The sequence below is a fragment of the Panicum virgatum genome, chromosome 9N (assembly GCF_016808335.1).
Source record: "Panicum virgatum strain AP13 chromosome 9N, P.virgatum_v5, whole genome shotgun sequence".
In the NCBI taxonomy this organism is placed as follows: Eukaryota; Viridiplantae; Streptophyta; class Magnoliopsida; order Poales; family Poaceae; genus Panicum; species Panicum virgatum.
The window spans coordinates 61,081,498-61,136,287 of record NC_053153.1 but is presented as its reverse complement, the minus strand read 5'-3'; the positions used below and the strand labels follow the sequence as shown (position 1 = coordinate 61,136,287).

Genomic DNA, 54,790 nt, shown 5'->3' with positions numbered 1-54,790 from the left:
GGGCATCATCTTGGAGCCCAGTTCCTACTGCACTGGGTTCTCTGGGTGAAAACCCTGTCCATGCTTTGGACGCACGACGGCGGCGCCACCGGCGACGTCCCCCTCCTTTGTGGCGTCGCTGCTTGAGACCCAACTCAGCATATGACATTGACGGCTAGTTGGCGGCCAAGGGTTGTCTCGTCGTTGTCGGCTACCAGCTTGCAGCGAACCGCGATGGCAACTGAAGTGCGGCGTGGGGCAGCGTCAATGGACGTCGCTTGCAGCTACTGTTGGGGATTGGACCTTCGGGTCAAGTCCTCACCCTCGGAAATGCTCCCTAACCTGTTTGCAGGGCCACAACGAAATGGAGCCAAGCGTACCCGAAGATATCGGATGAACACTAAGGAGCGCAAGTTCGAAGACCATGACCTTCGGGCCGAAGGATATCACGTTCTGAAGGCCGAAGGTAACGGAAGGCTGCCCTGAAGCGCAAGCGCAAACACCAAGGCCTTCGGTCCGAAGGATACCGCCTCCACCGCGCCGAAGGTGACGAACGGCCACCCGGAAACATAAACTCAAAGATCAAGACCTTCGTTGATGGAATCTTCATGGCCCAAACCCTCGGAGGAACCCGAAGGTTATAGCAACCTTCATCGACTGAAGACATGTGAGTAAAACGTGAATATGAAAGAAGGTCGGAGTTGTACACCTTCCGAATACGTGAGAAGGTCAGATTTGTAAACCTCTCACCTTGTAATTTTACCCCGGAACTGGCTAAGAGTGAGCTGTAAATGAGTTGGGAGGGGGCAATTTAGAAAAACCTGGCCGAGGGCTAGGGGTATAAATAGCCCCCTCTCTCCACAGTGTAAAAGGTTGAATTTTCTGATTATTATTGGAGAGTTCGACACATACTTTCACTTTCATCTTAGTGTTCATGCTCCCTGTTTGGGCATCTAAGAAGCAAAGATCCCAACAGCGGCGCCCACCGTTCCAGCACGTAAGACAACCCTCGATGGCCCCAGCGAAGAAGAAAGCCACCGCCGGCACCACAAGCACCTCCACTGAGCCTGGCCGCACCATCGACGGCCCCCAACCAGCACGAAGGAGCCAACCCACAAATGGAAGACATCAACAACGAAGTTGCTCATGGAGACCTATTTGATAACACTGAAAACACCGAAGCTCATCAACTCACAGAAACAGCACTCAAGCTCAAAGCCCTCGAAATGAAGAAAAAGAACATCGAAGCCCAGCTTGCTACCAAAAAGAGGGCAATGGACCAAGCCAACAAGCTAGCCGAGGCCAGGCGCAGGCTAGCAGAGATGGAGGCAGAAGTTGAAAGCTTACAGAGGGCATACCAAGAAATGCCCGAAGGTTCCTCCCAGCAAGAAAACCGCGTCATCCTACAGACAGCCTTCGCTCATAATGAGAACCAAAGGCCACCGCCGGTCAACCTCCCATTTGACCCGACCTCGCCACTCTCAGTCGCTCTGCAGCGAACGTCATGGCCGCTCGGCTACAAGCCAACTCAGCTCCCCAAGTACAACGCTACAACAGATCCAACTCAGTTCCTCATGGCCTACGAAGCAACCATCGCTTCGGCCGGAGGCGACGACTCCACCATGGCCTGCGAAGGTTCGGTGGCTAACTGGTATTCGTATCTGCCTCCGCAATCAATCAACAACTGGTACCAGCTGAAAGGAAGGCTCCTCCAGGACTTCCAGGGCTTCAGAAGGCTCACTACCAACACTGTCAAAGATTTCAAGTGCCCCCAGCATGACCGCGAGCCTCTCTATGACTACTTCCGGAGGTTCGTCCAAAAGAAGGCTCAAATTCCAAACTTCCCACAGAAAGATGCGATAGAAAAATGCATCGAGGGACTCCTGCCTGGTCAGCTTGCCTCTCACCTCATAAGAGAGCCTTCGAGGACTCTAGAGGAGCTTTATTCAGAAGCAGAAAAGTATGCGAAGTCAGACGCCGACCATCACAGAAGGGTCGAGCAAAGAAGAATCATGCGTCAGGCTGAAAAATACAACCAGCAAACATGGAAGCAAGAACAGCAGCCAGCTCACCAGCTCATCTTACCTCTGGAAACTTCGCACGAAGATGAGGATCAGATAACCTTCGATCCCTTCATGACACCACCAGAGCTGGAGCCCCAACGCTCAAACGACAAGCAGCCTTCGTCCGGGGCATGAGGCAGAGGTCGCGGCAGAGGAAGGGGCCGAGGTCGTGGACCTTCGCGTGATCCCAAAAAATTCTTCTGTCACTTCCATGGATCTGACTCCGACCACAAAACAAACCAGTGTCCGGAGAAGAAAAAAACCCTTGACAGAATGGAGGCCGAGAAAAAGGCCAAGCTAGTTGGGAACACTACATGGCCACAGACCCAACAACCTCAACAAATTCAGTACACACAGCCTCCGTTCGTTCCACCTCAACCATTTACACAAGCATACCGCCCACCCTTGTTTAACTACAACTACAATCACAGTTGGCAGCCGCAGCCAAACCCTCCAACGCAAACCATTCAACCCACAACCCAAGCTCAACCCACTCAGGAGCAGGTACCACCACCCCCAGCTCACCCACCAAAACAAGAAAACCAAAACACAAACAACCAACCCGCGGCACTACCATCCTTCAGCATGATCATGCCCATCTCCGGAGGTTCTACCCTGGACTTCGAAAACAAGAGGCAACGCAGGGACTACTTCAGGTAAGTCCATTGCATCGTCTCCGAAGGTCCAACAAAGAGAACCCAGTGGTCACACTCTCCGATCACCTTCTCTGAAGAAGATGTCAACCTCATCAGCTACCCACACACAGACGCTCTTGTCATCGAGGCAAACATTCAGGGCTGGAGGATTGACAAGATACTAGTTGACACCGGCAGTTCTGCAGACATCATCTTCTCCGATACCTTCGATAAGATGGGTATCGACCGAAGCCTGCTTCAACCTTCGGAAATCCCTTTAATGGGATTTGGAGGAAAGAGAGTGAATGCAATCGGCAAACTGTCACTCCACGTGTCCTTCGGAGATACGGCCAACGCAAGAACAGAGCACATCACATTCGATGTGGTAGAAATGCCGTACCCTTACCGCGCAATCTTAGGAAGAGGAATAATTAACAAGTTCGAAGCTATCGTCCATCAACTATACTTGTGCATGAAAATGCCAGCTCCCGCAGGGGTCATCACCGTTCGCGGGGACCAGCAACTTGCGCCGGACATTGAACGGGGATACACCCCTGGACAGAAAAATGTGCACAATCTTCGGACTGAATCCAAGCCAGTTATAGTTGAAAATCACAAAGGGGACAGCGAAAAAGCAACCTTCGAAGAAGACTATGAAGTCAAGAAGGTCCCCATCGATGAACACCTACCAGACAAAATGGTGACTATTAATGCAACCCTAGAGCCTGAAGAGGAGAAGGAACTTCTCGAGTTTCTCTGCAAGAACCAAGATGTTTTTGCATGGTCAGCCAACGACCTTCGGGGAGTCAGCAGAGACATCATCGAGCATCGCCTCGACACCAACTCAAACATCAAGCCGAAAAAGCAGAAGCTTCGCAAAATGTCAGATGAAAAAGTCGCAGCAGTCAAGGCCGAAGTCCAGAGACTGCTAGATGCAAATGTCATTAGAGAAGTAAAGTGCCCAACATGGCTGGCAAATACTGTTCTGGTCAAAAAGAAGAATGGCAAATGGCGCATGTGCATTGACTTCACTGACCTCAATAAAGCCTGTCCGAAGGATGATTTCCCATTGCCAAGAATCGACAGAGTCGTCGATGATGCGGCAAACAGCCAACTGATGTCTCTACTGGACTGTTTCTCCGGATACCATCAGATCTGGATGAGGAAAGAGGACGAAGAAAAAACAAGTTTCATAACCCCCTTTGGCACCTACTGCTTCGTGAGGATGCCCGAAGGGCTAAAGAATGCAGGACAGTCTTTTTCAAGAATGTCTTCTGTAGTCTTAGAGCATCAACTTAGAAGGAATATCCTGGCTTACGTTGATGACATTGTTGTAACCAGTTCAATAAGAAGCAACCACATGGCAGACTTGGCCGAAACCTTCGCAAGCTTAAGAAAAGCAGGACTGTCCTTGAACCCAAGCAAGTGCATTTTTGGAGTTCACAAAGGAAAGGTGCTAGGATGCCTTGTGTCCACCAAAGGCATCGAAGCAAACCCTGACAAAGTAAAAGCTCTTTGGAACATGGAGGAGCCAAAGTCCATCAGGGACGTACAGAAACTTACAGAGCAGATTGCAGCCCTAAACAGATTCATCCCACGCTCTGCAGACCGAAGCCTACCATTCTTCAAGGTCCTTCGCAACGCAAACAAATTTGAGTGGGGCCCTGAGCAAAGCGAAGCCCTCAAGGCGCTCAAAAACCACCTTCAGAACATGGTCAAAATGGCCTCACCTGACCCGAAGGATGTGTTGCTCCTATACATCGCAGCATCCTACTCCGCAGTCAGCGCAGCGCTCGTGCTCGAGAAAGAGAGCGAAGGAAAAAAGAAGCAACTACCTGTTTATTTCGTATCCGAAGCTCTCGTAGGCTCGAAGCTCCTGTACTCAGAGCTAGAAAAAATCGCATATGCAGTAGTTATGTCTGCCCGGAAGCTTCGACACTATTTCGAAGCTCACAAGATAATCGTGGTCACAGATCAACCCCTGCATGACTTGTTCAGCAACAGAGAGGCCTCAGTCAGAATTGCAAAATGGGCTTCGGAGCTCTCGGAGTTCTATATAGACTTCGAAAGAAGAACAACCATTAAATCACAAGTACTAGCAGATTTCATTGCCGATTGGACATCCCCAACATTCAAGGAGGAACCTACGACTGAAACTTGGATCGTGCACTGCGATGGGGCCTGGTGTAACGATGGAGCGGGAATTGCTGCAATCATAGAGTCTCCTTCGGGAGCAAAAACAAGATACGCAGCACGCCTTGCCTTCGGCAACCTAGAGTCATCTACCAACAACACAACCGAGTACGAAGCCTTGCTCCTGGGACTTCGCAAAATGAAAGCCCTTGGCCATCAAAACTTCATAGTCAAAACAGACTCGAAGGTTGTCAGAGATCACATCGAAAAGGACTCAGAGGCAAGAAAACCCGAGCTTATCGAGTACCTTGATGCAGTTAGATCCATGGAGAAATATTTCAAAGGCTTCGACATCGTTCATATCCCGAGGCACATGAACGACGAAGCAGACAAACTAGCAAAGGCAGCATCAAGAAAAGAGCAGTTACCATCAGATGTATTTTTCGAAGAAATCACAGAACCTTCGGTCAAGCCGAAGAAAGAAAAACAGATCTCAGTCATCTCAGCCGAAGATTGGAGAGCACCTATAATGGAGTACCTTCGGGGAAACATTGAGCTGCCAAATGAGAAAGAGGAAAAGAAAATGTTCCAAAGAGCGAGGGGCTACGTTATCTCCGAGGGAGAATTGTTCAAGTCAGGTGTAACCAGCCCATGGTTAAAGTGCATCTCAACGACCAAAGGAATCGAGCTCCTCAAGGAAATTCACTTCGGGTCTTGCGGATCTCACATCGGCTTCAGACAACTTGTCTCCAAAGCCTTCAGGCAAGGATTCTTCTGGCCAACAGCCCTGAAGGATGCTCAACACATAGTGAAAACATGCCAAGCATGCCAAATGATGGGTCCAAAGTCCACAAATCCTTCGGAACCAATTCAGCTGATACCCCCCACATGGCCTCTTCAAAGATGGGGAATTGATCTAGTGGGGCCACTACCCACAGCTCAGGGCAATTACAAGTACGCAGCAGTTGCTGTTGAGTACTTTACAAAATAGATCGAAGCCAAGCCACTCATCAACATCACATCAAAAACAATCAGAAAATTCTTTTGGTAGAACATCGTCTGCAGATTCGGGGTCCCAAGGGAGATCACCGTCGATAACGGAAAACAGTTTGATTCGCAGCTCTTCAGAGAATTCTGTTACAGTCTGGGCACGAAGGTAATATTTGCTTCGGTGTACCACCCACAATCAAACGGGGCAGTCGAAAGGGCCAATGGCATCATCTTCGGCAGCATCAAGAAGCGTCTGTTTGATCAGAAAAAGGGTAAATGGGCAGATGAACTCCCGAAGGTCATCTGGTCCCACAACACCTCAGAATCAAGAACCACCAAGTTCACTCCATTCAAGCTACTATATGGTGCCGAAGCAATGACACCAGAAGAGCTTAAAAATCGAAGCTTAAGGGTAACCCATCAAATCGAGGGCACACCTTCTGAGGACAAAGACCTCATAGAGCTAGACATCCTTCAAGCTTCGGAAAATCTAGAAAAGTATCAACAAGAAACAACGAAGTGGAGAGACAAAAAAAATAGTGAAAAAGGACATCGCAGTCGGAGACTGGGTCCTAAAAAGGAAGCCAAATGCCGAGACCTCCGGCAAACTACAACCCAAGTGGGAAGGACCATTCCTTGTAATAAAAAGCAATAGGCCAGGGTCATTTCACTTGTCCGACGCCGAAGGCAACGAGCTGCAGCATCCGTGGAATGCCGACAGCCTCAAAAAATACTACATTTAAGTTCATAAAAAGGACGCATCGTGAAGCTATAAGCGATCGTGAACCTTCGCATTTATTTTCAGTTATTTCATACAATGTAAACGGGTCGTACTCTTTTCCTCACAAGGGGAAACTCCGCACAGGAGGTGAGGTTTTTGACGAGGCAGACCCAGTGTAAACTTTCTAAATACAATGAATTTTCCCCAAACAGTGTCACTCTCGCCTAAGCAGCCAAAATGACAAGCTTCGGCAAGCATCTGCATGCTAAACAAAACAGTAAGTTAGCAAAGTATGCAGAACCCGCAAACTTTGCATACTTATCAAAGCAAACGCACAATAAGTGCAAAAACGCCAAGGGACTTCGACCTTTCAAAAGGTCCGAACCAAAAAACCTTCGGCAAAAAAGCAAACGCACAATAAGTGCAACAACGCCAAGGGGCTTCGACCTTTCAAAAGGTCCGAACAAAAAAACCTTTGGCAAAAAAGCAAACGCACAATAAGTGCAACAACGCCAAGGGGCTTCGACCTTTCAAAAGGTCCGAACCAAAAAACCTTCGGCAAAAAAGCAAACGCACAATAAGTGCAACAACGCCAAGGGGCTTCGACCTTTCAAAGGGTCCGAACCAAAAAACCTTCGGCACAAACACACAATAAGTGCAAAAACGCCAAGGGGCTTCGACCTTTCAAAAGGTCCGAACCAAAAAACCCTTCGGCACAAACACACAATAAGTGCAAAAACGCCACGGGGCTTCGACCTTTCAAAAGGTCCGAACCAAAAAACCCTTCGGCACAAACGCACAATAAGTGCAAAAACGCCAAGGGGCTTCGACCTTTCAACCTTCGACAAAAAAGCAAACGCTCAATAAGTGCAAAAACGCAGGGGCTAAGACCTTACAAGTGGTCCGAACCAAAAAACCTACGGCAAAAAAGCGACTCGAAAGAATCGAAAGACGGATGCCAGAAAGGGGGGAGACGTTTTTTCTTTCCGAACCCTCGGCATCCATCATTCGACAAACCAATGAGACAACGCCGCGCAGATAAGGGGGGAGACGTTTTTCCAAGAACAAAATTTGCACGCATTGCCTCTTATGGCAACAATTTGTTACCCGAATGAAGCACAAACACCAAAGCAATAACGCACCAAAAGCACAAACCCCAAACCTTCGAAATAGGGACACCAACGAACCAAGTGCGAGAAAGGGGGGAGACGTTTTTCTTAAAATTCCTGTCGCACTTAACTCCTCGGGTCCTAACACCACTAACGAAGCCGAAGAATACAGGAAGCGTTTTAACAAAGTGTAACAAAGCACCTCGAAGGATGCACACATCAAAGCATCTCGAAGGATGCACTTATCAGAACATCCCGAAGGATGAGAACAAAGCATCTCAAGGGATGCACTTATCAAAGCATCTCGAAGGATGCACTCATCAAAGCATCTCAAAGGATGCACACATCAAAGTATCTCGAAGGATGCATACATCAAAGCATCTCGAAGGATGCACTTATCAGAACAGCCCGAAGGATGCGAACAAAGCATCTTGAAGGATGCACACATCAAAGCATCTCGAAGGATGCGCAGACCAAAGCATCTCGAAGAATGCGCACTTCAGAGCACCGCGAAGGATGAGAAGAAAGAATCTCGAAGGATGCATCCAGAAGGACATATCGAAGGATACGCACATAAAGGCAACACGAAAGGCGCAATAATGGGCATAGAAAGAATTTTATACACTTTGAAAAGCTCTGCGAAGGTAGCGTTCAGACAAAAAAATGAAAGTTACAGCGAATCACGACCGGACCAGCATAAGTACTCCGCAACGCTGCATCCAGGATGAGCAAGGCTGAAAGCCTCCCAGCTCATCAATACCCTAGCACTGTTTGCGTCCTGCAGTACGGGAATATTTACAAAAAATTCCAAGTCCTCAAAACAAATCCCCACAAGCTAATCTTTAGACCTGAGCCCCGGAAGAACCAGCAGCAACATTCCCCGAAGGAGATCTCCGATCCTCGGACATTCGATTATCCTCCGAAGGCCGATCAGGAGACGCCTCCTGCACCAAATAAACAAAACCAATCAAAAAAACAAACAAAAGACAAAGCGAAAGGTTGCTGAAAACAGCCCTACCTCAGCAGCTGCGGCCGCCAGAGTCCGAACAGCAACCTTCCCAGAAGTTTCCCAGAACCGCTCAAAAAATGCAGCCTTTAACTCTTGGATTTTTTACACCTCCACTGCCAAGCCTTCGTAGGGCACATAATGAAAACCATCGAGTCGGGCAAGATCAACTGCGCCGGCACGAAGAAGATTCCCAACAAGCCCCTCGAAGGAAATAGAGGCTGCGTTGTCATTTGCCACGCTCATCACCTCACCAAGGCCCTCGAATTCCGACATCAACTAGTCCAAAAGCAGAAAGGAAACTTGAAGACCTTCGACCGGCTCAGGCAAGGGCAAAGGCTCAGCTCCAAGGGCACCAAGAGCCTTCTTGTACTCTTGGTACACTCCTTCGGCCCGTCTGGCAACCTCGGGTATGACCCGCTCGAGTTCAACCATTCTAATCTGAACCCACTCCAACTCCGTGATCCTACTCTTAAGGTTAGCCTTCTCGTTCGCATCACCCTCCACGGTCCTCCGAAGGCTCTCCAGAACCTTCTCATTATCCGAAGCAACAGACTCTAGCCTCGAGCACCTGGCTTTCAGTTGCTGGTTCTCGTCCTTCAAAATGAGAATTTCAGCCTCAGCCTGCCGGAGCTTATCAGCCAAACCCAGTCTCTCGGTGGCACTCGGCACCCGAAGGTCCGCATCCGCTTTGGCCTTCTGCATCAAAGCTCGGCTGGCGTGGGCAAGCTTCTTGCTCAGCTCAGCAACAATGAAAGCAGCGTCAGAGGTAGACGCCTCTGCCACGGCTGCATCAAATCCTGAATAAAAAACAAAATCACCTTCGGAAACACTAAAAATTTACCAAGACACATAAAACAAGACCCCAAACCTTTCTCGGGAGGGAGAATCCCAGTCGCGCCAGGCCCGTGGATCACGGCCAAGAGCTACTGCATCGACGCCGATACAGCTGCACCAAATAACATAAGCAAAAACCCCTCGGAAGCGGCGAACGAGCCAGGAAATCAGGAAAAGCCAAGTAGGTGAAACTTACCAGACTCGTCGAAGGGCATCCCCTCCAAAACCTCCACCTCTTTGTCCGAAGGTGGAACAGAGGAACCTCCACGAGCATCCCCACCTCGGAGCGCCATCATCGTCTCACCTACCAAGATCTCCCCCTCTTCGATGTTCACCGCAAGAACAGGCTACGCGTCCTTCAGCGCCGGAGCCGAGTCCTTCAGAACATCGGCCGTCGAGGCAGCCCCCTTCGGCACGGGCGGCTTCGGAAGGTCCGCAGGCTTGGCCCCGGTCTTGACGAGGCTCTGAATCCTCCAGCGTTTCGTCGTACCTTCGGATGAACAATGAAGATTAATCAACGCTTTGGCCACCTCAACCCGACGGCTGGAACCGAAAAGTATGGTCCCGTACTCATCGCTAAGATCATAACGGGATCTAAAAAGCCTCCCTTCGGGAACTACAATCTCCCCGCCCACCGTCCCCATGAGCTCTTTCATAAATGAGGGCGTACCGCTGTCGCCCGAAGAAACCTCCTCATCTTGCGCCTTTCTCTTGGCGCTCTCAGCCCGCACAACAGAAACCTTCGTGCTCGAGGGTTTCCGACCGCGACCGCGCCCCCGCGTACTGGTAGCCCCGGAGCTCCCCGCCACCTCCACCTTAGCCTTCCCTCTGGACTTCGCCTCAGGAACCTCCGAACCCACGTTCCCCGGCGGCGTCATCCTTGGAACGGCGTTAGCCGGGACCGGCCGAGGCTCGTAAGCGACGCCCATCTCAGCTAGGCAACGATTCAACCGAAGGTTCCCTCCGCACACCTCCACCAAAGAATGGTACGCCTTTTTGTTCCATGGCCCCAAAATCTCCGCAGCCCGACGCTCTAGCTCATCAACAATAACCTCGTCACTGGCACCTTCGGGTCTCCGAAGTCCAAAAAACGGAGAGATCACATCGTACTTCAAGCCAACAAAGCGCTTGCGGTCGAACCTCAACGGAGACCAACCAGCAGCCAGTGGCCAAACCTTGGCAGCCAGAAATTCCTCGACAGCATCCCGGCCACCACAAACTTGGCAAGCTGTCATGAAAGCTTCCAGACACGACTTGAAGCCTGGCCCTCGCTTGCTGAAGGCAGGCTGATAAACGTGATCGAACATCTCAATGTCCGAAGCAAGAAGATACTTCTCCTCGCCAGAACCTTCGGGATCGGGGAAGCCAATCTTCGCGTAAAACCAGTATCCCAACCAGTTCCCCTCCCACTTATTCTTGTAAGCTGTCGAGATCATAACCTTCAACAGGCCGGTCCTTTTGTTCGGCTTACGAGGAACGAAGGTGCAGCAGCCATTCTGAACCTCGCTAAGCTCGGCATCATCATCTACATAGACCTTGCGAGGCTGGCAGTGCAACTGAAAAAGCTTGCAAAACGCATCCACAGACACCTCCCCTCCGAAGCTCCGCACTACCCACAGAAATTTGGACAGTGTAACAATCCCGTTCGGAGTGAAATGGTGTAGCTTCGCGTTGAATGGCTCCAAAAGCTTCGGCACTTTTGGGTCCATCGGAAGTCTAAGTCCCGCTATAAAAAAGTCCTTAAAGACCACAACCTCACCAGTCTCCGGTACAGGAATTAATTCTACCCCCGGAGGGCGACAAACCCCCTCGGCGAAATAGCCCTTCGTAACGTAGAAGTCTATCATGCTCTGAGATACGACAGATGGCTCGAAAAGCAGAGTCTTACGTTTCTCCGGAGCCATCAGTTCCGACACGTCCACAGAAACAGCAGAAAGGCTCTCGCCGGACAGCTGCTGAGAAGGCTGCGAACCACCCGCCTCTCCTTCGGAAGCTGGACCAGAGTCTGTACGGAGAACCGCCCTCTTAATGAATGCCATAACTACAAAAATAAATAAAAAACAAAGTCAAATTATAAACAAATACTCAAACGAACCTTCGATCAACCTCGCTGTCTGTTTAGTGCGAGCCATGAGCCGCAAAGCTACTTACACCGAGGAAAACAAGCAGCTTCAACGCGCACGAAACAAGAACCTTCGGACAAAACACTTTATAGCAAAAAGCGACGAAGGATAGCAAAGCTCGAGAGGGCACAGGTTTTGACCCCCCCCTCCTCCGCTTATATAGGCAGTGAAAAGGAACGGTTCCAGTGGTAAAAACGAGGAGACGGCAGCCCAAGCGGCGCAATCAGACAACGACACGTACACAACAAAAACAGACCGTTGCAGCCGACGGTTCGGGAGACGTTTTTCCTCGGGAGCTTCCCGAATGTTACACGCAATCTTCTTCATTAACAAGGGTTCGGACCATCGGCTTCGGACCTCGCCCTCGAGGGGCTACTATTGGGGATTGGACCTTCGGGTCAAGCCCTCACCCTCGGAAATACTCCCTAACCTGTTTGCAGGGCCACAACGAAATGGAGCCAAGCGTACCCGAAGATATCGGATGAACACTAAGGAGAGCAAGCTCGAAGACCATGACCTTCGGGCCGAAGGATATCACGTTCTGAAGGCCGAAGGTGACGGAAGGCTGCCCTGAAGCGCAAGCGCAAACACCAAGGCCTTCGGTCCGAAGGATACCGCCTCCACCGTGCCGAAGGTGACGAACGGCCACCCGGAAACATAAACTCGAAGATCAAGACCTTCGTTGATGGAATCTTCATGGCCCAAACCCTCGGAGGAACCCGAAGGTTATAGCAACCTTCATCGACTGAAGACATGTGAGTAAAACATGAATATGAAAGAAGGTCGGAGTTGTACACCTTCCGAATACGTGAGAAGGTCGGATTTGTAAACCTCTCACCTTGTAATTTTACCCCAGAACCGGCTAAGAGTGAGCTGTAAATGAATTGGGAGGGGGCAATTTAGGAAAACCTGGCCGAGGGCTAGGGGTATAAATAGCCCCTCTCTCTCCACAGTGTAAAAGGTTGAATTTTCTGATTATTATTGGAGAGTTCGACACATACTTTCACTTTCATCTTACTGTTCATGCTCCCTGTTTGGGCATCTAAGAAGCAAAGATCCCAACAGCTACGACTTCGTGGGACGACTTGGCTTGCAGCGGACCGTGCGGTGCGGTACATCGTCGAAAGACGGCGCAAGCAACTACCCTAGCTTCATAAGGCCAATGACTTTGTTGCTATCCGTGGTTGTGATATTTCCACCCTTATGCTAAGTGTTTTTTCTATTTGTGGTTATGCCACAAATTTGCCCATTTGCTTGGCCTTTGGAGTTGGTTTAGACCTAGTTTAGCTACGTGGTTTTAGCCCGGTTTCCCCAAATGAACCGAGCAATGTGGGTTTTGTCCCATTTTTCCTAAAAATGAGGCCTTTGATCTGTGGTCTGCCACAACTTTTGAATACAATTCAAGTGAGGATACTCTCCCCCCGTTGACCATACAAAAAAAATAGGGGCGACGACTTCAGTTCGACCGATAATACGTCTGTTTGTTTGTGATCTCCAAGTCGGTCCATGGACCGACTCCTCCGCCTCCACGTACCCTGATCGGAGCGCGCCAGCTACCTCCTGGCCGTGGGCCCCCTCTCGAGTAGCGCTATAAAAGAGAAAGGGAGCCGCCAGGGCACGGGTCCAAAGTTGATCGTGCCACTAGTCTCCCACGAAACCTCAGCTCCACCGATCTAAGAAGCACTGAAGTGAGGGGAAGGCATCGCAACCCCGTTGTCATTGACTCCACCAGCTTTGTAACCTCTTCCCCAGCGCGCTCTGGCCACCCGGCCGAGGTCTCCCCAATCTTGCCATCACGAACCACATACGGTTCCTTCACCAAGCACAAGTGAGTACCCGCCAGATCTTTTAGCCGATCCAAAGTACCTAAGTACCTAACACTGTTTTCATGTCGTTCGATCTCATAAACGCCAGAAGTTCTCCTTTTCTCCCTCTGAATATTGAGATTAAACATCATATGAAACACCTATCCCTCTATACTAAATTGTATGCCGTTTTATCAAATCTAGATACTTAGATTTTACCATGCACCTCGCTGTGTTCGCTTGGCTTGTCAGCCAACCAGCCAGTAGTACTGTTCTCTCATACTAAATCAGCACCAGCCACCAGCTACCAGCCAATCAGCAGTACTACACCAGCCATCAGCCACAGCCAAGCGAACACAACGTGTTTACATGACAAAATTTATATATCTAAATTTGTTAAAACGATCAACAATTTGAAACTGAGGGAATAGTTTACTTGAGACTTGAGAGAAACAAACAGGCCTTATTATAGTGGGCAAGAGGTACATCAAGCTCGGGAGGAGTGGATGAAGATGACCAAGTCACCAAGCAACCAGGTCCCCTCCACAAGCTGTATATGAGCCCCGATCAGGGGTGGTGACACATCATACACACACATATTAGCAACCTGTAAGCATCATAAGCTTAAACCCGACGGTGAATTATTTAGATACGTCGACTTATAGTAGTCCCCGTAGTCTGTAGGTGCAGGTCCGCCATGGGAGCTCACAGGGCGAAGGGCTTGCGGTAGATGTCGAACATCTCCGAAGAGGACAGGTTAGGCTCCTGCAAAACGAGTCCCGATTTGTCAGGAACAAGAAGGACAGGGAAGCTGCGTGCGGTAGCCGGGGCCTCACCTGCACGCCGCTGAAGTTGGCGACCTTGCGGACGGGGGCGCCGATGGGGCCCTGCAGGTCGCAGCTCCCGCCGCCGTTGGTCATGATGGCCTTCATGGAGGTGAGCAGGCGGCCGTAGGTGACCCCGCGCGGCTCGCACTCCACCGCCTTGATGAAGCTGTGCGTCATGGCTCCCACCGAAGCGCAGGCCTCCTGGGTCTGCAAGGATCGATGGCGTGTCAAACCGGTGGCAAGAACGACGAAAGTCATGGCACCGATTGGCTTCGAGTAAAATTCAGATTTCAGATGATGAGAGTGCGTTCACTGACCACGCTGAACTTGCTCTTGCCGTCGCTGTAGCCGCTGATGAGCACCGCCTGGCCGCCGCTCGTGTCCTTGCAGGCGCCCGACGGGGGGCGGTGGTCCTGCCACTGCCAGTTCCCGGTCCTGGACATGTGGCACAGGAAGGGGAGGTCGAGGACGGTGGCGCTGTGGCAGGCGTCCACGACGGCGTGGAGCTTGGCGCCGTGCACCAGCGGGCGCACGATGGCCTCGTTGATCTCGTCGTCCAGGATGGGGCCCTTCTGGAACGAGTCCATCGGGCAGAGGGCCTCGTCGTAGCCGTCCGCCTCGTCGCAGTCCTCGTCGGGGACCTGCGCCCCCAGGCCGGAGAAGTGGAACACCAGGGAGTCGCCGTAGCTGCAGCCCTGCACCAGCCACTGCATCGCCATCCGGATGTTGTCCTTGGTCGGCAGCCTGAACGGGTCCTTCTGGTCATCTGCGTGCACCGTCCCGGTCGTCGTCAGAGCATGGATCATGGAGCTCCATCATTAATTCTTGACAGAAAAAAAAAACATGAAATGGATCACTATTCGCTTGCCAGTGAGCGTGATGATGCAGTCGCTGGGGAAGCCGAAGCGCTGGCAGAGGAGCTGCCTCATGCACTTGACGTCGTTGATGGGGCCCCTCAGCTCGCCGCAGCCGCGGCGCATGCCGGCGTACGTGATGCCGATAAGGACGGCGCGCTTCTTGCCACGGGTGCAGGGGAAGGCCGCCGTCGGCGCCGCTGGCCTCGGGAGCGCCGGCAACGGGAGCCGCATGGAGCGCCGGATGCGCGTCACGCCGCAGCATTGCGCGCACTGGATGGCGCGCTCGCCGGGGGTCACGGTGAGGCACGCGCTGCAGTACTTGCAGCGGATCGTAGCCGGGGACCTTCCACCGCAGTTCATGGCGAAGCCGGGATCGGAGGCGAGGGAGGCCGGGAGCTAGCTTGCTTAGGCTGCTCACTACGTAGCGTTCCTTCTTTGCTAGCTTGCTCTCACACTCCTGCAATTCTCCCCTTTATATAGCAAACGAAACCACTATTACCAGATGCTGGTGTCCTTCTTTTTCCAGAGAAGGTGGCTCATATATTAATTGTTCTTGGTTTATTGCTTCCATATTTTTATTCTCACATATGCACAAATGGTGGCTTATATATATAATTGAGAAGTGCGGTCAAAAAGATTTGGATGGAATTGATCTTTGAAGTGGGGCAATGATTTGAGTGGAAGTGGGCATATGTTGCCTTGGTTGGATCATTTATTATTTTTTCCATAATGTATCTTACTAGCGAACGTATCAGGTGCAAACCAACCTCTTCGTTCAAGGAGCATGGGGATTAGGTAATTTTACACTTAACGGCTCGCCTCTAATCACACTTTTGCAAATTCCCCCTCCACTCCTCCTGCGCACCCCTTGAATGTTGATCCTGTCGCCCAGATTAGAAGTTTGAACAGTTGCATGAAGAGGTTGGTTTGCACATAATATGTTGCCATCTTACAATCATTAATTGGAGATCTTTTTAAAACATCTACGTGAAGCCATATGAGATTCTAGGTGGACGCTTTAGAAAAGGAGAGAAATTTTAGATTTTTTTTCAAAAAAGCAAAATATATGGCTGTCAATCAATATATGATAATCATAATTGATAATAAAAAATTCCTTTCTATACTCGCTTGTAGCTACTCCCACATGTGTATGATATAGGACGTAGCTGATCCAACGAAGAGTATGTATGTGGAGTATGCGTTCATACTAGAATATCTATGATGATATATATGTTGGGTATGTAACCATACATAGAGCATTTGGACATACTTATTTCATATACTAATGCTATGGTATAATCATAATATATTTAAAAAATAGGGTTGCTTTTGAAAATTTTCATGTATATACCTTTGAAGTATCTTAGAATAAGTATATAAACATACTCAAAGTGATAAATAAGTATGCGGACATACACATGATGGTATACTGATTATGAGAGTAACTACACGCGAGTGTAGAAAAAACTCGTCCATTGATAATTATAGTTGTTGGATTTACTTTGTTTTTTAAAAAATTATGCACCTACAGAATTATGAAGAATTAGCCTAAAATAATCCCCTATATCTATATCTTAATTACCCACATATGCCAACCTAATTTAGTTCCTATATCTATATCTTAATTACCCACATCTTCCATTACAGAAAAATTAGATCCAGATTAATTTAGATACTCCGAAAATTGAAATCTACTGGTCACATCTACCATAACTATCTTTTTTAATCTATTCCCCTTATTTAAATAAGGGGTCCGACTGGAGTGCAAGTAGCACAACCGTGCAAGGCTGCAAGCAACGCTTGCTAGGCCTCCGATCCCCATCGAACGGTGCATGTAAATTTTGCAGAAGAACCCTCCCGCACCAGCAGATCCGCCCCATGTACACTTTGCACAAGCCCCCTCCAAATACTATACCTCATCCTCACCGGTTCGTGAGTTCATGTGCCTGGTGATCACGTAATCTCCACGGTTCGGCGTGACGAGGTGCCGTCGCCGCCCTCCATCCAACCACAAGAACGAGCTCTGGCCGGGCACGGACGGAGGACACTATGTCTCTTCCCGCAGGTCGCCAGAACTCGGCCGCCGGCCACCACTCGGCCGCCGCGCACCACTTCCTCAGACTCGATAGTTCAGGTTTCTAGTCGGTGTGGGTCCCTGCTGCGGTATTGGAACCTGCGTCCACTGGTTTTAATTTCAACGATCAGCTCATCGCCTACGTGCGCCCGGCTCAGGTGAAACAACGATCATGCTTCTTGCATCAGGTGAACAACGCGGAATGATTAATGCTAAATCCTATTTGCTGCAGGAGGAGAATAGTTAGTCGTATAATAATGGATGAAGTTGGGCATAATAGGCGTAATTGCCCAAACAAGGGGAGCTGAAGCAGCGGCTCAAACATGCTCGCATTTACCTGTGGCAATGAAGCAATGTGTTTAGTGCTACACTTTCAGGATGATTTGCTAAAATAATGTGCACTTATATTTTTTTAGATGCCAAAAACAATTTGGATGCTATGTCAATTCTATAGTTTTATTTTCTCTTTGGATCCTGGAACACATTTGTATTCAAGAATTCCTCCACTGTAACACCTATCCCAACTTCCTGCCTTCTCTGCTCTTATTTCATATGCAGCAGCAGCATGTTACCTATACATACAACTCGATTGCTGAGGCAAAAGATCATCTATTTTCATTCTTGATCACTCTTTCATTCTCATAACTCGATTGATGTCTGCAAACACATACACACACTATGCATCTATGCTGCTCAATTCTCTGAATTTAGCTAACATAAGAGAGAAAACAATCTTGCATTATCGAAGCAGGGAGCATTCTCACAAGCCGATTTTTATTAGCGACACAAAACTGATGTACATACTCAATTTTACAGTGCGTCAAAGTTGTATAGATGTTCATTACAATGGCAGGAACAACAATTTTGTCTGCACAAACAAGGATTACAGCAACTACCACCTCCATGTTGCGTCCTCCAAAATCATAGAATGAAAATGAAGCAGTTATTGCCCACGGAGTGCCCTTGACAACGGCAGCGAAAGAAGTTTGTGGCCAAGACCTGGGGCATCTGGAGGATGCCAGACAACGAACTTGTCAAGGCGTTGCCCTGCATCCTAGGGGTCAAGGCGTCCTGCATCTTAGCCTCTTAGGGGCCACGGCGGCGGCGCTCCGAGGCCTGATGGCGGGCGGCGTCCTCCATCCTAGGGGCTGCGTCGGCGGTGCTCCAAGGCCTGATGGCGGGCACGGCAGCCTGTAGCCTTGTGGAGCAACGAGGAGGAGGAAAGTGGTGCGCGGCGGCCGAGTTCTGGCGAGCTGCGGCAGCGCTCGGATGGAGGCAGGCCGGCGGCCGAGTTCCGGCGAGCTGCGGCAGCGCTCGGATGGAGGCAGGCCGGCGGCGGTCGAACGAGTGAACACCACACCGATTACGATTGGGATTAATCTTGCCAAGGGGGTTTTCATATTTTTGTTTTGCATCTCTGATGGTGTGCTGGGAGGGTTTATGTGTAAAAAAGCATGTCATCGTTGGATAGTCATCGGACACATCACAACAGCTGCTTGCACGCTTGCACAATTGGCCTGATTGCACCCAAGTAGCCGCCGTCCTAAAGGGCTAATCACATATACGTGTGCATCTGTCTATGTATAAGTAGAGCTGCCGTCCTTTCTAAAAAAATAAAATTCAATGTTTTTGTGATGAGAAGCATGCCAAGGTGTTGCCCTAGATGACTGGCACTAAGATAGAGTTAGACTTACCGGCGCATTAGTCAAGATTGTGATGTATACAAGGTAAAATCTATTTGCTCACAAAAGAGTCAAATATATTCAAATTCTATGTATTATGGTGTATAAATGAAAACTCTATTTATCTAATCCCTTCAATCCAAATTGTAAGTCATTTTAGTTTTGTTCTAAGCTAAGCTTCCTTACGTTTGATCAAATTTATAAAACAAAAGATAAATAGTTAAAATATTAAACTAGGTTCACTAAATAGATTAAAATATATATTGCTCGATATTTCTATAAACTTAGTCAAAGTTAGATGGATTCTCTTTAGAACAAAGATGAAATAAAATAATTTAGAATTAAGGGAGTGATAACTAGGGAGACGAGACGGGAGCGGACCCGGTGGCCGGTGACCGGCCGGATCGGTGGTGTGTTGTGCTGTGCACTTGCGGCCCACCCGCCACACTCCTCCGCTGAGCTCGTTGGCTCCAAAGGCATCTTTTGAGATTGGTGGCTTGCTTTCAAACTCCAGACTGATCTGTTGGTTTTAGGAACCTAGAGGGCAGAAGGTTTGATCATTTATCATTTGCTGCAATTAGCTGCTTTTTTACATGAGTGAAATTCGTTTGGCTTATCAAATTTTGTGTCCAGATTTTCTTTGAGATCGATTTGCCTGTATCTAGTTGACAGGTAGTACAACACGAGCATCCAAAGCACAGAATTTGAGCGATAAAATTGTTAGCTTTCACTCGAAAGTAGGGGTGCCAAGTTATAACCATTAGGTGCCCTACAACTCTCTCTAGTTCAAAATTTTGTACTAGTTCTCCAAAACCATATCTCAATTTGGAAAACTAGTACATTAGAGTCCAAAACTAATTCTCCTAAGGGTCACCCATTTGCACCCCTACTCAAAAGGTTTCTCTACACTATCCTATTTCCCACTGTATATCTAGTGAAAGAATGTCAAATAACTGTCAAACTAAACATTAGAGTTCTAAATTTTCTTCTTGTGAAATAGACTGATGCGAACAGCGGAGATCTTAGGGGAATCATGTAATGGAACCGTGATGCTTTCTGCATATACTCCAGATGACAAGTTGAAATGGGTACATGATTCTTTCTCCTTTCTCTTTTCTTCTCTTGAAATGGCTGCCAGATTCTGTTAAACACTACGCGACTTGATTCTTCATCAAAATTTAAAAATATATTTCTTGAAAACATGAAAAGGGATTCTACCGCACACTACATTAGGCCAGTTTCAGGGAGAAGTATCATCATATAGTTGCTAAGAGTACCACATCAGATTGACATGGGAATAACATAGTCACTCTCAGTGCACAGTGTCATGGCACAATTTCATAGACAACTTATAATATTAAATAGTACAATGGTTGTGTGATAAAATGTGTCATGACTCAACAAAGACTGTCCTCAGTGGAAGTGTCATCCCCGTGTTATGGCTTGGCAATCGTGCCATGAGAGGGTCATGGTGATGACTTGTGTCATCTCTCTGTCCTCTTAACTCTATTGCCAAATCAACAATTTTGCTATGTGTCATAGCCTTTAATACCTATGACACTCAATTTATGCTTTACATGCTTCCCGGACAAAAAAGAAGTCCACGAAGAAGATGACGATCCCTCGTCCTCCTTGCTCCGTCGACCTCTGGTGCGGGCGCAAGCATGATGCTTCTGCTTGAATCCCTGGCGTTTCTTCGGTGCGTTCCTTCCTCTCCCAATCTCTCATCTCATGGAGTTCTCCTCATCCTCCCCAGGCCTCCTGTTTGCCTCCAACGTGCGTGCAAAGTTTGGTGCTCCTGTGGTTTCACCGCAGCCGGATGATGCATCATGTTTTTGGCTTCTGGCTTCTTTCAGTCGTGCGGACTTCAGGTTGACTCCTGAATCCGTTGCATCAGCTTTACAGTTTGTTCTGGGTGGTGATGCCTCCCTTTTTACGGTTTTTGAAATCGAGGAAAGAATTTTTAAGTTTACGGTTTTTTCTAGATCGGTTGGCCTCGAAGTATACTCGCTCAAATCCTTCTCCAATTCTTCTTTCAGAGTTTTCTTCCACCTCTGGAATAAAATTGGATTTGACAATGCTAAATCCTATTCAATCAAAGATAGCCGCCCTGTTTATGAGTGGGTGGAAGTCAAGAATAAAAAATCCCGCCGATCATATCGGGATGTTGCTAAACCCTCCCTTCCTGATCTCAACAAACCGGTGAATTCTACCGTGCCTGTCAGCAAAGTTTTTAAGCGAATCCCAAATGATTTTGGCCCGAGATCTGTGTTCACCAGACTGAGGCACCCTAATCAACCTCCCCTATCGGGCGCAAATCTTGTCCCTTTGGGTACTTCACATCGCTCTTCTCCTGGGATTTCTTCTTTTCAGCGGAGCACTAAGTTCACAAGTTGTTTTGATCAACCTCACGATAACTCTAGCCTTGGGGCGAAGAACATGGAAGAACCACGTAATTCGGGCGTCAATAATTTAAACTTGAATTTGAATTCCAATGTGCACCTCCATGATACTCGCCCCAGGTCTTCTAGGCCTCCTAGGCTATTTTGCTCTCGTTGCCTCTCTTTAAAACACAACAGGCCCAATTGCTTTAAACCGGTTAGATGCTCGGCCTGCTTTAGGCTATGCCACATCGCCAGCCATTGCAAATTTCCCCCCAGATTCCCGGGGTTGCAATTTTTCGAGGCTGTGCCTTCCTTCCCAGCTGCTACGGCCACTTTGGATTGCCAGGCCTGGTTTCGTGCTGATCGCTCTCTGAGCAAGGGACCCACCAGCAGCGATCCCCCCTTCTTCGCCTCATTTGGGCAACTCGCCATTGCTCTTCTTGGCTTTCCAGCATGCGACCCTCCAGCTTCTATTCCCTGGAAAATCTCGAACCTTCCTTCCTCTGTTCAAGCTTCCTTTCATCCCGCTCTCAGCACCTCGCCTCCTCCGCCGCCAATCCCCTCCCCACATTCCTCCCCTGTTCCTCCATTCAACTCTGCCGCAGATTTCGTCAACCCCCAGAAAACCCCAACCCTTGCTACAATATCTTTCCCTCAAGTGCGATTGCAAGGCCCCTGGGATGCTATGGCATACCGTCTCATCGACCCTTCCCCCTTCATGCCTCAGGGAAGTAACCGCATCCATGTTGCAGGACACAAGCCTATGTCTCGCACAGTTCTTGGCAGTGCTAGAAGACATAATAGTGACCTGGCTATCGTCGTCATCGAGAGTTGATTGATGACTTCCTCCGTAACCATAAGCAAGTTGGATTTACGAGTATTCAGCCCTGCCCTCATGGACAAGCTTTTGTGCGCTTTAATTTTTATCACGATAGAGATTTCCTCATCCAGAATGGTCCTCACAACTATGGGAACTATCATCTCACTTTCAAGGCGCATAATAGAGACTGGAATAACCGGACAACATCAATGAACTATGATGTTTGGCTTATGCTCTTAGGTTTTAATATAGATTACCGGGAGCAGAAAGACATTGAAAAAGCTATCGCAGAATTTGGTAGACTTCTAATTTGGGAGGAAGACCCTTCCAACCTGGCAAGAATCATTATTAAAGCTCGTGTGGTGGACCTCACCGAGATCCCATGGTTTTTGGTTTGATCCGAGGGGGAAGATTTTGCGGGGGACTCATGGATAGCGCAATGCGAAATCATGCAAGTTACTCCCCTTGGTGGAGGCCCTCCTGATGAAGATGCCCCACCCAATGGGCCAGACGACATTCAGCCCAATCTCTTTGAATTCTTTGGCTTTGGACAGCCTGGTAATGGCCCAGGTGCAAATGACAATCATCAAGTAGATAATGCAGAGGGGAATGTTAATGAAGGTGCTAATGCTGGTCAGGGTGAACAACCAATGGATGCTGAGGGCTGGGATCTCTGGCCTGAACAGGAGGCGACTGTTGTCAATGTTAATGATGTTGCCCTGAATGACAACATTGTTGTGGTTCCAGTTCAGCAGCAGCAAGGTGAACCATTTCTGGAACTCAATGATCTGATTCAGCCACAGAACAATGAATTAGACCTCAATGTTCCCTTAGAGAATGATCATGGTGACTTCTATGAGTTTGAAAACTTGGCAGCAGTTCTTGACCAACCAATACTTGGCCCACAGCCAGAGGATGTGATTGATGAAGGAGCTCCTTCTGATACCAGCTCTGAGGGACAGGGTATGAATGAAAATCTTTCTCCTAATCATGTAGAAGTGTTTATTCCCCTGGAACAAATCAACCCTGATGAGATTCAGCTTGATGAGTTAATGGGAGCCTCAGATGAGGACAATCAGATGGATATCCCCCAGGAGGATCACCTACAGCTGGGTTTTGTTCAGATTTTTGAACCTGTGATTGACCTTGTTTTTAGCACTCTTCATTTGGGAAACCCCTTTTCACATCTGTCAGTGTAATGGGAACGGGTCCCCATAACCCCGGACTAATGCGCGATTAAGAAGGAAGAGGCCCACCAGTAGGCGTCAGCCGTCAACGTTAGCCGAGCGCAGCTATGGGCCCTCACCCGGAGCAACTGCCCATGAAGGTGGCGCCCACATGAAGCGGGTTGGGACCGACCCGGCACGTGAAGCCCGGAAGGCCATTTCCTTCCCCTCGAAGACACCCACCTAGTTAAAAAATATTTACCAGGCGGAAAATCCCAGAGGTTACGGCGCCTAGCCGCCGGGCTCGGTGCGGATCCTGAGGGGGTGCGCGGCTTCCCCCACAAGAACATCATCATTATGGGGATGTCGTGCGCTCAGGCGATAAGAAGATAGGCGGCGGATAGCTTATCCCTGAGCTACTCGTCCTATCGGCTTGAAGATGAACGGTGGCCGGGACCCACCATTATTTACCGCGCCCCCATCGCGGTAAAACCAGGGTATACCCGAACATCGCCCCGGGGTTGACCAGAGTCACCGCGGACCAGGAGGGCCCGCGGGGAGACCCCGAAGCTGCCACGCGGCCGCCTCGGACCACCCCGGATATCTCCCGGGGCACCCCAGGCACGAGGGACAGCCAGACGACCCCGGATAACCCCGAGACGTAGGGGTCCGCCCGCCAGTGACTACGGCCACCCCGGGGCACCCGGGACCCCCCGAGGCCGCTCCAGAGCACCCCTGACACCGGTGGGCCACCCAAAGCCTGCTACAGCGGACCCGACAAGCCGCCTGCTCGCCTGACAAAGGCAGGGCAGCTTGGAAGATGGCGCCCACCTGCAAAGGGGGCGTTCACATGAGTTAGAGATGAGTAGAGAAGGTACTTGTAGTCAATAAATACAAAGATCTCAAGACATGTAAAGGGACCACTCTTTCAGTACCTAACAGATACATTCCGGGCTAGGGATCTCCAACTCGGGATCAGCAAAGCACTAATCACAACACACATGACGTAGGGTGTTACGCCTCTGGGTGGCCTGAACCTGTCTAAAAACCACCATCTCAACTCGCTTCTGGAAGGGAGATCCTTGCGCAGTTGATACCCCTAGCCGAATCTCAAAACAGGGGTTCCCTTGAATCCTTACTAGCGGTACTCACCCACCGTCAACTGGCGCGCCAGGTAGGGGTGTAGTGCGTAAGATTTCCTTTCTGTGAAGTTCAACCTCGTGGAATCCATGACAAACCGCTCCGACCATTCTAATGGGGAGAGCGGCAATGAGCGCGCACATCCGCACCAAGGGCTCTCCAGTGCCCCTCCTCGTCTGGGGGCTGGGGGCTCGTCCTCCGTGATTCCGGCTGTCCGGCGACCGGTATTGCATGTCACCGCGCCACCACGGCTTGACACCACTAGGGCCAAGTCTGGTGGAACAGCATCAGCCGATGCCCGCGTCGCCCAGTTCAGGGCAGAAGCGCGGGGCCGCACGATGCGGCGAGGCCCGCTGGCTCGCAGCCACCTCAGTCGCGCTAGCATTCCCCCAGGGGAAGTGCTCGTTGCGGCCCGTGTCTTGCTGCTCCACCCTCCGCTGAGGGTGTGGCGGAACCACCCAAAATAACTGGGCCCGGGTGCACTAATCATTGTTGCTAGGAAACTCTTATCCAAAAATTGCACTCACCGGCAGTTCCTAGAGTGAAGCCTCAATGAAAGCCACGCTTACAGGATCGCACAGACAACACTCACACGAAGGTGAGTCCAGACTTTACAACACAGATCATCTCATACATATCAGAGTTGCAGCGGAATTTTAATTATTACAAAATGGTTCTGAAAATAAGACAAGTACTACGGAGGTCTTATCTACAATAGTTCATCAGAGTATCATTATTTACAGCGGAATTATAAAAATACGATAACTAGCGATAACATGATGTTACGATAAAGCCCGTACGCAACATCAATCTGAAGACTTAGTGTTGGTCGGGGAAATAACCCACTCCACAGACCAACCCGAAGGTAAAGCAGTTACACCAGCAAACACATCTTCAAAAGTAATACCTGAAAACAAAGCCACAAGCAAGTCTTACCCGTTATCGGATATACCTTAGTCTGTTATCTAGACATGCAAGACTTTTTGGCCGGAGGGGTTTGTTTTGCCGAAAAGCAACTAAGATTAGATCCTTAATTTCAGATTTTAGCTTTCCATATTCTAGTTTAATTAACCATTCTAGGTAAACAACTATCTCTAAACAGACATGGTAGTGAAACCATTAATCATACAACAGTATTTATCATCATCATATTCCACTTGTTACTCTATGTGGTAAAAGTGTTAAGAAGTCCCAAACTATGAGAAGCGGACGATTCGAATCGAGTTTATTAACCTTGCAAGGTACACCTAACACACACGTGTGGGAACCAAGTTACCCACACGACTTTTCCCCTTTCTTACCGGTTCATGGAGCAGGGCCACCCGCCTAGAGTACAAGAGGTCCACGCACCACGGACACAGACGGGCCGCTTCTGCTCTTGCACTCGCCATTAGATGGGACCGAAGTTAGACGGGTGGGAGAAGTCCACTTACTGGTCCGACAAGGTACTTAAGCTTACCGATTACCATATTTCTCGGCATGTGGCTAGTATTTTCAATCGCTTAACAAAGCTACCACACACTGCGGCCTTAACATCTTTTCACTACACAGACGGGGTATCACAACTACACAACTCCATCCGTTGTTTTTATATTTCAACAGTAAGTAAAGTCAGTCAACTCCTATAATCTCGCGAGAGGCAGGAAACCACTCAACTTCTACCATTCCTAGTTAGCGGGGCAACTAGTCGAGGTGACTCGGGGTAACATTACATAGGAACCTAGTAGCATGCAACTATGGTTTCAACCAACTGCTAAGAACTTAAATGCGCAAATAAAATTATTACAACAGATATTGAATGAATAGATATAAATATACGCGAAAATAATGGGATTGATGCACCTGGGCTTGCCTTCTTGGGCACTATCAAAAGCAGCCTTGGGCTCTTTCGAACATTAGTTCGGGTCTTCAGCATATTCAGTTAGATTAGCTTGAGCTTCGCAATATCGTTCTCGGACTCCGGCAGACATTCATTCATTCCGTTGATGAGAATACCCGTATCTATATGCAAATGCATGTCCATGAGTTGTGTTTAGAGTCCATTTACTTTTGATATTTCACTATAAAGTTGTAATCCAATAGAGCACAATTTCTTGGGTTAAAAAGTTTCTTATTTACATATTCTTGGGCAATCATTTATAGAGTAGTAATTTATCGTACCTAACTGATAAAGCAAGGGTTTGCTATTTTTCTATTTTATCAATGTGCAGAAAATGTACTTGTCCTAATTAATATTAGAGAAACAATGTAATGTTCATAACTGAAGTTATACATAGTTTCTGATGTTAAAATTTTTACACAAGGTACTTCTCTGAACAAAGTGTTTACTGAATAAATTTCAGTTCATTTGGTACAGTCAATTAAATATGAAAAATGAATTCCGCAGCACCTGCTAGAACAAAGATCTATTTATACAGAACTAACCATGTAAGTATTGGTTTTCAAAATTTTAATGGTTGTTCCAAATATTGTTTTCAAGTTACTGTAAAATTTTCAGATTTTATTGTACAATGTACAGAGCATAGTAAATAAGTAAAATACGCCTATATTAATCAAGTTTTATTTATTCAGAGCAAATTAATCAAGTTCTGGTGCTCAAATTTTTACACAATGTACCAGAATTCAAATATAGTCTACAGTAAAAATTTCAAGAAAAAAAAGTAATACAAGTAAGCATGAAAAATGATTAAAACCTAGTATGTTGATATCAACCACAATTTATACAGATTGATTCCTAATGTTTATGGAGCTCAAACTGTTTTAGTAACTACTACAAATGATATTGTTCTTATTGTAATGTTTTCAGGATTTAACTGAACATATAACAGCGGTAACCAAATTAACAAAACAAGCATGTGCATAGCTAACTTAAATTCTACTGAGAGTTCCTTAGGGTTTCTGTGTACCAAAATTTTACCAGAACTAGATCTAAACTTAAAAATGCTTCAGTAAAAATATCAGCATTTATTTCCACTAATAACTTTAGCATGGTATTGCCTAACATGAGCACATGATCAAAACATTTGAGCTACTTTTGTGGAGTAAAACATATTAAACTTTTTGTACAGATTTATGGTGTGGAAACTAAGTTCTAGCATGAAAATCATGAGCAACAATGGTGTATTATGATCATGGCAAAAATGACAAACCTAAGCATGTGAAAACATGAACAAAATATAGCTCCTATTATACTCATCTTCTAGATTTCAGACTTTGCAGACATGTTCATATGATCAAAATGAAGTACTACACAATTTATCATATTTTCTCACGATTTAGTGCCACTAAACATGGATTAAATCACAAATATATCTAGACTGTTCCAAAAATATTCAAACTTGCACATTAAGGTTATTTTGGTACTCCTAGATCATGGAAAAAGTTTCATGGCAAGATGTATAGCAAAACTTCAGAAACAAAATAATTAGGGTAGATCTAGTGGAGCAAGAACTTGTATGTAACTTCTATTTGATAAGGAATCTGAAGTTCAAAATTTACTAGAATGTTCAACTAAACAAGATTTGCCTCTGGTACAAGTTTCATAATTTTCCCAATACTAGAACTATATATCTTGAATTAGTGCTATTAATCATGGATTAAATCAAAACCATAGCTAGAGAGTTGTGATGGATTTAAAACTTTTACCATACTGTTCCTTTAGTATCTAAAACATACTGGAAAAGTTTCATTTGAAGATCTGTATTGGAACATCAAGAACAAAATGTAGCATTTATTCCTAGCCTAGAACAAGATCTAAGTAAAACCTATAGCTATAATTATTTTTTGGGCATGCAAATTTTACACAGAGCTCATATTTCATGCATATAGCTATGTCCAAAAATCAACATAGTTCATGTGTAGAACTCCTAGAACATTTAAGTGCTATTTAATCTAACTTTTAATCTAGATAAAATGTAAGCAGAATCTGAGTATGTGACTGTAACAAAAGTTGTAGATTTCGTTCCAAGGATTCCAAAATACTTTTATTTTCATTTTTCTGATTTTTCTACAATTTTATATGTATTTTACAAGTTCACTGCTCAGAGTTCATGCATATTTGTCGTTTCACCCCTGGAATCAAGTTTTATATTTACATAGAGCTCCCTGGCCAGACTTTGGAGGGGAACAGAGGCAGGGGCGGCGCTTTCTTGCAGGATTCCGATGAGGAGGCTCGCCGGCGGCAATGGTAAAGTGGGGGAAAATGGAGAGAAGGTCGAGCCGCACCTTATGGTGGTCTTGGCTGGGTCGGAGGTGGACGGAGGAGATGGGGCCGCGGTGTAGTTGCGAGCCATGAACTCCGGCGAGGTCGTGGCTGGTGCTCCGGCGAGGGATGGGTGATGCGGCCAGGCCTGTGAGCTTCGGGGGGATGAGGTGAATCTGTTAAGAGGCTCGATTTGGACTGAGGAAGGGCGGGTCGGTTGTTCCATGGAGCTCCGACAAGGCCGGCCATGGAGGTCGCTGTTCTGGTCTCGCGCGCGCAGGGGAGTTCGGCTTGACTTTTATAGGCGCTGAGGAAGGGAAGGTCGAACTGAGCGCGGCACAACAGTGGGAGGCGCCAACCGGGGCAGTCTGGGCATGGGCGGGCAGCGGGGAGACGGCTGTCAGTCACTGGCATCGTGGTGGCGAGCGCAGGGGAGGGCAGGACTTCGGGTTTTGCTTCGGGATTAAGGAAACGGAGGTCGGGCTGGGGGAACTCGTGCTGGGGGAGGTGCGAAGCGATCAGGGTGCGGCGCGTGGCCGGCCAGGTGGCGGTGCCGGTGTACGGCGTGGCTGTAGGCAGGGAGTAGGGGAGCTAGAGGTAGGAGATGAAGTCAGGGGCATTTTTGTGAATAGGCAAAGTTTCAGGGGCTCCACTGTAAGACAAGGTTTTCTCTAATTTCTGTATTGAAACTCGAAAAACTGTAAATACCAAAGTTGTAGGCAATTTAAATATCTACAACTTTAATGCTGGGCAAATTTTCATTTGAGCTTTAGTTTAAGAGATATTTTAAATTTTCAAAAATGGTGATTTGAACAACTTGTCTTTTCATGTGAATTTTGTCACTTTCAATCCTCGAGTTCGTCTAGACTTTGGTTACTCTTGTCATGGTGGGTATGCCTATAGAATTTCATAGACATTGGTGGATTCATTTGCAAGTTATTTTAAATGTAAGACAATTAAGATTTGAATTTGCTATCATTCCATGTGATAGCTTTCAATTTGGATTCACTTTGTCTATAAAGTTTACAGAGCATTATGAAAGATATGTTTTGGTGCATTTTTAACACTCATGCCATGTGAAGTTTGAAAACATACAAGTGTTGTAAAACACATACATACACTTACATGTGCACATATTTGCAAAAACAAACATCAGGTATTTATTTAAGTTTTTCTTGGTCATTTACATATGATGTCATGTTAATTGTCTTGCTTTGGTTAATTTGACACCTGAGGTGTCACAGCCTACCCACCTTAAAAAGAATCTCGTCCCGAGATTCAGGTGAATAAGTTAAGTGTGGAAAGTGTGGGTATCTTTGGTTGGTGAAACCCGAAGGTAGACATGATCGCCAACTTCGAGTTGCAAGGGTTTTCTTCTTTTATAAAGGTAATTCTTTTGTCCAGAGTATGTGGCTCTAAAATTTTCTGATATTATCCTTACTCTTTACTCTGCCTTGATTACCAAGTCTAGTCCAAATATTTTGTGGTCTCGGGTTTGCGACCAACTCAAAGGAGTTGATGCCATCGGCCAAACAAGGCATTGAATAGTGCTATTTCTAGACTTGCTTGATAGCTATAAGAGAACTTCGCTAAAATGAGCATTTGTCCCCATGGTCGTCATAGTGAAAGACATAAGCTCTAAACATAATTTATAGGATTCGATCCGCTTTTCAGTTTCAAGGATGATAAGCTGAGCTTTGAATCAGTTTGATACCGGGAGAAGATTGCAAGGGATTTCCCAAAAGCGTGTTAGGAATTGAGCACCACTAATGGAAATAGTTGCCTTTGGGATGAATAGTGTACACTTAAAGAAAATGGGTCGTCTTTGTGAGTCTATCGACAATGGCCCATATGGAATCATGCTTTTTATGGGTGCTTGGCAACGAAATCATGAAATCCATAGTTAGCAAAAGTTGGAGTGTAACGGCTATTTATAAGTGGTCTCAAGTGTAGCATTCTGAGGTATATTTAGTGATTTCTCCATTCCTTCCAATCTACCAGAAGTTTTTCCTAGGGTCTTGGTATTGTTTGCTACTAGTCGGGTGAATGAATAACTTTGGAAAGGAGAGCTTTTCAAAAATTTCCTCACGGAGTTCATAGTTCATTTGATGTACTATGGAGATTCGAACCATAAAACTCTATCTTTGTCGCAACAAAGCATTTAGGCTTCTCCGCTCTTTAAGAGAGCTTGCACTTGATGATTCTCGTAGAACAGATTCTGGACAGTTGATAAAATTGAGCATAGCTGATGAATCCAAGGTCCAAAAATTCTCAAATTTTTACAGGAGGTGCCTAAGATAATTGTGATCATTTCCTCTAGTCAACTCCAACTCAGAAACAGAGCTTAAGATAGTCAAATCCTTAAGTGTTTGCCTAAAGATTGACCCAGATTTCAGACTGAACAGAGGGCTAGTATTTTGACTGTCAGTTCCAAACCACTTGACCAAAAATTCTCAAACTTTTACAGAATATTCTTGGTTCAGTTATCTACAACTTTCGTGTTGAACTTTTCCTCTAAATGTGACTCTAAGTGGGTCAAAAAAATTTAGTGGCCAGACTGCTACAACTAGACAGGTAAGTAGGGGTTTCAAAATTTATCATTTTCAATACTGTAGAGTGATCCAAAAATTCCCAAATTTAGCAAACAAATTTGTTTTACTACATTTATTTTCATTGGCTCAACTTTATTTGGGGTAGTTGGTCAGATGTACAAATTTGAGTTTCCTTCTGTAGCGTTCCACCGGTCCGCTTACATCTGACTGCTTTCTATGATTAAGATTTTATTCTTCGGCAGAAATAAATTTTTCTCAAGACATTTTTGCTCAAGGATGCTTTTATTAAATTTGATTGATATTAAAAAGATGCATGATGTTTCAATGCCGTGATATAGATTACACAATGTGCCACTTATGATGCAGGTATGTTGCATGTAATTAGGTTATGCACCCATAGTATGCTTATGATGATGCAACATAAATACGAGATGGCCATATTCTGATGAAGTGATGCATACGCCGTAGTGCATTTGTACTAATATTAGTTGCTTGAGGTCTCCGGTGTGCGACGGCCCGAAACCTGGCGCCAAGCCATACAAGCGGAAGGCTACCACCGTCATGGCCGCGGAGGGGCGCTCGAGGCCACCACCCAGGGGAAACCCTGCGGGTGGAGAGAGGAAGCCTGCTCCCCCTGTCTGGACGGAGGAAAATGGTGTGAGCTCCATCGTACCGATCGGCACGACCTCACTGAGTGCCGCCTCATGAAGGACCTCGCGGCAAGCCGCCAGCGGGGCCGCGACAAGCACCGCCGGAACGACCGCGACCAGGCTGTCCCAGGCGGGGCTGGCTTGGGCTTGCAGGAGCAACAACATGCGGTCGCCACCATCTTCGGTGGGGCGAGCGCACCACTGTCCCGGAGCAGGGCCAAGCTTCTCTGGAGGGAGGTCTACACGGCGTCCCCCGCGCCCGGGGGCTCCCAGCCTCTGAAGTGGTCTAGCACTCCAGTCACATTCGATCGGAGCGACCACACCTCTAACATGTGGGGTCATTCTGAGTCATTGACATATGGGTCAGGGTGTCAAATTCTGAAAGGCATGCGAATTGAGACCCAAATTCTGAAATTTCACCACCTCTAACACAGTGGGTGTCGGTCTCCTCCCGGTCATCGTGACGCCCACCATCTGCAACATCGGGGTCGGTAGGACCCTGGTGGACAGTGGAGCAGGCCTCAACCTGCTATCGCTGGAGGTGCTCCGCCAAGTTCATGGCCGTTCTATGGTGTTCTGCCTGATGAAAATAGGGGAGCGCAAGCTCACCCCCTCTGCCCCAGTCTGTGGTGTGACCGACGGGAAGACCCTCCCTCTGGGGCAGGTCGAGCTTCCCGTCACGTTCGGCGGGAGGGACAACTTCTGCACGGAGAATATCACGTTCGACAGGGCGCACTTCGACTTCCCCTACAACGCCATACTTGGGCGCCCTGCGCTCGCCAAGTTCATGGCCGCAGTCCACTACGCCTGCAACACTCTTAAGATGCCGGGTCCGTCTGGGGTCATCTCCATCAAAGCCTATGTGAAGCGTTCGGTGAACTGCGCCGAACGGCTCTATGAGGCGGTAGCAACCACGTCATCCGATGATGTGGAACACCCCGAGTCGTCCGCCCATCCGTCCGTGAAGGAACGCCTCTCTCCCGACCGCTCCGTCCTCACCAAAATGGTCCGCCTTAGGGATGATCCCAAGAAAACCGTTAACATAGGGGCAGAGCTGGGGGAGAAATAGGAAAATGCGCTCATCACCTTCCTCCGGGTGAACACTGATGTGTTTGTGTGGAACCATCAGATATGCCTAGGATCTCCAGGGAGGTGATCGAGCACCATCTCATCGTGCACCCCAGTGCACGGCCCGTCCAATAGAAGATCCGGCGCCAGGCCTCAGAGAGGCAAGACTTCATACGCGACCAGGTATGGAAGATGCCGGAGGTCGGCTTCATCCGGGAGGTCATCCACCCCGAATGGTTGGTGTTGACGGTCCTTAAGTCAGAAATAGAACCGTCAACTCCTGCATCTTTTCGTAACATTTAATCACTAAACATAGTTATAGGACTGAATTCTAATCAATTCCACGAGTTTTGGTTATTCTTAGTTTGCAGGCACCCATACTCAGAATAAGGAGAAAACAAGCACAATACGCAATAGAAACACACCAAAGACTTCATCTTGCGTCACACTCACAAGATTGGCCCATTTGACAGAGAAAACCGACCTACAAAGCCCCGGCACCGACATACATATGATGGGGGCCCACCTGTCCGCTACAAAGCTGCTTCGTGGTTAGTGCACTCCCCCTGTCCGAGTACAGCATAGAGCCACAAGCCAGAGGTCCCTAACAGTACCTGGGTCAAACCGGTGCCCGAAGTAAACGAGTGAAAGCCTAAGTCTGTCTTACCTTGAACCTTATCTTTAGATAAACCACACTACACAAAGCTCTCCTACCTCTTGTTCTCCGGGTTAAACTAGCTAGAAGATCGTTACACCATCATTCCCTGAGAAAATACGATACCCTGAATACTCTCCGGGTGAAGTGCTACAACAGTATTTTCCGTGCGCATACGGATCTTATCTGTGATCGTTAAGAAATACCAATAAGCATTTCTGGCGCCATTGTGGGGGAATGGTTGCTGTAGTTATCTTCGAACCTAGTTTGCCAGTGTATATTTTCTTTTCTTTTATCCCTTCTTTTAATTTATCCTTATACCATGTCACACCCTTCTATCCACCAACTCTCTACCTCCGAGGATGAGTTCTCAGAGCCATCAACCTCTCCAAAGCATTTCATGGTTTCCGGCTATGAACTTGATCCTGACATCATTGCCATGGTTCAAGGACGAACCTTCTCTGGTCTAGGAATTGAAGATCCCTACCATCATTTGCAAGAGTTCGGGGAACTGTGTTCGTACTTGATAATCCCAGGCATGTCATAGGAAACCTTGAGGTGGAAGTTGTTCCCCTTTTCTCTCATGGAGAAGGCGGAACAATGGTACACTCACAACGTGGGGAATGCGAATGGTGATTGGGAAGAGCTCCGAGATGACTTTTGTCTCTCGTTCTCTTCCTTATCCCACGGAGTATCTCGACGAGGTGACATCCTTGCATTTGAGCAATTAGAGGAGTCCATAGGTGCAGCTTGGGCTAGATTCTCACACCTTTTAGCTTCAAGGGAATCCCTGTTTAGAGATTCGGCCAGTGGTGTAAACTGCGCAAGGATCTTCCTTAAGGAAGCGAGTTGAGACGGTGGTTTTAGACAGGTTTGGGCTGCCCGGAGATGTAATACCCTACGTCCTTTGTGTGTTGTGATTGGTTCTTTGCTGATCCCGAGTTGGAGAACACAAGCCCGGAATGTTTCAGTTAGGTACCGAAAGAGCGGTCCTTTTACATGTCTTGGGACCTTTCTATTTATAGACTACATCTTCCTTCTCTGTTGCTCTCTAACTAGTGTGAGCGCCCCCTTTACATGGTGGTCGCCGTCTTCCAGGCTGCCCTGCCCCTATCAGGTAGGCTGGCGGCTTATCGGGCCCACTGTAGCAGGCCTTGGGGGACCCGTCAGTGTTAGAAGTGCTCCAGGGTGACCTCGGGGCATCTCGGGGTGTCCCGGGGTGGCCGTGGACACCGGCGGGTGGACCCATGTGTCCCAGAGTGACTCGGGGTCGTCTGGCCGATCCTCGTACCCGAGGTGTCCTAGGCGACGTCCGGGGTGGCGAGAGGTGGCCGCGTGGTGATTTCCGGGGTTGCCCCGCGGACCCTCCTGGTCCGGGGTGACCCCGGTCAACGCCGGGGCGCCGCCCGGGGTGGCTCGGGTTTTTACCGTAGTGGGGGTGTGGTAAACGATGGTGGGCCCTGGCCACCGTCCATCTTTAAACCGATGGGACGGGTAGCTCAGGGATAAGCTATCCGCCGCCAATCGTCTTATCTTCTGAGTGCACGACATCCCCGTAATTATGATGTTCTTACGGGGAAGCCGCACACACCCTCGGGCTCTGCACCGAGCCCGACGGCGAGGCGCTGTAACCGCCTGGTAAAGATCTTTTTACCAGGCGGGTGTCTTCGAGGGGAAGGAAACGTCCTTCTGGGCTTCATGTGCCGGGTCAGGCCCAGCCCGCTCCAGTTGGGTGCCCACCTCCATGGGTGGACGTCCCTGGTGGGGACCCATAGCTGCGCTTGGCTGACGTCGTCGGTTGACGCGGCTGGTGGGTCCCTTCTTCCTTAATCGTGCATGATTCCGGAGTCATGGGGACCCCCGTTCCCATTACGCTGACACCTACATTGCTCACCTAAGTGAGATTTTGTAGGCAACAAAGGCTTGGTTACCTTGGATGAACAATATGAACTTTATAGCATTTATCTTAATTTTTATATTTGTATGAAATTTGATGGGATCAAGATGTATGAGATGATATTAGGTTATGTTTTCATAAGAAATGCAAGGGCAATTGTATGAATCCAATAAGCACAAAATGAGCAAGAAAATAAATGGTCTTGAATAAAATATTCTACAATAAAATGGAACTTTACGATTTCTTGAATAAAAAATAATTTATTCTCTATATATTGTGATTGGTTAGAACAAAAGCGCATGCTTCTTCATGTGTTAGCATCTTAAATGATCTGGTGTTTCAAAATATGCCTACTTCCTTAGGCAACCTATATAGATCATGTTTTTAGAGAAAAAGTAAGACGGGGTTAGTCTTGTAATTATTTTTTTTATATTTTTCCATGCAATTCATAGTATACTCTAATAGTTCATTTTAGAAGAGCCTAGGGATACAACTATGGCATTTATGGTCAAACCAACAAATCTATATCCGCCCACAATGTACATTTGTCCGCTATCTTTATCTAGTGATGTTAGCCCACCTAAGAAAGGAGGCAATATGCCTGCAAGTCCCTTGCTTTGGCCCTATATCACATATCCCTGCCCCTATTTCCCCATCCCGAAAGTCCACTCACAGCTGGTAGCCTAGCGAGGGCGGCTCTTCTTGATTTGGTCGCCAAATCCTCGTGAGTCTCTGGTGTCCCCATCGCCACCTAGGTAATCTTTGTTGAACTACAAACAACCAATCCCTCCCCCCACTCAATTTCTTCAAAATCACCATATTTGTTCTCTCAACTTGCCGCATCCGTCGTCTCTTCAGGTATTCGCCATCGGCATTGCTAAATCTCTACATCATCGCCAAGATTGCCAGCAGTTTCTGTTGCTACAGATCAGCAAAATTGCAAGGTCTAAAGATGGTGAAGACGGACTACAGAGATCTCTACGGATTGCCCCTGTCGCATGATGTCCTGCACCGATCTCCATCTTCGCCAAGTGATGTGGTCGATTCATCGAAGAATGGTAAATTTTTCCCCTTTCTACAGCTCTCTTTTAGTTTCTATTTGGAAAGTATATTTTTACCCTGTCAGAAAGATAGAGAAAAGGGAGGGGGGTTTTCCTTTATTTAGCCACAAAAAAGGATAACGGATTAGGAGTTACCAAAATAAAGGTTGGACACTACAGTTATATCTCTAGTTGGGCCATTCACTGTTAGTCCATGAGCTTTTGGCCCACGAAATGAAACTTATCTGCATGACTGCCCTGACAAACCTATATATCTTTTGAAAGAAAAAAATTACATATCCTCCGATGTTCAAGATTGATTCGTGCAGCGGCTATGATCATGGGGTTTGTGGGTCGGGCGGAGCCTGGATGTATGGTAGAGAATTCTATCTGGTGGATGACTGTTGTCAACACATGATTCGCAGGGTGAATAGGAATCTAGTTTGAGTTTGGAATTTCAAATGTGAATTTTCTTTTAAATAGTTAATCCCTTCTTAAATAATTTTGAACTATAATATAATTTACAATTAATTTGACAAAATAAGATCCAATATAAGGTTTTTATTTTTTTAAAGAAATGTACTATGTGAACCTTTTGGTGTACTGCTTCAACATTTTTTATATGGTGCTTCAATGCGTAAGATAAAATGTTGAAGTATTTAATCTGAACTTGTTGAAAGTTAATGTTTAATCTGTTATTTCAAAATGTTCAATGTACTAGCTCAACATTTAATCATGTTTTTTGAAAAAAAAAACTTGATCTTTTCTGGGCCACGTCGTTCTGCTCCTTTTGTTAAGCCTGCTGCTAGGTTCTAGGCCCGTTCTACCGCTACTACCAATTGGGCCGCTTGGTGCTCTTTATTGGGTCGTACGATTCAGCAGGTTCATCGCCTAGACTAGGCTTATTATTGGGTGCTTTATCACTTCGCTGCCCAGCCTGCATTTCAAAATTCAAACCCCTGCCGATGCAGCGAGCCAGCAAACCCCAAGGACCCAAGTCCTCCTCGCGTCTTTAAGTGTCGGGTCCTCTCCTCTGCTATCGCATTCTCTCTTCTCTTCCGAATCCTCCTCCTCTCTCCTCTTCCGGCTGATCGGCCAGATTCGAGTGCGTTGGGGCCTATGGGGAGAGGATCAGCCAGGTTCAAGGGCGTTGGGGGGAGAGCGAGCCTTCTAGAACCCTCCATGATGTACCCACTCTGCTCGATCACCCCACCTAATTCGAATGCTCACATTTTTGCCTGATTTTTTGGGAATTTTCTAGGATTATTTTGTTCCGATGATTTAAGGGATCGTACGTCTTTACAGTCCTCATTTGGGTTCGTAATCGATCAATTTTCTACAATCTCGCTGGTTATTTCGTGATTTTGGGAGGTTTGTGGGTGCTCTGTTGGACGATACAATTGTTCGAGTTTACTCCCGAATTGCGGATTTCACGAAACATTTCTACGAAATCAGAGTACTTCAGGATGTATGACAAGGCGAATGCATTCGAGCTCTGTGCCCTGTTTTCGCTGGGCTTGATCGCGCGATCTAGTTTGAATACCGCGTCCTGCAGTTTGCGCGTGCATTTGTGCAGCACTTAGTTCATTCATGAATTATCGCATTTCTCCAATTTCTGGTTCAAAATGTTTCGAGAACTAGTAGTCTGCAGTGTTAATAAGATTTCATAGATGCAGCCCTAAAAAAAAAAGATTTCTCAGATGCAGGGATGGACCCTAGCAACATCTCAGTCACCCCCGACAGCGGTGGCAGCGGCAGCGACGACAACGGGGGCAGCTCGATGCACACATCATCGTGCCGCCGCCGCCTCATGTCGTCCTTGCCTACGGGCACTCAACTCGCTACTGCTGATGGGAGGGGTTCCGGGTCATCCTCCTCATCGTCGTCCTCCGCGAGCCCTGACCTCGAGTCCCACAGCCTCCTCATAGTCTCCCCGGTGTGCTCGCCAGCCGCGACGGACGACGATGTGCTCATCATGGATGGCGCGCTTGTTGACAACGGACCCGGCTCCCCCTCCAGCACCAGGCGCTCCATCTCCTTCATTGACAACAATGGGCCCAGCAACAGGCGCTCCGTCTCCGTCAACAACCTCGTCCTGGTCTCTTCCGTCTCTCAGGGTGCCATCAGCGTCGGGAGCAGCGGTGGAAGCGGCGGCAGGCGCAGCGGCTCCAGTGGTCAGGTAATTGTTTGCTTGGCACTAATGATCTCATCGCACTAACGTTTCTAGTCAATGTTGTCCTTAGTTGTTTGCTCGGATTACTATGCATTTTTAAAGTGGATATATGCTGCATGTTTGACATGAATCTGAAAATGGAATAAAATTCTTAGTGTCAGTTAACAAAATTGGTCGTCATACTATATTGTTAGATTTGGGAAGAAATTTTGTTCATGCATGGATTTCTTATGGTTACATTTGTAGGGTATGATTCATTAGTCATTTAGAAACTTTTGGTCTGGAATACAAATAGGAAAAGGGAGAGAGATTGAGCATCAAGTTATCTTTACTCTGAATAGCATCAATTTGGCGCTTTCAAAGTAGGTAACTAACCGTTTTGCTTGTTATTTATAATATTACATTACATCTGTGGTTTAATACTACTTTGCAAACACAACTAAATATTCCTAAATCACAAGAGGCAGAAAGAGAACCTGGAAACTATTCCTTTTGTTGATTAGCGTCTCATATGGTTCGTTAGATATGGACCTTGGCACCTTGCTAACTAGAAAGCAAGGTCAAGCATTGCTGACAGTTTGTCTTAGAAGTTAGAAGGAAGCATTGCACTTTTTTTCTGTGATTGAAAGTTGTTTGCTCCGTCTTTGTTGTTTTTAGTTTTTGTACTCCCACCAATTGTTGATAGGAATTCGATAAGACGGTCCTTATGCTGATTAATCATTTCTATTTTTGCATCAATTCTTCAGATTCCCCATAGGGAGGAACCTTGTGTGACGCAAGCCCAGAGGAACAGACATTCTGAGGTAAATATTTCTGGGCCATTTGTTTTTATGGGGGGTTTATATCCAATGATGATAGATGATCCTGCATGATTTCATACCTGATTTCTATTGTTTAATACTGAACTTTCTAATTTTGAAAATATAAAGTAGTATGGTAATATCATCCTGGCATATTCTATCTGATAAATTCAGACAATATGACAAACACATGCTTTAGCTTTCTTTCACAAGGTTCTATCCTGTTAGATATAGCGAGTACTCCCTCCGTCCCAAAAAAACAAGTCGCTTTAGGAATTTTAGGACAGATTAATAAAGTGGTAAAATGACCTTACTTGCTCCTATTTATTAGCCATCTTTGTCACTAATTGGTTCTTGCACGTGCATGCACAAACTAAATAGGGTAAGATGACATGTTTTTAGAGACAAAATTTGAATCCTAAAATAACTTGTTTTTTGAGACAGATGGAGTAACTTTTAAGTTCTTTGCAATTACTTCTTTATCTTTTAGATTAGCTGCTTACCTTGCATGAAGCCATATCTTGTGTGTGCGCATCTCGTGTGTGTGTGTGTGTGTGTTGCACTGTTGCTTGTGTGTGTGTGTGTCGTGCGTGTGTGTGGTGCACACAAACTGACTGCATTTTCATTTGATATCTAATTATTTTTTTCAGCCTTAACATTTATTGTTTTCCTTGCCAACAAGTGGGATCCCATCACCGCCGCTGGCAACATCAGGGAGCCGGTCTCTCCAACATCTACCAGGGGCAGGAGTTCTTCAACCCCTTCAACAACAACAGAGGGCAGGACTTCATCAACCCCTTCAACATCCAGCACGAACCGGCCTTCCCCATCGACTTCCCATGCTACTACAGGCAGTGGCTGGCTGGAGCCCCGCACTACACCTATGCTCCATCCATGGTGGCCATCCATTCAGCGGAACTCTACAGAGGGGTGTTCTACATCAGAAGGCACCCGCCATTTGGGCTCAACATCACCCACCCAGATGGCACCCCGCTGTAGTTGCTGCAGCGGCCGCCGACGCTGCCACAGCCGCCGAGGGGATCCAGGGTCGTCATTGTGCCGCCGCCCTGAGCTACCCGTGATGCAGCCGCCGCTGCCGCCGGCACCAGAGCGGGCTCAGACACTGCCGCAGCCGCCGGCAATGGAGCATCCCGAGATGCCGCCGCCACCACCACAGAAGCCGTCTGCACAGACGTTCCGCTGGCCCCTGACCGCGGAGGAGGCCGCCGCCATAGAAGCCGTGCTGTACCAGCCGAGCGCCAGGAAAAGGCTACCCGTATTCAAGGAGATCCGCCCCGACGACGACGCAAACCAAGCCCCTCCTCCTCCTGCTCCACCGTGCCCGTGACATGGATCATCGCTCCGGCCTGTACATCCCCGCTCGTTGTAACCGTACCGACCCGTTGCTCTGTATCTGCAAGTCGTCGCACACCGGATGGTGACGATGGTAAGAGAACTAGCTTTCAAAATTCCATGGCCCTCGCCAGGGTGCCGTGATGATTGGTGAGTGCTGGTTGTCTGTTCGAACCTTAGCTGCTTTTGCATCGGATTCCTCTGCAAACGTGAGAGCTTGTGGAGCTCGGAATGAAGGACATGTAGATTAGTTGGTGCGTGTACTCTGTATGTCCGTCTTAAACCTGTTGAGAAACATAGGATTGCGGCTTGGGTTTGGGGTTTCAAATTCAGTTTTGCTTGGTGATTGTGTGTCGAATCGATACGCTGCCTTGTTTCTCTGAGTGTCACACACACACGCACACACACACAAGACGTGCGCGATACACACACATGCACACATGACCAAGACACGACACACACACGCACGCAAACACACACACACACATAGAGAGAGAGAGAGAGAAACAAGGCACGCGCGCGCACGACCGAGACGCGACACAAACACACAAGACCCGTGCACGCACGTCACGCGAACAGCTGTCAGCTATCTAGTTTGTGATTGCTCTACTGGACGATACGACGGTTTGAGTTTCCTCCCAAACTTGCGGATTTCGCGCAACGTTTCTACGAAACCAGAGCAGTTCATATTGTATGACAAGGTGAATGCATTAAAGCTCTGTGCCCTATTTTCACTGGGCTTAATCGCTCGATCTAGTTCGAATACCGTGTCCTGCAATTTTCGCGTGCATTTGTGCGGCATTTAGTTCATTCATGAATTATCGTGTTTCTCCAATTTCAGGTTCAAAATATTTCGAGAACTAGTAATCTGCAGTGTTAATAAGATTTCTCGGATGCAGGGATGGATCCCAACAACATCTCAGTCACCCCTGTCAGCAACAGCAACGACAATGGGGGCAGCTCGGTGCACACATCGTCATGCCGCCACCTCATGTCATTCTTGCCTACGGGCACTCAACTTGCTACTACTGATGGCAGGGATTCCCGATTCCGGGTCGTCCTCACTGTCTCCGTCCACCGCGAGCCCTGACCTCGAGTCCCACAGCCTCCACCCCGAGGACACACTGCTGAATCAAGTGTGGCGCCTCCTCCTAGTCTCCCCGACGTGTTCGCCGACCGCGACGGACGACGACGTGCTCATCATGGATGGCGTGCTTGTTGACAGCGGACCCGGCTCCACTACAGCGACAGGCACTTCGTCTCCATCGTTGACAACAATGGGCCCAGCAACATGAATCTGAAAATGTAATAAAATTTTGAGTGTTAGTTAACAAAATTGGTCGTCATACTGTATTGTTTGAGTTTGGAAGAAATTTAGTTCATGCATGGATTTCTTATGGCTACATTTGTAGGGTACGATTCATTAGTCATTAGAAACTTTTGCTCTGGAATACAAATAGGAAAAGGGAAAGAGATTGAGCATCGAGTTATCTTTACTCTGAAAAGCATCAATTTGGTCCTTTCAAAGTAGGTGACGAAACCGTTTTGCTTGTTATTTATAATATTACATAACATCAGTGGTTTTATTCCTAAATCACGAGAGGCAGAAAGAGAACATGAACACTATTCCTTTTGTTGTTTAGTGTCTCATAAGGTTTGTCAAATATGGACCTTGCTAACTAGAAAGAAATATCAGCATTTGCTGACGGTTTGTCTTAGAAGGAAGCATTGCACTTCTTTTCTGTAATTGAAAGTTGTTTGCACCGTCTTTGTTGCTTTTTGGTTTTTGTACTCCCACCAATTGTTGATAGGAATATGATAAAACGGTCCTCAAATATGCATATGCTGACTACTCATTTCTGTTTTTTACCTTCAATTCTTCAGATTCCCCATAGGGAGGAACCTTGTGTGAGGCAAGCCCAAAGGAACAGACATTCTGAGGTAAATATTTCTAGACCATTTCTTTTTATGTGGGGTTTATATCCAATGATGATAGTTGATCCCTCATGATTTCATACTTGATTTCTATTGTTCAATACTGAACTTTCTAATTTTAAAATTATAAAGTAGTCTGATAATATCATTCTGGCAAATTCTATCTAATAAATTCAGACGATAAGACAAACACATGCTGCTGTAGCTTTCTTTCACAAGGTTCTGTCCTGTTAGAATACTGAGTAACTTTTAAGTTCTTTGTAATCACTTCTTTATCTTTTAGATTGGCTTCTTACCTCGCATGAAGCGCGCGCGTTGTGTGTGTGTGTTGCTTGCTTGTGTGTAGCATGTGTGTGCGGTGCACACAAACTAACTGCATTTTGGTTTGATATCTGATTATTTTCTTCGGCCTTAATATTTGTTGTTCTAGTTGCCAACAGGTGGGATCCCATAACCGCCACTTGCAACATCAGAAAGTCGGTCCCTCCAATATCAACCAGGGGCAGGAGTTCTTCAACCCCTTCAACAACAATCGGGGGCAGGACTTCGTCAACCTCTTCAACATCCACATCCAGCATAGACCGGCCTTCTCCATTGACTTCCCATACTACTAGGGGCGATGGCTGCCTGTAGCCCCACACTACACCTATGCTCCACCCATGATGGCCATCCATCCAGCGGAACTCTATGAAGGAGTGTTCGATATTAGAAGGCACCCGCCATCCGGGGTCAACATCACCCACCTAGATGGCACCCACTGCAGTTGCCGCAGCAGCCGCTGATGCCGCGGAGGGGATCCAATGCCATCATCGCGCGCGCCGGCGCCAGAGCAGCCCGAGACACCGTCGCAGCCGCGCACAGGAGCTTCCCGAGACACTGCCGCCGCCACCACAGGAGCCGTCTGCACAGACGTTCCTCTGGCCGCCGAACGCGGAGGAGGCCGCCGCCATCGAAGCCGTGTTGTATGGCCCAGCACCAAGAACAGGCTACCCTTGTTCAAGGAGATCTGCCCCGACGACGACGCAAACCAGGCCCCTCCTCCTGCTCCGCCGTGCCCATGACATGGATCGTCGCTCACTCGCTCCAGCCTGTACATCCCCACCCATTGTAACCGTACCGACCCATAGCTCTGTCTGCAAGTCAGTCGCACACCGATGGTGACGATGGTAAGAGAACTAGCTCTCGAACTCCTCGGCCCTCACCGGGCGCCGTGGTGACTGGTGAGCGCTGGTTGTCTGTTCGAACCTTAGCTGCATTTGTGTTGGATTCTTCAGCAAACGTGAGAGCCTATGGAGCTCGGAACGAAGGATATGTAGCCGTAGTTGGTTGGTGCATGTACTCTGTCTGTCCGTCTTAAACCTGCTGAGAAATATAGGCCATTAGTTTCCAAAACAATTCCTACAATACTGTCACATCGAATCGCTGAACATATGCATAGAGCATTAAATACAGTTGAAAAAATAACTAATTATATAATTTAACTGTTTCATACGAGATGAATTTTTTAAACTTAATTAGTTCATAATTGAATATTAATTGTCAAATGATAAAGTTTTCTCTCAACATGCAAGCTGTCCACCTCAGTAAGTCAACATATCATTCAATCCACTAGCATTAATTTATAATACTATATTAATTTATAAATATAATATAATATATATAATTACTTCATTCAGTCACATCAATATGTGCATCACTATTGGGATCCATAAGAATTTATTACTATTTCTCCATTCTCTGAATCTGCCACATCAACTTCATTATTATAACCATCCAATCAACTTTGTACATATCTTATATCCATGAAATGCATGTCTTATTCATTTCTTTCTGCTCTAACCAAAGAATAACTCAAAAATCTATTATTTTTCATCCAAGAGAGTTCTCATATGCTTTCAACGTAATCTCTACAAATATACCATTTATAAGAGCTTTTCTTATTAAAAAATCTATTATTTGTTTGTTTTTTAGCAAACTCGATTTAAGTGCTTATTTGTATTACTACATGCTCTCCTTAGCGTTTTATTTTAAGAATTATTGTATTTTTTTAATTATAGTTTATCGGAAAGCTCTCTTAGTCCCGCAGCAACGCGCAGGGAATCACCTATTATAGCATATATCCATGACATCTTAACAACTCAAAGATTTCGAACATTTATGAATACATGGAATTTTCCAAGGAGGGCTAATTAAATATGGGATACTATAGGCAATGGTTTTACGAATTCAATTACGAAATGTAAATAAGGGCAGAACAAGGCCTGGGCTACGGCTGCGATCATGCCCGAAGATAGCCAGCCCATAGGAGGCATGCTAGACCATGGCTGTAGTTGACCCAGGCCCAGATCAGCCCAACCAACAAGAAGCTTCCCCCTCAAAAAAAAAAAAAGCTAGCATTGGAGCAACAAAAACAGTGGACTAGCTGTTTTTGTAGCGATTTAGATGGTTAAAGGAATGAACTACGAGAACCAAAATCAACAAGACGTGCGGTTGCACTGAAGCTGTGAACTTCTAAACATGGGCATCTCCTATAGGGTGAATTTTCAAAATTTAGCAATTTCTTCAGTTGTAATGGAACAGGTTGATGTATTGTAACAAAACTCTTTTATTTTTACTCCACAGACTGGAAACATCTCTTGTACATTTTGGAGCTGAATCTGATCGTTCCTTGGCATAAAAAGACATAAAACTTCTTGAGATTGAAAAAAGCTCTGAATTTGACCTTTTGTTTTCTCAGATTGAAAATGTAAGATTCAGATACATAAATCTGACTTCAAATACATGTAAATGTACTACTAATAATAATTTTGTTGTGTGACGGTTTTTAATCCAAAAGTATCAGTGTACCACAAATGAAATCGAATCACATGAAAATTGAGATCCATAAAAGTTCTGAATCTGACTTCTTGAGACCTCTAGTATATTCAGATCAGAAAACAGAAGTTTGTTTACATAACTGCATAACATATAGCAGTACACTTTCATGTAGTTTGATACTTTGATTTCAGTTTGCATACATAACTGCATAAGTCTCACTGCTTATGCCTTTGTGTTTGAGGTGCAGCAGCATATATTAGAGACAACAGTGAGAGAGGTGTAGAAAGGCAGAGGAGGCACGTATGACCAACCAAAGCCCTCCACGACCTATGAATCATTGCAGGTGACACGTATGAAGCATCAGAGCTAAACCCGTGTCGATCGATTATTCTGTTACCACGACGATGTATATATATAATTATATATATGAAGTGTTCTCGAAGCATAGTGACCTATTGTACGTACGTGCTCATCACAGGACGAAGGGCTTGCGGTAGATGTCGAACATCTCCGAAGACGACAGGTTTGGCTCCTGCAACATCATACCAACGGCAGAAGGGAAAAACTTCCGTGAGGGCATGGAAAGGTAGAATCATGGATCCTATCGAGAGGCTATTGTCGGAGGAAGATCGGAGCCCATCACTCACCTGCACGCCGCTGAAGTTGGTGCTGCATCGGCGCGCCGATGGGTCCCTGCATGTCGTCGTAGCTCCCGCCGCACTTCATGATGGTCCTCATGGAGGTGAGCAGGCGGCCGTAGGTGACCCCGCGCGGCTCGCACTCCAGCGCCCGGACGAAGCTGTGCGTCATGGCCCCGACGGATCCGTAGGCGTCCGGCATCTGCGGCGTGCGCGAGCATGAGCAGGAGCGAGCGGATCAACAAGGAAGATGATCGGAGGTTGTTATCATCACTGACCACGGCGAAGTTGCTCTTGCCGTTGCTGTAGCCGCTGAAGAGCACGGCCTGGCCGCCGCTTGTGCCCTTCCAGGCGCCCGACGGGGGGCGCTGGTCCTCCCACTGCCAGTAGCCGTTCCTGGCGACGCGGCAGAGGAAGGGGAGGTCGAGGACGGTGGCGCTGTAGCAGGCGTCGACGACGGCGTGGAACCGGACGCCGTGCACGAGCGGGCGTACGATGGCCTCGTTGATCTCGTCGTCCAGGATGGGGCCCTTCTGGAAGGCGTCCATCGGGCAGAGGGCCTCGTCGTACCCGTCCACCTCGTCGCCGTCGTCGTCGGCGACCTGCGCGCCGATGCCGGAGAAGTGGAACACCAGGGAGTCGCCGTAGCTGCAGCCCTGCACCAGCCAGTGCATCGCCATCCGGATGTTGTCCTTGGTCGGCAGCCTGAACGGATCCCTCTGGTCATCTGCAGCCATGAACGCACCGGCCGGCAAGCAAAACACGATCAGATGATCACGGATCAGATTTCTTTGAGAGAGAAAAAAAGCACATAAATACCGGTAAGCATGATGACGCACTCGGCGGGGAAGCCGAAGCGCTGGCAGAGGAGGTTCGGATCGGATACGGATGAAATCGGATCCGAATGTCACCTTTTACTACATTTTAATTCGGATATGAATGCGAATGCGGATCTCATCGGATACGAATACAAAACGAATAGTTCGAATCCGGATTCGAACCCGGATACCTTCTCGATTTGAAATATAGAGCTATCACGAGTGTCAGTTTATTGTGTCAACAATTTTATAGTAGATCAAAATCATTATACAAATAGGGAGTAAAGGATTAGAAGATAGCTAATAAAAATATATAATTTTCTATGTATAGCTTTTATATTAAATATATAATACTAATTTTGAAGATAAAATAAATAAATATTTAAATACTTAATAATTAAGATATATAAAAAAGATTTTATCATTAAAAAATAATTAATTTGACTCTATAAAATAATTGTAATCATGAAATAAATATATTAAATAGTTAAAGTCAATTTTTATATCACTACTAATTTTAATAAATATATTATTAGTTATCTAGCTTTCTAAATAATTTAAATAGTGTACATCATTAAGTAATTATGTATAAAGATAAGTTTAAGATTGTCTCACTAGTCACTTTTTCTTTGCGGATACGAACGGATACGGATGTGATCGGATATTCCTCGAATACGGATACGGAATCGGATAGAGAAAAGTTCTCAAATTCGGATTCGATACATCCATATGACATCCATATTAAAATCGAATACGAATACAGATATCCATATTTACATTTTAAGCGGATACGAATACGAATAATTCGGATGTTCAGCCATCCGGATCCATCCTTATCCTCATGCACTTGACGTCGTTGATGGGGCCCCTGAGCTCGCCGCCGCAGCCGCGGCGCATGCCGGCGTAGGTGATTCCGACCAGGACGGCGCGCTTCTTGCCACGGGCGCGCTGGAACGGCCGCCGTCAGGGGCCCCATGACCGGCAGCGGGATCCGGTCGGCGCGCCGGATGCGCGTCACGCAGTTGCAGTGCGCGCACTGGATGGCGCGCTCGCCGGGGATCACGCTGAGCGCCGCCCGGCAGTACTTGCACCGGATCGTCGTCGTCCCATGGCCATGGGGCCACCCACCGAAGTTACTCATGGCGAGTGAGCCGGGAGCTGGGGCCGGGGCTATAGCTCGCGTTCCCTTGCTCTAGGTTGCTTCTTGGCTAGCTTGAGCTCACCTCTCACCTCCCCCTCAGCCCTTTATATAGGCAAACGAACTGATACTGTTACCAGATAGGCAGATGCCAATGTGGGCAATGTACAGGGAGGAAGAAGGAATTTTAGTACATTTTAGTGGTAGTGAGTAGTGACCTTGACAGGGAGGAAGAAGGCATTTTAGTGGATGTGGGCATATATTGTCTTAGCCGGAACATTTCTGCTGCACACTGTAAAAACACTATCACGCCTTTTTAAATAAAAAAACACAAAAAATCTGAGGAAAGAATATTTGCTCGTACGTTCCCTTGTGTTTGCTAGCACGATTGATTCTAACCTTCGAATTACATTGAGATGTCGTATTTCACAAATATGATTTTCGGTTTGATCTGGAAGTTTTATTTATATATTTGCATATATTTCACTACATTCTAAGTTTTTTTTGTCAAATACACAGGAGAGTTGTGTATCTTTATAACAAGAAGACTAATTTTGTTAAAATCTTACTATTTGGAGGCCCCTTTGAAGCCACCACGTGAAACCACCTAGAATTCTAGGTGGACACTCTAAAAAATAGAAAATTCATAGAAATTCTCAAAAAAAATCAGAAACATCTGACTACTCTAATTATAATAGTCATTAAATTTGTTATTTTTTCTAATAAATTACCCACATCTGCCATTATAAAAATAGACTAAAGTAACACCTAAACACATATCTAAATTACTCACCTCTACCATTATAAAAAAATCTAAAGGAACCCCTAATTTTCTTGTAAATTACCACCTATATCATTAAAACAATAATGCAAAATGACCCCTAAATTTGTATAAATTGCCCAACTATATCATTATTATAAGTAAAGTAACCACTAAATCTGAATCTAAATTATATAATTATAATAAAATATTAAAGTATATCAATATAAATTATAAATTACTATTTATATTATTATATATATAAATACTACCCACGATAAGTGTCACTGTGTATTCATTGACGATGAAAGGGATAAGAACATTAATTCATAAATAATTAGTTTATTACTATTACTAATTAGAGGCTCCTTTGAAGCCTCCACGTGAAGCCACCTAGTCTCCTAGGTAGACACTTAATAAAGTAGAGAAGTTCTAGAAATTTTCACAAAAATCAAAAATAATTGGCCATCCATCTGACTACTCTAATCATAATAGTTATTTGATCTATTATCTTTTCTAAAAAAAATACCCACATCTACCATTATAAAAATAGACTAAAGTAATTCCCTAAATATGTATCTAAATTTTCCACCTCTGCCATTATAAAAAATCTAAAGTAACTCCTAATCTTCGTGTAAATTATCCACCTATGTCGTTAAAATAATAATGTGAAACGGCCCCTAAATTTATATATAAATTATCCAATTACATCATTATTAAAAAGTAAAATAACTCCTAAATCTGAATCAAAATTATATGATTATAATAAAATATTAAAAATATATTAATATATAATTCTAAATTACTAATTCTATTATTATATTATTATGTATATAAAAATACTACCCACGATGAGTGTCACTGTGTATTCATGATCGATGAAAGATATAAGAACACTAATTTAAAAATAAATAGTTAATTAAATATATATATATATACATACATACATATATATACATACATACATATATATATATATATCAAACATACATGCAGATGTGGTGCAAAATGAAATCTAGTGCGGCTATAATGAAATCTATTGCAACTATATTATGATAAATATATATTTTATAGTATGTGTTAGAATATTCAATAGATGTGAGTATGTGAGATAGATAATTATAGTTATCAGTTGTATGATTTATTTTTAAAATAACTCTAATTGGCCTGTGCTGGAGCACGGGTTGATAGGCTAGTATTATATAATGCGTGATGATAGGTCGCCCGCTGAGAACTGACTAGGCCTATATTACGCAATAGAACTACTGCAGCGGATCCTAGTTCCCTACGAACGATAATGTGCTGATGAGTAAAATGCACGCCCAGTCCTGCTTGTAGTGTTATCTAGATCCCTAAACTTCGAAAATGCACATTTAGATTGAATCTGAATGTGCATTTTGAAAGTTTAGGGATCTAAATGACACTATGAGCAAAGTTCGAGGACCAGCCGTGCATTATACTCAATTGAATTTCAGTTAACATCTCTCTCCCTCTAAAGGAATCGAATGATATGACGCTTAATGTTGTACGTTATATACCAGTATATACTCCAGATGACAAGTTGAAACGGGTACGTGATTCTCTCGAGGAAATGGTTGCATGATTCTGATAAAATTCTGCTGAATTCGACTGAAAATCCTTCCACAGTTTGACTCTTTCAATCATGCCTGCCCCCTTTTGATTAACATTTGTTGATTTTAACTCCTAGTTGTCCAACCAAATGCTGCATGAAGCTCTCTCCTTAACTCATTCGATCAAACCATCGAGAGTACTTCATATCAGAGAGAATGGCTCAACAAAGCTCTTATCGACAGATTTGTGTGAAGTGAATGTGATACTATACTATTACTTGCGTCTCATCCTTTTGACGTTCACAGCCTGAACTGAACCGCTGTGTTTTTCCCGTCAGGTCAGGTAGTTTGGAGCCGTCAGGAGCACGTTCCTCTGCAGGGAAAGACCGATCGATCTCCGTAGTCTCACGACGCAAAACGATGCCTTCTATTATGTCCGTAGTAATCCGGGAGCTGTCATTTCATTTGTGACGGAATGTGTGCGCTAGGCAAGCCCACGTGGAACGGGCCCGTATAACATAATGATGCCCATGCGCACCTCGACCAGGGCGATCATCTTATTATTCCTCGTCAATTCATCATCTAGATAGGAGGCGTGCCGACACACCACACTTACCACAGGCATTCGAGAAGCGAACGGGAGCGAGAGACTCTGATGTTGGAGATAGGAGGGAATCGATGGGCGGCGATGATACTGCGTTGTCCGACGTGGTGTGCCGTTCCCGGCCCATTCCCAGCTTTGCTGATGACGGCTTTCTTCATCGTTCGCCAAGTCGTCATCCCGTCCGGAGAGGAATAAGCACCCCACCGCAGGGTTTTTTTACCGACCGGTGAGATCAAACCACCGCCTACCGGTAGTGGTAAACCGGTCCGGTTTGACCGGTTACCGATAAAAACCGGTCAAATTCAAAATCCAAATCAAAAACCTCTGTTCAACTGGTTCCTATTGGTAAGCCGACCGGTATACCGGTCTAGTTTGAATGGTAACCGGTCGGTTTGAGTGGTAACCGGCCAAATTCAAAAAAAAAATTGTTTAAATTCAAATGCCCGCAAAGTATACTAAATGAATGTTTGTATAACATGTTTTAGGCTAAATGAACCCTCCAACCCTCCAACCGCAAAATATAACATGTTTTACATTGTATTTGTATACTTTTGTATGCACGATTTTTTTTGTTTAACTTCAAATGCTCGCAAAGTATACTAAATGAACGAATATTTAAAAAAAATTGACACCATTAGATTCGTCGCAACTTGAAGTATTTTTAAGATTTTTTTGAGAATTTTTCATTTTTTAAATTCAAATTTTAATTTTGAATTTGGGTCGGTTTGAAACCGGCCAGAACCGGAACCGGTCCGGACCGGTTACCGCGGTTTCCGGCCCAGTTCCGGTCGAGATTAAAAACCCTGCCCCACCGACGGGCGCCGCCCGGCTGGCCACCCGCGTGGACGCCTGGCCGCAGCGGCATCGGCATCTCTGCCAGACCGCCACCTGGCCACCCAAGTTGGCCGCCGAACCGAATGTCCGCCGGCCAAACAATTGCCATGCAGAGACCAGAATCTGGAATCCTCACCAAGGCCGTCGACGTCGCTCCTCGGCTAGCTGTAACACCCTAGGTGTTAATTATCTGTGATTAAGACTAATCTCAGCCATTAGCTTTAAATCTTCATGATTAAAGTACTAGAGGAAACTTTTTCTGTCAAATTTTTGTTAGTTCGAGCTAGACCGGTCCGACCGGTCTGAGTGACCGGTCAGACCGGTTGGGAGTCTTTTAATCCCCTTACCATCTCCCAATTCTTATTTATTTCACTCAGCTCTCCCTCGCTCTCCTTCCTCCACCGAGCCGAGCTGAGCTCGTCCCGTCGCCGCCCCTCCCATCGATCTCCTTACTCCGGCCGCCGTTCGTCGATTCCTTCCACGAGCACCTTCTTTACCTTGTCCTCCACCTCCCCCGCACCTCCCCAAGCCTCGCTCGAGCTTTCCCCGCCGGAATCAGCCCTCCATCTCCGGCCGCCATGGGAGCGTCGCCCGAGCTCCACCCCTTCATGTCGATCCGCTTCTTCGGTCCTTCTCCGCCCAAATCGACCCCAAGGATGGGTTCTTGGTGACCTCCTCCACCTTCCCCGTCCTTTTTCCGAAGCTCCCTTGCCGGAGCGCCGTCACACACCGCACGCGCGCCGCCCCCCCCCCCCCCCAGTTCGGATTATCCGGCCTAGTACCGGATCATCCGACCCAACCCTCTTTTTGTGCACGAAACTCACTCCAGAAATACTCAGATCCGGATCATCCGGCCTAGGGTCGGATCATCCGGCACCTTCCAGTGGCAAAAAGTAATGTTTGGCCGGATGATCCGGCCAATGGGCGGATCATCCGACCATGGGGACTTAACGGCAATCCGAAGCAAAAACTTTCTAGTGGTGGTCAGATTATCCGGCCTTGGGTTGGATCATCCAATCAGCACAGACCTTCAGTGCTTGTAAAATATGTAAAAAAAATGGAAAAAATACAAAACTAGTTTTGTTAGCTTCATATTTTTATTCTCTACATGGTAGAACTATGAAATGTGTTATTTGACAACTTTTTATGTGAAGTTTTATTTATACTAGATAAATGCTTTTCTAGACTGTTAAATGCGTAAATAGAGTTAGAAATGTGCTAAAAATATAAACCCAGTTGGGTTAACTTTGTTAGACTCGTGTAAGGTTTAATTATCCTCCGCTTATGTAGTTGTTTAGGTTTAGGTAATGGTGGCCTTGTGCTTGTATTGCTGCACTTTTTGTTGCATCGTCCATGCATTTATACATATACATTGTTGCACCTCATTTAGGTACGTTAGATCTACAACACGCGGACGTGAAGCACGCGGTGATGGAGCCGAACTACAAGATGGTGTTCGGTGGATATCTCAAGAAGATGGAAGGACCCACTGAGGCAACCGAAGACCCCACCCAAGGGCGGAAGGGCCCAAGACCTTAATAGTATTAACACTAACTTAGTGTTACCCCTAGACAAGCCCCGGTGCATAACCTACTATTTTAAATTATGAATTATTATATTGTTATTACTTGTGCATTACGTTTTTAGGAATTGTCTCAAACCTTAGTTGCATGATTCCTAGGTTCCCGTGGATCTTATACTAGTATGTGTAGGTCGTAGCACTGCTATGCTTAATAGGTCTCGATAGAAGTCGAGTGATTTTCTGACACTCGCGAGATATATGATATTTTAGAAGTCGAGTAATTTCCGGTTACTCGCGAGATATAGGATGTTTTTATATTTCATTATATGAGTTATTATATTCAAGATGCAATGAAGAAAAATAGGGATCGGACGGGGAATGATGATGAGATGTAGGATATGGCAGCAGGACAGGGTTCCTGAGTGTCTCAGCCCCGTCTGTGTCAGTTAAGGACCGTCGGTTGTCTGGCCCTGTTGATTGAGTTTGATATTGTACTAACCGCATGCCGGGAGTAGGAGGTAGTCGAAACCGATAAGCCTAGTACTGTCTTGCTTCGAAAGTACAGGAACCCGCACCCAACTCCTAGGGTAGTCGAGTGGCTGCGGAGAAATGGGTTGCACGTATTACTTTTGGTGGTCTCTCGTAGGGCTCGGTTGACTATATATCGTTGGGCTGGTTCCTGTAGTTCGAGGCGGGGATGGGAAATGGTTGGTGCGTGTGGCCCGATGGGGCCTATGCGCGCCGTGTTGGTTAGGTCCACCTTGTAAGGTTAAATCGAATCGATTCTCCGTTAGTCGCTCTCGGATATGAATACTTTGATCGCAGCATTACATCGTAGTAATGAGATGAAATATTACTGATATATATTGATGATTACTTTGAATTGTTAATTAATACTCCACCATGTTTGCTCTAGTTGTTATGCAAATAGTAGCTGATGGTTAGGCTAAAGAAAAATCATGAGCTAAAATATTGAAAGTAAGGACTCACTTTTAGATGTTTTTTCTGCAAACAAACCACCAGCCAGAAAGCCGTGCATGTCTAGATATGTGGGCTAAGTATACCCATAGTCGGATAAGTCTTGCTAAATATTAGTTGCTCAGGGTTTGTTGTTTACCCTGTTTCAGGTATAGAAGCTAATCAGGATTAACATCGGTGGGCTCGATGTGACGTCCTCCTATTTTCGTAGTTGTCGTTTTGTTTTATTGATTCTCAATCAAATTTCTTTCTCTCAAGGTATATTATTTTCCGTGCTGTCATCTATTGTATTGTATGTAAATTCTAAAATTAAGCTGTTTTTTAAATACGGGGCTGTCTAATTTACGGTCAACCGGTCGGAGGTCTCCGTGCGGTCGATTTCAGACAAACAGCAAATTCCAGTCCTTCACGTGATCATGTGATTTTCTTTTACTG

The 54,790-nt window shown here is 46.4% G+C and overlaps 2 protein-coding genes and 1 pseudogene across 3 annotated transcripts; 1 reads left to right on the top strand and 2 right to left on the bottom strand.

The window, feature by feature from the left end:
• Positions 1-13,843: 13,843 nt before the first annotated feature.
• On the bottom strand, positions 13,844-15,547 carry LOC120687247 (metacaspase-1-like). Its single transcript, XM_039969236.1, has 4 exons — positions 15,097-15,547; positions 14,546-14,994; positions 14,238-14,435; positions 13,844-14,166 (listed from the first exon to the last, which is right to left on the bottom strand). The coding sequence occupies exons 1-4, from the start codon at positions 15,443-15,445 to the stop codon at positions 14,107-14,109; spliced, it is 1,056 nt and encodes a 351-aa protein (XP_039825170.1). The 5' UTR covers positions 15,446-15,547; the 3' UTR covers positions 13,844-14,106.
• A 4,742-nt stretch (positions 15,548-20,289) lies between these two features.
• On the top strand, positions 20,290-41,082 carry LOC120692318 (putative protein TPRXL). Of its 2 annotated transcripts, XM_039975585.1 has the most exons (6): positions 20,290-20,540; positions 28,450-36,129; positions 36,233-36,432; positions 38,115-38,593; positions 39,334-39,390; positions 40,070-41,082. In XM_039975585.1, the coding sequence occupies exons 3-6, from the start codon at positions 36,327-36,329 to the stop codon at positions 40,733-40,735; spliced, it is 1,308 nt and encodes a 435-aa protein (XP_039831519.1). In that variant the 5' UTR covers positions 20,290-20,540; positions 28,450-36,129; positions 36,233-36,326; the 3' UTR covers positions 40,736-41,082. The 2 variants fall into 2 exon arrangements, with proteins under 2 accessions (XP_039831519.1, XP_039831520.1); XM_039975586.1 differs by lacking the exons at positions 28,450-36,129; positions 36,233-36,432.
• Positions 41,083-45,561: 4,479 nt separating this feature from the next.
• LOC120692126 lies at positions 45,562-48,150 on the bottom strand (annotated as a pseudogene).
• Positions 48,151-54,790: the final 6,640 nt, after the last annotated feature.

Bases quoted from the DNA above. Each gene is read 5' to 3' on its own strand.
- LOC120687247 (XM_039969236.1), bottom strand. From the start codon at position 15,445: ATGAACTGCGGTGGAAGGTCCCCGGCTACGATCCGCTGCAAGTACTGC. The intron at 14,436-14,545 runs GTCAGTGAACGC...CGATCCTTGCAG, and splicing joins GCAAGAGCAAGTTCAGCGTG to ACCCAGGAGGCCTGCGCTTC. The intron at 14,167-14,237 runs GTGAGGCCCCGG...CTCGTTTTGCAG, and splicing joins CCAACTTCAGCGGCGTGCAG to GAGCCTAACCTGTCCTCTTC.
- LOC120692318 (XM_039975585.1), top strand. From the start codon at position 36,327: ATGGTGAAGACGGACTACAGAGATCTCTACGGATTGCCCCTGTCGCAT. The intron at 38,594-39,333 runs GTAATTGTTTGC...TCAATTCTTCAG, and splicing joins GCAGCGGCTCCAGTGGTCAG to ATTCCCCATAGGGAGGAACC. The intron at 39,391-40,069 runs GTAAATATTTCT...CTTGCCAACAAG, and splicing joins AGAGGAACAGACATTCTGAG to TGGGATCCCATCACCGCCGC.